The following is a 72,089-nucleotide window of genomic DNA, read 5'->3' as shown; positions in this document are numbered from 1 at the left end:
TTCTTGGAAAAGAAAGCAGGAAAAGGGCTGAGGCAGTGCCTATGCAAGTGTGGGGGCAGTTATCACTGGGCAGGTGACAGCTAAATGAAGACATTACAGGCATGATGGCTTGAGCCAATGGGCTATCTGGACAAGGAGCGCGGCTGACAGATAGAGTGAAGCAGCACGTTGGTGAGGCAGGGTGTGCCTGGCTTATTCCAGGGAACATAAGGGACCAGCAAGGCCCAGGCCGCTCCCAAGAGTGCAGGAGACCAACCACTCAGTGAATGAGCCAACACACCAATTCTTTGTCAAGACCCATCTAAAATCAGGCAAAGTTTGGATTATGTTTGAAAATCTTCAGGAACACGTCTTTTGCTTACATACAACTTCCGTCTGCTTGAGTGATTAGAAATGAACATATGTTAATAAAGAAGGTAAAAAATTGCTCATAGTCTGTGATGGAACGCTTACTCAAACATGAAAATGTCAAGCCCACAGAGTGCACTAGGTTTGCAAAAGCAGGCACAAGACCCTTTTTCTCAAGATTCTCCTGTCGCTGCGGAGATAGAATAACAACACTCTGGTGGGACACATGCTAGAAAAGAGACATAAAAGATGCGGAGAGGAATCCAGTTCACAGGACCCTTGAATTCCCAGCGAAAACTGGGCAGCCGGCACCTAGCTCCCCTCTGCCGGCCATTCTCGTTCCTCCCGCTGGGGAGAGCTCTAGGACCATGGCCATCGCCAGAGGAGGGCGTGGACTCTGAAATACGCTCTGGGGTAAGAAAGGATCTTTAGTCATGCTCACATTCGAAAGGAGACCTTCCAGATTTGGAAAAAAAAGAACAGAAAAAAAAAAAAGCAACAACAACACCCTCATCTCCCCAGCTCTCAACAAAGTCAGAGATGAAAGAAGACGGTTTTAGCATGGCAAATAAAAAAATAAACAAGTGCTTGAAATGGATAAGTTTTTCCTTTTAAATTTGTTTTTGCAAAGGGTTTTTTCTTCCCTGAAAAACAAAATACTAAAATAGCAAGTTATGTTTTCATTTATGAATCCTCCTCAAGAGGAAATCTAATAATAACAAGGGGTTCCCATTGGATTCCAGCTTATTTCATAATGTAAGTATATTTATATCCTCTGGGGAAAGAAACCTACCCTGAGCCAGGTAGTTCTCATTTAAATTGGTGATTTTGTTCATTTGTATTTTTTCCTCTTCTTTTACCTTGAACAACCTCTCAAACTGGAGAGAAGCTTTAGATTCTACAGCTGTGTATTGGACGGGGTGCCTTTTGCTAGTGATAGAGGGTGAAAGACGGTAGCAAAAGGACTTGTTTTGCTTTATTCTATATCTGGTCAGAAAGGTGGTTTGCCCCTCACTAAGTATTATCTTATTACATCAAATGTTCAAATGTTGAGAGAGCAGGGTCATGTACCAGAAAGAGAAAAGGCTTAGAGGCAGTCCCACGTTCCAGTCTCAGCTGGGTTCCTCACAGGATGTAAATTATTTCACTTCTTTGCGCTTCCGTTTCCTCGTCTATAAAATAGGGATAATAATACTGTGGTGGATTCAAAATGGCAGTCAGATCTCTGACACTCCTCCCATGGAGAGGTGGAGTCAATGTCCTCTACCTTGAACCAAGGGTGGGGAGATGTTCTGTGGATGCTCTGACCAAGAGAACATGGAAGGAAAGATGTTGTTCCAGAAAGCTCCACTTCCTGCCTTTCCTGGAGCCCTGAACAGTACGACTACCCTGAGGCCACCATGATGAGAAGAAGCTTGAGTGAGCCAGGAGAGAGTCTGTGTGTGTGTGGAGGGAGAGGTGCCCAGCCAGCTACCAGCTCTCCTGACTCCCAGCCATGTGAGCCATTTCAGCTGAGTACCCAGATGTCATGAGGCAGAGATGAGGCCCTCTGACTGCTCCTATCCAAATTCCTTTCTGCACTATCATGAGATATGCTAAGAACAAATTGTTGTTTTAAGCCACTGAGCTCTGGGATAGTTTACTAAGCTGCAGTAGATAAGCCCACTAAGTGCCTATCTTGAGGAGCTGTTGTCAATTTTACCAATAATAAATACCTCTGAGGCACCTAGCCCAGAACTGACATGTAGTGAGCACTCAGTAAACAGCATCATCATCATTCTTGCTGCTTGCATTTTCTTTCTATAGGACAGGTTATTATTTTTTTTTTTCAAATGTGGGCAGAGAATCCTATCTGAGCTCACAGAGGACAATGAAATCCCTCACAGCTGAGTCGCCTGGGAATCCACAGGCTTTGGGGCTGCAAATCCTCCCCAGCCTACGCAAGTCAGGCACAAGAGAGCCACTGAGTCCAGGCTTTGCTGGCATTCCCTTTAAACACATGCTCTGCCGGTGAGCGGGACGTGCTGGCCCTGCATTCCAGGGACACCACAGGGCACACAGTGAAGCTCTGTGCTTGCCTTTTGCTTTTTCTCTCCTGTAAATCTCCTTAACTACCTAAACTCAGTGGGCAACCAAACACAACTGGGTTTAAAGAAGGCATAGTGGCAAGAGATTGTCTTTAAATGCAGCTGCTGGTGCTGGTCTCCAGGGAGGAGTTGAGAGCTTGCCAGCCCGGCTGAGAGCCTCTCAAGCATTCACCCTCCCCATGGCCTCCAAGTGACCTTATCTTTGGTGACAGCATTTAGAGGATACTCCCAGTGATGACACTAGATGTCCTGGGACCATCGAGGCAGTAGGATATGAAGTATTAGTTAGGATATAAAGTATTCTTAATATAGTGATCTTATAGAACTCAGAATCCCAAGAACTATCATGATCTTATAGAACTCTGATTCCTAATCTGTCCTGCATGAACCTGCCACTCCCCATCACTACTGCCATTGGCCCCTTCTCTGGCCCGGACTGCTGGTCAACCTGTTCTTACTGGTCAGTCGTCCTGCCACCACTCAGACTTCTGTAGAAGCCTCAGCCTCTCTGCAGCCTTCTGGAAGCACCAGTGTCACGGTATGACCACACCCCTCCCTCTTTCAACGACTTCAGTATTTCCTCTGAGGACAGAAGAAAACATAGCAAGTCCAGGGTTGGGAGCCCAGCTTTCCTAGCCCGGGCCCTGTGTTTGCCCCACCTGCTCTGACTGATGGCTCAGGCCAATGCTATGCCCATCCCCAGATAGGAGGGGAAGTCGGGAGGAGTGGGGGATGAAGGTGGGGATGACACTGCCCAAAGGTGACAGAAGCAGACGACTCAGCTGGAGGTGAGGTGGGGATCTTTTGTTTAAGGACTTTGAGTGTCTCACAATCCACCTCTGGATCCTAAGCTGGGAACCTCAGGATCGGTTCAAATGACTAGGACTAGAACAACTAACTTTGGATGATACGCTTGCCCCAATGGTGCTTTAGAACTGCTTGAAAAAAGGCAGGATTCGCTAAAATCAAAAAGCAAAAAAGGAAAAACTGAAAAGAGGGAGACCTCCAGCCAAGGCTCCCGCGTTCCCCAGGGGACTGGGACCAGGCACTTCAGTTCTTGTGCTGATGCTTCCACACCCCTCTGTTCCCCACAGAATGCAGCTCTGCACCAGGGCACACAGCCACTGTGACCTCCTCTATCCCCACTTAGAAACCGAGCTTCGGGGCACCTGGTGGCTCCGTCGGTTAAGCATCTGACGCTTGATCTCAGCTCAGGTCTTGACCTCAGAGTTGTGAGTTCAAGCCCCATACTGGGCTCCATTCTGGGTGTGGAGCCTACTTAAGAAAGAAGGAAAGGAAGGAAGGAAGGAAGAAAGAAAGAAAGAGAGAGAGAAAGAAAAAAGTCTTCTATTTCTCATGTTTCTGGTCTCTCTTGTCACATGAGCTCATGTTTTCAGTTCCTTCTTCGGGGTCATAGCACACATCTCCACAGTATTCCCACAGGCTTGACCCTGGTGTCTTCTGTTGACCTGGCATACAGCCCCAGCTCACTTCTGTTCTCCCCACTGGCCTCATTACCTTTGAAGGACACTCCCTGTGTGGCTCCTTGTTGCCTTTGCTTGCTTCCTTACCCACCAAGTAGCATACTGGAGACAGAAAGACAAAGGGGCTGGCAATTTCCACCTGGTGGGCTCCGTGTTTAACGCTGGGACCCCATACCCACAGACAGATGGTTATGAGGATGCAGGGTGTTTGTGGGTGGTTCTAGAAAGTGTTTCTGCATTAGCTATGATTTGCTCGAACTCTCTCCATTTCCAGGGGTCAGTGCTGGTCCTGAAGACAAACGAGGAAAAATCTTGCTTCGGCTCAGTGGGAAGGGACAGCAGCAATCCACCTGAACAAATAATCTCATGGTTCTACTCAAGCTACATTTTCAGAGTCACCCTTTAGAAGCTGTCTCATTTATCACTTTAGAACTTGAATTTGATGGTTTTGACTTTTTAGTCCAAGACTGAACCTGTGATTTAGGTGAGCATCCACCAGCAGGCAACTTACAGTTTAAACTATAGTGTGGGTTTTAGATATTCAAAATCAGCTCTCAAATCAACCCTCTTACTGAATTACAACCTTCTATATCTTACTTCTTTTTTTATTTTAAAGATTTTTATTTGTTTATTTGACAGAGAGAGACACAGCGAGAGAGGGAACACAAGCAGGGGGAATGGGAGAGGGAGAAACAGGCTTCCTGCCAAGCAGGGAGCCTTACAGTAGAGGCGGCCCCCTACCTTGGACTGGGTCCCTGTCAAGGTCGGCCGAGTTGGTGCTCTTGGCGCCCAGAGACCAGCTTCAGCTGCCTTGCTCGCCGGGCATTGAACAGAAAAGACATAGATCTTCACACTTGTAGCTGGGACTATCTGTGTGTAATTTTCCCAGACTAGATTATTTTTTCTGCCTCTGGAAGAAAGGCTTCCCTTTCTGTGTCTTAATAGGCAAGCACTGGATGTCTTTACATAGAGGAGTACTTTCAGTTAAGTTTGCTCCTGACGACAGTTTAAGGTTGACAATTAGAATAACATTCCTCTTCAGAAAAAAATCTGCATGTTCTATACAGAACTGAACATTCTGGATTGAATCAAAAGATCATTTTTTGAAGCTAGAGTTCTGTTAATTTTATTGCCAGAGCTATGATGAAATCTGTTTATGTTCAAATTTTGTAATAGTGTATGATTTTGAATTCTTCCTGGGACAGTTTTTAATGAAGCCAGGCTTTATGGTTAGTGGGGAAACCAGACGATGTACTCAATGTTCACTTCCTCATCTAGAACATGTTTGCAAAGTACTGAGGTCCATGATGTGAACACAGCAAGGGCAAGCCAGGCACCTTCCGTTCCCTGGAGGAGCTCACTCTGTAGCAAAAGCAACAGATACTAAAGAACATTTTTAAAAATTGCAAGTATGGAAGTAGAGCCTGTAGGGGGTTGGGGTGGGGGAGTGTAGGGAAGGATGGGCATGGTGTAATCTCAAACAGCTCAGGAAAAAGTTAAGGAGATGAGATTCTAAGGAAGAGGGCACACTGATAACTGAGGGAGCTACTTGCCCATGAGCCCCAGCTATACTTTGGTGCAGATGTGGACCTCTGAGCAGCCAGGCCCTCAGTCCCTATCAACTGAATGCTTCATAGGCATGTTACGGGTTACATCTCAAATACTGAATAGTTGGCAGAAAAGGTTGAAAAATAATAATATAAGAATTAGAGAGAAAGAAACATTCTGGTAACTCTAGTATTTTTCACATTTGAAGGTTATTCCTTAAAATGATTGGCTTTTAAGTGATTGGTTATTTATATGTAGGTAGTATAATTGTATGAAGATGAACAGAGGAAACACTTTTATGGGGGGAAGGGAATGGAAGAAAGAAAGAGTCTAATTTGGATTACGCTTGGATTGGAAGCAACTCCAGGGGAGGGTTGGATGCTACTCTTAGAAAAATTGCTCTATCCTGTGGTGCCTTGCTTGCTTCCGGTGATGGAATCCATCCCAGCTCATGCCATTGCAAAAGATGAGGAGGATTTGGAGGGGTCTCTTTTTAACTTGTTTTGAACCCATTTAGGGACCACTGCCTTGTCCTGCTGTTTGGGCGCAGCTGTGACCCAGCCAAGAAGGCAACCCCTTTAATAAAGCCCAGGACACTGGTTAGTAAGACAAAGGAAAAGCTTTGTGATGCAAAACACAGACACACACATGCACACACACACACACACAGATGCACATACAGACACACAATACACACATACACAAATACAGATGCACACACAGACACACATATGCACACATACACAAATATAGATGCACACACAGACACACAATACACACATACACAAATACAGATGCACACACAGACACACACATGCACACATACACAAATACAGATGCACACACAGACACACAATACACACAGACACAAATACAGATGCACACACAGACACACACAAATACAGATGCACACAGACACACAATACACACACACAAATACAGATGCACACACAGACACACAGAGATACACACATCCACAGATGCACACACAGACACACAATACACACATACACAAATACAGATGTACACACAGACACACAATACACACAGACACAAATACAGATGCACACACAGACACACACAAATACAGATGCACATACAGACACACAATACACACACACACAAATACAGATGCACACACAGACACACAGAGATACACATACCCACAGATGCACACACAGACACACAATACACACATACACAAATACAAATGCACACACACACACACACACACACACACACCTCTCTTAGGGAGAGCAGAGAGTTCTCTGAAAAGAGGTTGGCCTGGATTGAGGACTTAAAAAATAACCCTCTGCAAGAAGATAAAGGAGAACTGAAGAAAGCAAGGTAAGAGGCTAGACAGCGGGCATCTGAAGGGCTCAGCTCTAGAAGGCCCATCACCTATGGGTAGGACAAGAGAATGATTTGTGACCAAGAGAAAGAAAAATTCTATCCTTAATGTTTCAGACGCTATGCCATGGCCCTGAAAGCTAGCTGATTCATCATAAAGAAATACCACCAAAGTCTGATGTCATTGGTCTGGGGTAAATTGTCTAGGTGGGAGGGATCCTGGAAAAAAAGACTCTCCTACTGCCAGCCATTTGGTGAGAGAGCTGGGGTGAAGGAGGGCAAGGCTGATGCCATTAACATTGGTGCAGAGAGCAGTAGACCCACTTGCGGCCTCATCAAGAGCCTTCAGTAGTGGGGACAGTAAGCAGAACTCCCTGTTGCACTTACTCCTACTCCTCCCTCTAAAACACTTTTCCCAAGAACATCTTGGATACATATAAAAAAGCAAGGACCCTTCCACATGGAGGTTACACAAGAAACGGTTTTGCTCTAAAGAAGTAGAGCAATTTAGGGTTTTAAAGTTGGATAAGCTTAACAAAGACCGTCATGTCAAATATCCCACAGAATGTACTCTGCATACAGACTGCATGTTTGGGCATTCATTGACACCTGAGAATAGCATACCGTAATTATGGGAGCACTCTGGGGACAGATAATTAAGACCCTTTGATGGGAATGCAGCCTCCTGTTTATGACTGGGGTAATAAGGAGACAATCTGCCTTTCATTAGCACATAATAACATCTCACTTTTATGGGAAGTTCCTTCAGTTGATTTTCTTAATTAGATTTAACTGAAGGATGAAAGTCAACTTTTGCTACACAAAGCCCTGGAAAGGAAGACCACTGTGTTTAACACAGTAATTGAACATGAAAGCCACATACATCAAAGGTACGCACAAATAAGAGAAGTATGTTTTCTAAAGATCCCTGGACCAGTGAAGGCTAATTTCAGATGGACTCAGGGTTTTCAATTTAAGTGAAAGCTTCCATAATGGGACTAAATTTGGTGCAGACCTGGAGTATGCAACACAGGCATCCTTACTGCGTCTTCCAAAAATTACACAAAAAGGCATCCAGCTCAGTAGGTGCAAAGATTGTGTGGCTTTCAAATTCCTCAATGGAAATGACTAGCCTGAGGAATAAACAAGTGGGTTCTTCTTTACTGAATAAGTTTTCCAAAGAAGAATCTCTCTCTGCTTTCAGAAATAATCCTTCTTTTTTTCTGAGCAATTAATTTGTTTAAGTCATATGAAATTTGAAGTCATGTTGCCATTTTGGCTTCTAGAGAGCCTGACATTAAATATGGCTCCCCTTGAAGTGAGGGGCTGAGGTTCGCCAGCACATCTTGACAATACCCTGTCACATCCGGATTGTTCTTGTTTTTGTAGCTCTACATTCTGTTTGCTCAGATGCACTCAGCTATTTTGATATTTTATTTGGTCTTGCAGGTATTTCTGTAAGCTGCCTTGAATCATTTTGGGAATAAAGTGGGATATAAATAAGTAAATAAAGAAACATTGATTGCAAATTAAAGAACTCAAACAATTTAAATCTACTTAAAGTAATGCAGTAAGATCAAAGCCAGGAGTAGAGCTCAACCCCTCAAAAGCACAAACAATAATGCAGTAAGATAAGCAAAATATAAGTTTATAACCACTCCTCTGCTCTAAATACAACCATTCGCTATCAGGCCAAGGTGATGTTCCCTATTTTACCTTCCCCTGAAAATATACCAAATTGTTAAAACTTCTTGGTCCTTAATGGAAATGAAACTCAGGAGTCCTGCCCCCAGGGATTCCCAAACAGGCCCTCATGTCTCATCCTGCAGACTGACCTTGTTCCTCCATTACAATTAAGTATCGTCTGTGAGCTTTGATAAGCACTGAGTCTGTCAAAGGTAAAATATTTTAACCAATATCATCATGCAATATCTGTTATTTTGTGGATTGTATATAATGCATGTCTTAGATGCCAGACATGAAGGAAGTGAAGTTGATGGTGCATTGGAAGAGCTTCTAGACAGACACAACAAATACATAAATTATTCGTGTATGAAAAACTTTGAATCGTCTCAAGTTCTTAGAGCAACTGAGTTCTTACATTTCTGCACCATGCAACATTAAAAGAGACAACTTTAGCTTCTAAATTTTTAAGGACACAATGCCAAGAATAAATGCAAGTCTTAGATTTAAAACTGTAAGTTACTGATATGACCAGAATTGGTTTAGAATAAGGGAAGCAGTGGTACTAATATTATTTTCATTTGTCCAGTTCATTGGTCTGTTCATTTAAATATCTATGATATTTTATTCAGTATTTTAAGAGAAATGTTAATTTGTCAGACTGAAGCTAACTAAAAGAGAAAGAATAGAGAAGTGATTTTTAGCACTGTAGCCAAGTCATATTAGGGAAGTTTGAAGAAACTACCAAAGAACAGAACTGGAAAGAATAGTTATTGGGAAGCCTATCAGGTGAATGAACAGTCTAACTTATTCTAACAAAACTAGGGCCATGGGTGGAAGCAAATTCGTTTTAACTCAGTATTAGAAAGTTTTTTGAGAATTCATTTAAGCAATGCTTCTGGAAGTGTTTGAGCTAACACTGGGTGTCCCCATCAGTTATAGCATTGAGAGGATCACTGCATTGGGTATGTGGTAGGACTAGATAGATTCAAAGTTTCATTGGATGTAAAATTCTCTATTTTTTGCAACATATTTGCTATTGCTAAATCATAGAAGGGCATAGCCCAATGATTGGTTTACATAATGTTGATGATGTAAAAATAAGTGAAAAACTATCAAACTATGTGAACTTTCGAATAATTAAAGTCATGCCATCTAAGATTAGCTAATCTGCATGCACCACTATCTTGTAGCATAACTTCTAGTAAAAAGCAGTAGTAAAAAGCAGTACAAAAGACATGTAATTTGCATGAAGGAAGATGCTGGGATTTCACAGACCCTACTTCCATTTTACCAGAGTCCCTGGTAACAAGACTAAAGAATCACAGATTGTGGGGCAAGGCTTTGAAGTCACAAGTCACCCAAAATGTACCAAAAATAACCTGATAACTATGAAGAGCCAAGTTCCCATTCCCAACTGTTACTCTTGGGTCTGTTCTGAGACATAGGACATAATAAAACAGTATTAGTCTCCAGCTTGTTGTTCACAGACGGTATTATTTAAGAACCAGGTCCTAAAATTTATTAGAAAAAAAGAAGGCCTAAGGTTTTAAGACATGGTCAATAAATAGATAGATTTTATTTTGAGGCAATCAAGGATTACCATACAATTTTTTCCATAATTTTTTGTTCCATAAAAATACATGGAATAGACCCTACTTCAATGCCCATCAAGAAAATATGTAAAGATATCAGATAAAGGGCTAGTATCCAAAATCTATAGAGAACTTATCAAACTCAACATCCAAAAAAACAAAAAGTCCAGTCAAGAAATGGGTAGAAGCCATGAATAGATATTTCTCCGAAGAGGACATAGAAATGGCTAACAGACACATGAAAAAGTGTTCAACATCACTCGGCATCAGGGAAATACAAATCAAAACCACAATGAGATACCACTTCACACCAGTTAGAATGGCTAAAATTAACAACTCAGGAAACAACAGATGTTGGCGAGGAGAAAGGGGAACCCTCTTACACTGTTGGTGGGAATGCAAGCTGGTGCAGCCACTCTGGAAAGCAGTATGGATGTTCCTCAAAAAGTTAAATATAGAGCTACCCTATGACCCAGAAATTGTACTACTAGGTATTTATCCAAAGGATACAAACATAGTTATTCGAAGGGGCACATGCACCCCAATATTTATAGCAGCAATGTCCACAATAGCCAAAATATAGAAGGAGCCCAGATATGGAAGGAGCCCAGATGTCCGTCGACAGATGAATAGATAAAGAAGATGTGGTATATATATACAATGGAATGTTACTCAGCCATCAAAAAAAATGAACTTTTACTATTTACAACAATGTGGATGGAACTAGAGGGAATTATGCTAAGCGAAATAAGTCAATGAGAGAAAGACAAATACCATAGGATTTCACTCATATGACGAATTTAAGAAACAAAACAGGTGAACATAGGGAAGGGTAAGAAAAAATAAAACAAGACGAAATCAGTGAGGGAGACAAATCATAAGAGACTCAACTATAGACGACAAACTGAGGGTTGCTGGAGGGGAGGAGGGTGGGGGGATGGGGTAACTGTGTGATGGGCATTAAGGAGGGCACTTGTGATGAGCAGTGAGTGTTATATGCAACTGATGAATCACTAAATTCTACCTCTGAAACTAATAACACACTATATGTTAACTAAATTGAATTTAAATAAAAAATTTTAAAAAAAGAAAATATGTAAAGAAAATTTGATTCACAAGTGTGGCAAGATCTTGGACTTTCAGCACAAAGAGCCTTTCTGGGATCAGCATAAATTGTGCTATTAAATATGAAACATGAGTAACAGTTGTAGAAAAGTTTAGGTTAAAACATTACATAACTGGGGTGCCTGGGTCGCTCGCCTTCGGCTCAGGTCATAGCCCCAGGGTCCTGGGATTGAGTCCCCGCATCAGGCTCCCTGCTCCACAGACAGCCTACTTCTCCCTCTCCCGCTCCCCCTGCTTGTGTTCCCTCTCTCGCCATGTCTCTCTCTGTCAAACAAAAAAATAAAATCTTTAAAAAAAATTATTACATAACTGAAAATGATAGTATAGAGAACTCCAAAACTACCTCCCCCTATCCCCACCCCCCACTAAACCAATGATTAAGTTAGCAAAATTAACTCTTTGGAGTTAATTCTGTATGTAATGTAGTATGTTCTCTGGAACATAATTTAAAAACTTACAACAACTAGGGAATGATTAAAGAAGGAAGAAGCTAGGGGCACCTGGGTGGCTCAGTCGTTAAGCATCTGCCTTTGGCTCGGGTCATGATCTCAGGGTCCTGGAATCGAGCCCCGCGTCGGGCTCCCTGCTCTGCGGGAAGTCTGCCTCTCCCTCTCCCACTCCCCCTGCTTGTGTTCCCTCTCTCGCTGTGTCTCTCTCTGTCAAATAAATAAATAAAATCTTAAAAAAAAAAAAAGAAAGAAGAAGCTACTAAAATTCAATAAGAGATAATGGTGGCATTTTTCCTTACCTGCCCATGATCGACCATGCCTCAGCATGGCAGCAATCAGGAATCCATGATGCAGCTTGCTAGAATCAGTGGGAGCAGTGTGGGCCTTGTTATCAGAGGATTGTGTTTGTGGGCTTTGATCTGTCTAGTGGCTCCCTGAGGCTTGGTTCTGGGGAGCCTGGGGTGGGGCTCCATGGAGATAACCTTTGTTTTCCTGCCTTGGAGCTTTCTCAGGGCTGGATGGCCTCCTAGGGAGTATTTGTCAAGTGCATTCAAACACAAATACACTAGCAGAAGCCATCCACCAAAGAGCAAGGAGCAGACCAAAAAACCAGGGAAGGAAAAGGCGAGGAAGGAGACACCTTGGGGGTGTCTTGGGGGCACCATGGGAAACAAGGGCTTTAAAAAGCTCCTGTGTATACCAGGGAATCTAGAAGGCTCATGCCCAAGGCTAGATAGATGTTCAGAAAAGACCTGAGAAAACACTGACATTTCTCCTCTGGCTGACCATTAGGCTCTGGATAAGTGGGAAATGAAAGTTAAGACAGATTTGTCAACAGCCTGGCTAAATGTGGAAAGAGTGTCCCAACAAAAGCTAACCTGCAAACTCAGGATTTTTTTTTTTCTTTAGCTCCAGGCATTTAAGGAAATCTGTCTAATGACAAAGTTAATTAAACAGAGACCTCAGTAACCTTGAGTAACAATGAATACAGTCTCTACAAAACTCATTTAGAAAAGTCACTAGATAGGGGTGCCTGGGTGGCGCAGTTGGTTGAGCAACAGACTGTTGGATTCAGCTCAGGTTGTGATCTCAGGGTCATGCAATCCAGCCTCACATCAGGCTCCATGCTCTATAGAACATACTACTAAACAATAGTAGAACACACATCCTTCTCAAGTACTCATGGAACATTCTCCAGGATGGCTATATGTTAGGCCACAAACAACTATATAGAATTTAAAAGATTAAAATTATATGAAGTATCTTCTCTGATGGAATGAAACTAGAAATCAGTAATGGAAATAAACTGGAAAATAACAAATTTGTGAAAATTAAACAACGCACTCTTAAACCACCAATGGGTCAAAGAAGAAATTGCAAGAGAAAATAAGAAAATACTTTGAGACAAATGAAAACAAAAATACGACATACTAAAACTTATGGGTTGTAGTGAAAGCAGTGCTCAGAGAGAAATTTTTAACTATGGATATTGACATTAAAAAGGAAGGTGGATCTCAAATCAATAAGTTAACTGTCCACCTTTAGGAAGTAGAAAAGCAAGGGCAAACTAAAACCAAAGCTAGCAGTAGGGAGGAAATAATCAAGATTAGCACAGAGCTAAATGAAATAGAGAGTAGAAAAACAAAAAAAATTAAAAATTAGTTCTTTGAAAAGATCAACAAAATTGAAAAACTAAGAAAAAAGAAGATTCAAATTACTGAAATCAGAAATGAGAGTACCAACTTGTGGAAATAAAGAGTTATAAAACAATACAATGAAAACCTGTACATCACAAATGAGATAACCTAGACAAAATGAACAAATTTCTAGAAACAACACTACCAAAACTGACTGAAGAAGAAATAGAAAATCTCAATGACCTATAATAAGTAAAGCGATTAAATGATTAACCAAAAAACCTGCCAACAAAGAGAAGCCCAGGATGGTGACTTCTATCAAGTATTAAAAAAATTAAACCTAAGCTTTTCTCAAATGCTTTAAAAAAATAGTAGAGGAAGGAACTTCTTAACTCATTCTATGAGGCCAGCATTACCCTGATACCAAAGCCAGACAAAGACATTACAAGAAAATGAAAATGATAGACCAACATCCCCAATGAATATAGACTCAAAACTCCTGAACAAAATGCTAGCAAACTGAATCCAGTAGCATAGTGAACATATTATACATAATGACCAAGTGGGATTTATCCCAGACATGCAAGGGTGGTTCAACATAAGAAAATTAATCAATTCAACATACTACATTAATAGAACAAAGAAAGAAAAAAAACCCACGATCACCTCAATTGATGGAGAAAAAGCATTTGACAAAATCCAGTACCCTTTCATCATAAAAACACTCAACAGACTAGAAATAGAATGAACATCCTCAAAATGGCAATGGGCATTCATGTAAAACCCCATAGTTAACATCACACTCAATGGTGAAAAACTGATAACTCCTAACATCAGGAACAAGACAAGGCTGCCTACTTTTGCCACTGATATTCAAAATTTTACTGATTGTTCTATCCAGAACAAATAAGAAGAAAAGGAATAAAAGGAATAAAAGACATCCAAATTATAAAGAAAGAAATAAAACTATCCATATTCACATATGACATAATCTTATATAAAATCCTACAATATCCTTATAAAAACTATTAGAGCTAATAGATGAATTCAGCAAGTTGCAGGACACTAGATCACACAAAAATCAGTTGTATTTCTATATACTAACAATGAACAATCTAAAGGGAAGTTAAAAAAGCAATTGCATTTTTACAATAAGGTTAAAAAGAATAACAACTGAAAAGATACAAGACTTGTATACTGAAAACCACAAAATATTGTTGAAAGAAATTCGAGAAGACCTAAGTAAATGGAAAGTCATCTGTGTCCATGGGTTAGAAGACAATACTGATGTGGCACATGGGTTGCCCAGTCGGTTGAGGATCTGACTCTTGATTTCTGCTCAGGTCATGATCTCAGGGTCATGCGATCAAGTCGCGAGTCAGGCTCTGCATTCATCTGGAAGTCTGCTTAAGATTCTCTCCCTCTGCCTCTCTCTCCCTCTCTCTCTCTCAAATATATAAATGTATCTTAAAAAAAGATTAAATACTATTAAAACAGCAGTATTCCCCAAAGCAATTTATAGATCCAATGCAATCAAAATTCCAAGAGCCTTTTTTTTGCAGCAATGGGAAAGCCAATCCTGGAGTTCATACAGATTTGCAGAGCACCTTACACAGCCAAAACAATATTGAAAAAGAAGGGCAAAGTGGCAGTATTTATATTTCTCAATTTCAAAGCTACAGTAATCAAAATAATGTGGTATTGTCCTATGGATATTCTATAAATAAAGGTATATATGAGATCATATTCATATAGATCATGGAATAGAATTGAGACTTTATAAGTTACCTATACATCTAATTTTCAATAAGTCTGTCAAGACCATTTAATGGGAAAAGAATAGTCTCCTCAACAAATTGTGCTGAGACAACTGGGTATTCAAGTATAAAAGAAGGACATTGGACCTTTATGTCACCCCATGTACAAGAATTAATGCAAAATGGTCTGAAGATCTAAATGTGAGAGTGTTTAAAACTAAAAAATTCCTAGAAGAAAAGATAGGAGTAAATATTTATAATCTCAGATTTGGCAATGATTTCTTACATATAATATCAAAAGTATATTTGAGAAAAGAAAAAAAAGTGAACTTCATCAAAGTTAAAAACTTCTGTGCATCAAAGAACACAGTCAACAAAAAGGGAAAAGCCTCCAAATCAGAGAAAATATTTGTAAATCATATATTCGATCCTGATCTAGGATCCAAAATATGTAAAGAACTCTTAAAACTCAACAACTAAAAGACAAATAACCCAATTCAAAAGGTGCCAAAGACTGGAATAGACATTTCTCTGGAGTAGATGTACAAATGGCCACTGAGCATATGAAAAGATGCTCAATATCAATAGTCATTAGGGAAATGCAAATTAAAACTACAATGAGATACAAATTCACAACCACTAGGATGGCTATAACAACAATGAAAGGGAAATAAGTGTTGGCAAGGGTGTAGAGAAATTGAAACCCTCATACACGGCTGGTTGGAACATAAAGTGATGCAGTTGTCCCTCAATACTTTAAACATTAGTCTAACATATATTGCATTATTTGTTTCAGAAGTACAGATCCGTGATTCATCATATGTTAAAAAAAAAAAGAAGAAGAAGATAGCAGGAGGGGAAGAATGAAGGGGAGCAAGTCGGAGGGGGAGACGAACCATTAGAGATGATGGACTCTGAAAAACAAACTGAGGGTTCTAGAGGGGAGGGGGGTGGGGGGATGGGTTAGCCTGGTGATGGGTATTAAAGAGCACACATTCTGCGTGGAGCGCTGGGTGTTATGCACAAACAATGAATCATGGAACACTACATCAAAAACTAATGATGTAATGTATGGTGATTAACATAACAATAAAAATTATTTAAAAAAATAAACATTAGTCTATGACTTAGCAATTCTACTCCCCGGAAAAAAACCAAAAGATTTGAAAACAGGTGTTCAGACAAAAACTTGTACACAAATGCTCATAACAGCACTATTTGCAATAGATCAAAGTTGGAAACAACTCAAATGCTCAGGAGCTAATGAATGAATAAACAAAATGTGATATGCAATAGAATATTATTTAGCCATAAAAACGAATAAAGTACTGATAAATGTCACAACATAGATGAACACAGAAAACATGCTGAGTGAAGAAGCCAGACAGAAAAAGTAACATATTGTATGATTCCATTCAAATGAAATATCTAGAATAGGCAAATCCATAGAGACAGAAAGCGGATCAGCCATTGCCTGGGGTGGGGGTTAGTGGGTAATGGGAGTGGCTGCTTAAAGGGTGATGAGAATGCTCAGGAACTGAATGGTGGTGATGGGTGCCTAACACTGTGAATGTACTGAATGCCACTGAACAGTACACTTTAGAGTAGTTAAAATGGAGAATGTTAAGTTATGTGACTTTAAGCACAATAAAAACCATTATTATTCAAATGGTAATTTATAGACATTGTCTATACTTCATTGGGTGTCACATTTTTCTGAAAGTGAGTATCAAAATGCACAGATAACAGCTTGCCTTAAATGAATGTTATTACTATTGTTTTATCAATATTCAATTGCAAATGGTTGTAAGCCAGAGTCAGTGTACTAATCTCTTTGTATTTTTCACAGTGCTGCTTTCAACGTCCTTAGAGTAAAATGCTTCATGGGGAGGAAAGAATTCCCCAAATGCATCATAGCCCCAGAGCCCCAAGATGCACGATGACAAGCAGCATGACCACTGTAATAACTTAAATTCTTTTTTTTTTTAAAGATTTTATTTATTTATTCATGAGAGACAGAGGGAGAGAGAGAGAGAGAAGCAGAGGGAGAAGCAGGCTCCCAAGGAGCAGGGAGCCCGATGTGGGACTCGATCCCAGGACCCTGGGATCATGACCTGAGCCGAAGGCAGACGCTTAACCATCTGAGCCACCCAGGCGCCCATGTAATAACTTAAATTCTTGAGCACCTACCCTGAACCAAGCACATTCATCATTTCTAATCTTTACAACAATTCTGCAAAGTGGGTACCACAGTGTACCCATGCCACGGGGGTGTTGGTCAGCTGATACCAAGAGTGCATTAAAATAAAAATATTCTAGCTGATGATCCAAATATATCCTTGAACATTTTATTTTAACTGAAAACATACAAACATACATTTACTCATTAGTCTTTTCATAAGGAACTAGGAACTTCCTTTTCCCATTGGTTCATCGATTTCTTTTATACAGCTCACTTATAGCACATGACCCAGTTTCCCAATTTCCAGTTTGGGTTTCCTCCAAGAGAAGGGGGAGAATTTTGAAACTCTTGTGAAATCATTAGAGCTCAGATTCTTTCTATATTGTTATGTCTCACCATCCCAGCCGGTGATGTTCAGTTGTCTTATTTCCAGCTTACTCAGCAGGAACATTTTTCATTCCCTTTTTATACTGTCTTTCCAAGACATTCAATGTCAATTTCATGGGGACAACAATTCTCTTTTGAAATTTTTAAAATCATTATTTTGTTTATTAATTTTTCTGTTTTCTATGATTTTTTTAAAGGTTTTATTTATTTATTTGAGAGAGAGAGCCAGAGGTAGTGACAGAGATAGTAAGAGAGAGAGCACAAGCAGGGAGGAGCGGGAGAGGCAGACTCCCCACTGAGCAGGGAGCCCGACGTGGGACTTGATCATGACCTGAGCTGACGGCAGATGCTTAACCAATTGACCCACCCAGGCGTCCCTTTTTTCTATCATTTTAAAAATCAGCTTTGAGGTTATTTATATAATGACAACAAAAAGAAGAGCAAGCATAAATGAGCGTGGGAATTAAAACAACTTCTTAGTGGATATACAAGTCAGCTGGTAGCAACAGAAGTGCTGAGTACACTTGTGAGCAAGCTAAAGTCAGACTTCTCAAACTTGAATGTGCGCATGAACCACCTAGAGAGAGATCTTATTGAAATGCAGATTCTGATTTAGCAGGTCTGGAATGGGGCCTGGGATTGTGCATTTCTTTTTTTTTTTTTTAAAGATTTTATTTATTTATTGGAGAGAGAGGGAGAGCACAGAGCAAGAGGGAGAAGCAGGACTTGATCCTGGACCCTGAGATCATGACCTAAGCCAAAGGCAGACGCTTAACCAACTGAGCCACCCAGATGCCCCTAGGGTTGTGAATTTCTAACAAACTCCCAAGGGATGCAATGCCACTAGTTCATGGTCCCCACTCTGAGAAGCAAGGGGCTAACGCCAGCCGTGGCATCAGCCAGGATATTTTCTGGAGGGAATGGGAGAGTCCGTGAATTCAGGTCACTGAGAAGTTCAGGTCTGCTATAAAAGCTTCTGTTTCACCAGCTTATGATTCTCATTATATAAACGCGGAAGCTGAGGGACTTACCCAAAGAGGGCAAGTGGGCAGTGGGTGAGCAGGAACTCAACAGGGGCCTGTTTGGCTCCAAAGCCCATGATCTTACCACTGGATGTCCTGCACAAGATGCCTAGGGAAGGGCTGTAGGAAATGATGGCAACCCTGCCCAGCCTGCTCAGAGCAAACAGCAAAAAGGAGAGAACAGTTTCCAGGGCAAGATCGGTGACTTTCTGGATCTCATACATACAGATCATTAGAAGGGTCAGCTAAAGGTAAGAGACCTCACATTCTCTTCCTTAAATTTATGTATTGTCACAAACATTTGGGGCCTGCAGAGTTCCTATGAATTTTTGATTATTTTTATCACCACCATTTGCTCCAACATCCTGGTGCTCTTCAAGTGAATTGCAACTGGAAAGTTAACATATTGGCTCTCTGTTGTTTGGAAAAATGATCAGAAACTAGGCACAAATGAACAATTGGGCATAATACGGTGATGTTAGTGCCTATCTCATTCCTTAGAAGAAAGGTTGCTCCAGAAATAGAAAGTATTGTTGTTGTTGTTGTTGTTGTTTTTTCCAATCAGGCTGCTTATTTGAATTCATATTCACTGCTTTATTATGTTGAAAATTGGACATCACTTCTTTGGATCTTTGGCTCAATAATCACTTTGATGTTTTATTTATTGATGTAAAAAAGGGACTTGCCTTTCAAGTTTGTTATCTCTCATTTCAATGGAATTTTTCAAAGTATTAAGAAACTAGCTCCATAGTACTGTCTACCCAGTTTGGAATTGGCACAAGATTCTCAAGTGTTATTGGTGCCCCTGGGTGTTTCCTGCCATTTAGTTTCAAGCTTATAAGGAAATGCAGAGGTTGGCTAGAGTTTGCTATGAATACTGTAGATAGACATTTGTGCTGGAACACACTCAAAGAAGTTTCTTCAGAGAATGCATTTTATCGTACCAGGGACTTTGTTTTTTTGGCCATTGAAATGATTTGTATTTGGAAATCAGAACTATTTCTCATCTTTGACCAACTCTTTTGTGAAGTCTGAACTTCCATGTTTATGAATCTGTCTGTGACATCATTCAGTTGTTTCCAAGGCAGAAAAAGTAATTTAAAAAAGTTTAGAAAAAGTCAAGGAAGAAACAATATAAAATATAATATTGTTTGGAGAAAATCCTTGGCCCATATTTGAAAATTGAGTTATTTTCCTTGTGTTTGGCTATTGAGTTATAGTAGTTCTTTATACCTTATATTTCTTAGATATTAACCCCTTATCAGATATATGATTTGTAATATTTTTTCCCATTCCATAGGTTGCCTTTTCATTCTATTGATTTTGCTGTGCAGAAGGTTTTGGTTTGATATAGGCTCACTTGTCTATTTTTCCTTTTGTTGCCTTTGCTTTTGGAGTCAAGAAATCATTGCCAAGACCAAAGTCATGAAGCTATTCTTCTATGTTTTTTTCTTGGGAATTTTACAGTTTCAGGACTTTAAGTTTTTAATCCATTTTGATTTGATTCTTATATATGATGAAGGATCCACTTTTACTCTTTGGGTGTGGATATCCAGTTTTCCCAGCACCATTGTTGAAGAGACTGTTCCCATGTATTCTTAGTACCCATGTCAAAGATCAGTTGACTGTATAAATCTGAGTTTATTTCCTGACTCTCCATTCTGTTCTATTGGTCTGTGTCTTTATGCCAATGCCACACTGTTTTAATTACTGTAGCTTTGTAATGTATTTTGAAATCAGGGTGTATGATGCCTCTAGTTTTGTTCTTCTTTCTCAAGACAGCTTTGGCTCTTCAGAGTCCTTTGTGGTTCCATATAAATTTTAGGATTATATTTTCTATTTGTGTAAGAAATGCCATTGAGATTTTGAAGGAATTACATTGAATCTATAGATCTCTAAGGATAGTATGGACATTTTAACAACATTAATTTGTCCAATCCATGAACATGGAGGCCTTTCCATTTTTTATGTCTTCTTTAATTTCTTTCATCAATGTTTTGTAGTTTTCAGTGTACAAGTCTTTCACTTAGTTAAGTTCATTCTATTGTGAAAAGCAAGCTATGGAATTGCAGAAAATATTTGCAAACTATATATCTGATAAGGGGTTAATATATATATATATATATATATATATATATATATATATATGGAACTCTTAAAACACAAGAACAAAAAATAAATATCCTGATTATACAATGAATAATGAAAAGAATTATGCACAATGACTAAGTAAAATTTATTTCAGGTATGCAAGTCTGGTTCAATATTTGAAAATCAAAAATGTAATCCATCACATCAATAGGGTGAAAAAGAAAAACCACATGATGATATCAATAGATGCAGTAAAAGTACTTGACAAAATCCAGCATCCATTCATGATAAAAATTCTCACTAAAGTAAGAATAGAGGACTTGGGTAAGTCCCCAACTTGATAAAGACTATCTACAAAAACCTGCAGCTAACATCATACCTATGGTAAGAAACTGAAAGTTTTCCCACTAAAATCAAGTACAAGGCCAGCATATCCCCTCTCACCATCACTTTTCAATATCATACTAGATGTTCTAGCTAATGCAAAAAGTCAAGAAAAGGAAATAAAAGGTATACAGATGGGAAGGAAGAAATAAATGGTGTTTGCAGTTGACACGATCATCTATGTAGAAAATCTAAAAGAATCAACAAAAACTTTCCAGGACTAATAGGTGATTATAGCAACGTTGCAGGACATGAGGTTAATATGCAAAAGTCAATCATTTTCCTATATACTAGCAATGAATAAGTGGAATTTAAAATTAAGAACACAATACCATTTACATTAGCACCCTAAAAAAGTAAGACTCAGCTATAAGTCAAACAAAATGTGTACAAGATCTATATGAGGAAAACTACAAACCTCTGATGAAAGAAACAAGGTAACTAAATAAATGAAGAAACATTCCATATTCATGGATAGGAAGTCTCAATATTGTCAAGATGTCAGTTCTTCCCAACCTGATCTTGGATTCAACGCATTCCCAATCAAAATCTCAGCAAGTTCTTTTGTGGATATTGACAAATGGGTTCTACAATTTATATAGAGAGGCAAAAGACCCAGAATAACCAACACAATACTGAAGAGGAAAAAAGTTGGAGGGCTGAGACTATTGAACTTCAAGGTTTACTTTAAAGCTACAGTAATCAAAACAGTATAGTATTGGCAAAAGAATAGACAAATAGATCAATGGAACAGAACAGAGAGCACCCAGAAATAGACTCACATTATTGTACTTAACTGATCTTTGACAAAAGAACAAAGGCAATGCAATGGATCAACAAATGGTGCTGGAACAAGTGGACATCCACGTACAAAAAAATGAATTTAGACACAGACCTTTCACCCATTATGAAAATTAACTCAAAGTGAATTGTAGACCTAAATGTAAAACATAAAACTCCTAGAAGATAACATAGGAAAAGACCTAGATGACCTTGGATATGGCAATGACATTTTAGAGACAACATCAAAGGCATGATCCATGAAAAAAATAATTAATAAACTGGACTTCATCAAAATTAAAAACTTCTGCTTTGTGAAATATGTCAAAAGAATGAGAAGACAAGCTGCAGACTGGGAGAAAATATCTGCAAAATAAACATCTGATAAAGAACTGTTAGCCAAAATATACAAAGAACTTTTAAAATCCAACAATAAGAAAACAAACAACCCAATTTAAAAAATGGGCTCAAGACCTTAACAGACACCTCACCAAAGAAGATATGTGGATTGGGAAGGAAAATAAGCACATGAAAAGATGCTCCATATCATATATCATCAGGGAAATACAGATTAAAATGAGATACCACTACACACCTATTAGAACGGACAACACCAAATGCTGGTGAGGATGTAGAGCAGCAGGAACTCTCATTCATTGCTGGTGGGAATGCAAAACGGTACAGCCACTTGCAAGACAGTTTGGTAGTTTGTTACAACTAAATATACTCTTATCATATACTCCAGCAAGAATGCTCCTTGGTACATAGCCAAAGGGGTTGAAAACTCATGTCTACACAAAAACCAGCATGTGGATGTTCATAACAATTTTATTCATAATTGCCAAAACTTGGAAGCAACCAAGATGTCTTTCAGGGTGTGAACTGATAAACAAACTATGGTACATCCAGAAAGTGAAATATTATTCATTGCTAAAAAGAAATGATTGGTCAAGCCATGAGAAAAACATGGAGGAACCTTAAATGCCTATCACTAAGTGAAAGAAGCCAATCTGAAAACACTACATACTGTATCATTCCAACAACATGGCCTTTTGGAAAATGTAAAACTATGGAGACAGTAAGATGATCAGTAGTTGCCAGGGTTTCATGGGGTGGAATGGGGGAGGGATGAATAGGCAGAACACAGAGGATTTTTAGGGCAATGAAAATACTCTGTATGACACCGTAATGATGGATACATGTTACTATACATTTAGCCAAACCCATAGAATGTACAACACCAAGAGTGAACTGTAAGGTAAATTCTGGACTTTGGGTGATAATGACATGTCAATGTAGGTTCATCAGTCCTAACAAATGTACCACTCTGGTGCCCGGATGTGGATGGGGGGGCGCTGTGCATATGTGGGGGCAGGGGGTATATGGGAAATCTCTGTACCTACTCCTAAATTCTGCTGTGAACTTTAAACTGCTCTAAAGGACTTAAATAAGCATTTCTCCAAAGAGATATATAAATGGCTAATAGGTATACTAAAATTGTCAGGGAAATGCGAATAAAAACCACAATGAAATATCACGTTATACCTGCTTAGATGACCATTATACCCCCTCCCCCACCAGAAACCACTAACAAGTATTAGAGAAGATGTGGAGAAATTGGAACCCTTGTATACTGTTGATGAGAATGCAAAATGGTGTGGCCACTGTGGAAAATAATATGGTGATTCCTCAGGTAATTAAAAATAGAATTACCATCTGTTCCAGCAATTCCACTTCTGGGTATTTATTCAAAGGAAATGAGATCATTATCTTAAAAAGCTACCTGCACCATGTTCACTGCAGCATTATTTCTAATAACCAAGAAGTAGAGACAACCTAAATGTCCATCAACAGACAAATGGATAAACAAAAGGTAATATATGCATACCATGAAATATTACTCAGCATTAAAAAAGAAGGAAATCCTACAAAAGGTGACAACATGAAAGAGCCAGAAGTGCATTATGCTAAGTGCAATCAGCCACTCAGAAGGACAAATGCTGTAGGATTCCACTTATATGAGGTATATAATATCGCCAAATTCATAGAATCAGAGGGTAAAATAGTGGTTGTCCGTATTCCTCTTCAATAGGCATAAAGTTTCAGTTATGCGAGATACGTAAGTTCTAGAGATCTGTTGTACGACCTTGTGCCTCTAGTTCACAATACTGTCCTGTACATTTTCAATTTTGTTAAAGGGCTAGACATTTTAAGTGTTATTACTACAATAAAAAATTAATATATATTTTAATACACAGTATGTCTCGGCATTGAACTTTTCATATTGAAAATAGAAGTATCAATTAACTCAAAGTTATAGTGACTACGTAAGTCATCCATGGGAAGATTAACAAAGAATGCAGACAAATAGAAAAGAGCTTGGGATAAAACATGAAATCTGAACTGAATTAAATGATCAGTTATTCTCCTCCCCTAAATGGAGAGGGAAGTTTGTGTAATATGGAAAATATTTCTCACTCAGCATGCCCTCATGGAATCTGAGCCGTTCAGCTTCTCGTCCACGTCTCTCCTGTTATCGTTTGTCCATCTGTCCTGCCCAGCAGCTAACCTGCCTCCATGGAAATGCAGTCGGCAGTGTGTGAAGGGCCACTGTGTGTGTGGGCACACGCCGCTGGAAGATTGGGTCAGGTGAGGAAGGACTTTATTGCTTATGAAAGAAAGCAGCTTCTCAGAAAGGCTGCCACCAAATTTGCCCAGATGTCCTAGAAACGCTAAGGCATCCTCTGACAAAATAATTCAAACTCATATTTCTGTGTTCCCTTTCATAAGGTCAGATGAGCCACAAAGTTAGATAAAGAGAGCTGGTCACCAAAAAGGGGAAATGACTCTTATTTATGAAGGAATGTACCAAAAGTTAAGGACAAGCAACAAGGGCTAGTGCGGTACTCCAGGGGATAGGCCTGGTGGGGAGCCATGAAGGGTATGGGAGGAAGGGCTTCCAGAGAGAGCAGAGAGGGCAGCTGTTTGGAGTGGACCGTCTGATAGGAGCTGTGGGTCTGGCAGCAGACCCATGGTGACCCAGTAGGAAGAGCCAGGGGGGAAAACTCCCCCACCTACCCCTCTCCTCCTGCCTTGGCTGGAACTGCCTGCCTACACTCCTGTTGGCTGAATCCAGTCAGATCGTGGAGGCAAGGGAGCCCATGGCTGCAATCTGTGTAGGGACCCAGGCAGGAAAGGGGGAAGCCTGGATCTGGACCTCGAGAGCCCAGTGGACAATATCCTGCCCAGCTTACCATGGCGTGCTTCTCTTGGATTTTCTTCTGGGCCTCTTTTGCTGAGCATGGTTTTTGAGTATTTCATCCTCAAGATGTGGACAAGCCTGTCTATCTGAAATGACCAGCTTATGGCCTGGCGGATACCACCACCCCACGGATGGGAGCAGGGGCTGAATGTTTGACTTGGGTACAAAGACTGAAAGAAAGTATGGAGAGCTCAAGTGAGTGATTGTCTGGGCAGTACTCATTTAATAAGCATGGGCAGACATGGCTGTCTTGCCAGGGCCAAGATAAAAGCTAGCCTGCTCCAACAGTTCGCTAAACCATACTTTGGTCCCTGAGAGAGCAGACACTGGGATGTGTACATCCACCCAGAGGATCCCTCACACTGCACAACATGCTTCTTTCTCAGGAGTTTCACCGAGTGCATTAAATCTTTCTCTAGCTTGACCCGAGCTGCTCAAGTATGTCCCTTGAGCTTGAAATATCAAGTGTGTGCTCGTGTGTGCAGAAGCCCAACCCAAAGGCACCTTCACTCACTGGTCTGGAAACCTTGGACCAGGAAAGATCTGGACGGAATCATCTTGGGTTGGCTGAGGAACTGAGGGTGACTGAAGCCTGACTTGATGTTTGGAAGTCGAAAATGTCCACTTGTTGCAAAGAGGGCACAGGTTGTTCTGTCCAGATGGCTCCGGAAGACTTCTGGGAGGAAGGAGGCTCCCTCGGCTTCCCCAAGCCTGCTCAGGGAGTAATGATCACGTAGTGAGCTCTCAAAGTTAAAAGCAGAGACTGACGCCGCCCTAGTTTCTACTCTCTCTCCCCTGAAATCAGGGACTAACATATGCTTCACCAGCTTCACTGTGTCTCTGCATGTTCTGGAAGGGTGGGTGTTAAAGTCCCTAAAGAAAAACTGGCTTTGTGCAGCGTTAGGACAAGCACACTGCAAACCATAACCGGATTTCCCTGCGAGAATTCAAAACGGTAAAGTACTAGGTTGTAGTGAAGATGAAACAAGATAATGTACGTGAAGAACCAGTTATGATGCCATAGACAGTGTGCATTCAAGAAACAGCTCCTGTGCTTGAGAAAGTCGGGCTGAAATTCTGGGGCAGGGAAAGAACAGCTCCGTAACAACTCTTTGATTCCCTAATCCCTGACCCCAGGGAGCTTCACCTTTATCATCTAGAACCTAAAATTAGTGATGCCTTTTTGGTCTTCTTTAGAGCCAAAATTTCCAAGGAATCCATACTGTCTTCGCTAGCCTTACTTTAACAAACACTTTAACAATGGGTCAGATTTAATCTGGAACATGTAGTGGGAAAGAAGAATTGATTTGTACATTGGTGAAATATACATATAATTAAAAACCAGAAAGATCTTCACGTTGACAAAGGCCGGAAAAAGCATTGAAAATGGACACAAATGTCCGCTGGAATTGGATCCTGACTGCTCCTCTATGTAAGTGGCAGCAAACTCTATAACGAATGCTTTTTTAATGGTCCTTTTTTAATGGACCATAGTACTCATATTGCTGTGCTCTCCATCTGAATTTATTTCAAAAGCTTAATTTATGCAAAGGGCTTTTAAGGCAAAGAGGCCTTATGTGTTACTAAGGTACCTTTTAGTTCCAGGGATGGCAAGGCAGCAATAGTGGAAGAGCGCTCTCTTCTTGCCTACGCGAGCTTCCTCTGCCAAGCTGCTTGCTTCTAACACAATGCAATATACTCTCTTCTGCTTCAAGACGATACATTCTGTTCAGGGACTTTTTTCTTTTAATATTCTACTTAGGTGCTATGAGTTGAGAATACTATGAGGCCGATTAACTCGTCTCTTTCACGTAAGTGATGCTGGGACTCAGATATAATATAACCCCACTTCCCAAATAAGTTGGAGAATAAAACTGCAACATGCAACAGATATTTCGATTTTTCAATCTATGAGAGGTCTCAATTTCAATGAGGTAGCTCAGTGTTTCCAACTGATTCCAGGGCAGACGTGTTACCCTGGGCCCAACGTGTGAGAACATGGACTGTGTTATTTAGGGAACCGGAAGACATTCTGCAGATGAGCTTTCTTACCACACAGTGTCCCTCGCTTGTTTATTATAACCTTGATTTTCTGAAAGTCAAGTCCTCTCAATTGTCCTACATATGTTGCCTCATCTGCTGCAGAAAAAGCCTGAGCCTCAAATGCTGCAAGTTTTCGATCCCCAACCTGCTGAGGATCTTTCTCAGCCTTTCATATCACTCAAGAGGGAGAGACTTCATGAGGAATAAGGAGGCTAGAGCTGTTTCTGAGCAGTGGACAAAGCTACCAGGTGCCCCTCCAGCTCAGGAAAAAGACGAAGCTGGTGGTTGTCAAAGCTTGGAGGCCTGGGGCTACAAATTGTTGCTCTCTATGCTCACAAACCCACTGGCCTCCAGATTCTAACATAATAGCTCTGCAGGATTGATTTAGTGAAGGGGGCGTGGAATTGCTTGGGTGGTGTTCCAGAGGGTATAGGGGTCGCAGAGGTGGTTGTACAGTGGATGTGAGAAACCAAGAGATCCGAACGAATCCATGGAAACCACGGGAGGCCACCGGTCAGATCCTGCAACTTGCTGTCCTGTGTGCCGTGCACTTGAGTAGAGATGTGGGTTTGCCCCGTGTGGCATACTGTGGCATAGTTAGGTCTCCCCTGGAGCAATGTGATTGTGTCAAGTGTCCCCGTCATCAGGTCTCAGTCAATGGAGAAGTTGGAGGGCATAACCTCCCCAGTATTTTTTCTTCTCGTGGTAGTGTTACTTCTACCTACTGAAACCCCAGGGGAATGGGGTTGTGATAAAATAGGAGCCCCACAGACATGCAGAGATCATTTACCCTACAAGCCAAAAACTCTTGGGTCATTATAGGGATTTAAAGGATTCAATTAGTCCTTTAGGACATACGATTCTCTTAGCTGTAAGAAAAGAATGCTTACACATTTTCTCAAGAATCTAGAAATCAGTGAGAAACATTTATCCAAGCTACCTTTATTTGTTCATGATGCAGTTGTATCCTTATGAAAGATGTTTGGATTCACAAAAGCTTAGATGTCTCGAAAAGGCCAGAAAAATCTGTGTCAGGTAGAGAAATTCTCCGTGTCAGAGTGGGCCTACTCTCCGTGTATTTCCACCCACCGTCCCTGCTCCCCTAACGCCACCTGGGGCCGGTCTGTGATTTCCTTTGAGGACGGTGTCCAGAAAAGCCCAGTGAGATGCTATTGGTTGGTTGCTGCACTCCATTGCCACACGCCTGACAAGTCATAGGGACGGGGGAGGGGGTACCATTTTAAAATGAAACATTGCGATGTGTGTGTGGACTGCTTTGAACATCATCTTTGTTTTCAAAACCTATTTAAAGAGTTGGTGGGATGGAGAATCTCTTCTATTCTGGTGAAAGCTGTCCCTTCAACCAGGAACCACAGGTACTTACACTCCAGTCGCTTTTACAAGGTGTGTGTGAAGCCCTGCCGAGGATGCCCTGACCCCCAGCCTCTCGCGCAGGGATCCTGGGTGCTGGGTGCTGCTGAGAGTCACCCTCGTGTGTGGCCACAACACCGGGACGCCACGATGGCCTGTTCAGGATAGCAGGATGGACACCACCTGGAAGTCATAGGCGCTGGGCATCTATGCAGATGACCAGATTGGAATGTCTGCACGAGTTAACCTTTGTTCCGTACTGGGTGACTGGAGGCTCCAGGAGGCTCCTTTCTGAGTCCAGGTCCACCTAGAGTTGACAAGGTTTGCCCAAGGAGCAACTTTCTGACCCTGACCATCATCAGCCTACTACCCAGGAAGAGAGGAAGTCTAGCTCCAGGCCAGGGAGGTGGAGAAGAGCCATCCTTTATTTACTTACTTCTTTCATGAAACCCAGTATTTACAAGTGGAGCTACATGCCATGAACTTACTGACCCTTATTTGTGTTAATATGACATAACCAAGACAAGATGTGATATATGTGGGTGATAGCGCAAACAACAGGCATACATCTAATTGTGTTGATAATTTGTGAGTAAATTATATTGGCCATTCTCTGTAATGATTTATAGTGTATCAGAATGTGATACGAGCCCATGAATGAATGTCATGTTGTCCCTAAGACATATATACATACACATACATTATATACATGTTAATATCTATATATTTGGATATACATGTGTGCATGTGTCTGTGTGTGAGTAGCTAAGTCTAGGTGAGTGCCTGTGAATTAAATCACTATAAACCTATCACTTCTATGGCAAATCACTGAGGTATTCCTTAGCAGTGAACATAGTTTTTCACATAATTTTATTATATCCTTTAAAGATAGCATTAATGTTAATTAAATAGATCCACAGGTAAAATGTATTCTGTGGGAGTATTTTTGACATCTTTGCTTATTAAACTTGGCAGACATTAAGTTAGTATTTTCATTTGAATAAACCTCCGCAGTATGCACCACAACTTAAAATATATTCTAAAGATAAAGCACTTTGGTACTCCATGCTATCCTATAACTTCTCACCACACTGAATTGGAATTTCAGCATTTCATAGAGTTAATTTTTAAATACAAGTATGACTCTCAACCTTGATTGTGGTTTCCATGCTCACTTCCTGTTCCATCCAAGCTTTTGATGACTTGCTATTTCCCTCCGTCGGTGCCACTTGGTGTTCAGATAGCACCATCTGTAATAATCCAAAGTAATGGGTAGACATGTCTCATGCCCCCTCCCAGTGTCTGTGAGGAAGGAGCTCATGGACTCTCCAGAAGGTGACCCTGAGACCCTGTGCAGCCACAGAGCAAAGGCAACAGCAGGTCAGAAACAGAGTCATGCTGTTGCATCCGGTGATAAGGGGGCTTTTCCCGAAGCCTGGGCTTCACACACATTGAGGGTCAAGTGCAGCCCCAGTGAGGATGCCCCCGCTATACTCTCTTTGAACAGTAAAGCGTGGTCTCTGAATAGTCATCTTTGAAGGTAGCCCAGATGACCAAGCAAGGCTCCGTCTGTTCACCCCTCACCAGATACAGCACGAGCCAGGACGAGGGTCCCACGAAGAGGAAACTGTGGAATGAACAGGCACTTTTTTTTTTATCATTCAGGTGGCATTTAACACACTGTCACCTTCCCGTACATCGCTGCTCCCAAGTGTACTGCTTTTGATATTTGCTCGACCACCCTCGTCAGCCGAGCAGTCATCAAGCAGCGTGCATTCCGCAACCAACCAGAAACCAGCATTTCACCAAATCTCCTTCCCCCACAAGTTAAAACAACGATAGTTTAAATTCCATTGAAACTTTAATTACAGATACTTTTCCACTCAACATTTAAAAGCTGGGATTCCCTCCTTTTTTTTTGCATTAAGGCTATCAGGATGGTTAAGCTAAACCCGGTGTCTTTCCCTATATACATATCTACACTCAAGTCTCTTCTTTATTAATAATAGGTGTCTTGATTGCTGTCCCAAACCAACTCTGCACTGGATTCCAGGTCGTAACACGGTTTCAGGGGAGGACAGTAAGCAGTACAGTGGCAGGAAAAGCTGGAGCTTGATATCTGTCTAAGTGTAACTCAGAAACAGAATAATAATTATGAGGAAGAAAAGAAGAGGACTTAGCTGTCACCCTGCTCCTCTACCAAACACACTAGCCCGCCACTCTCTGCGGTCTTAAAGTGCAATTACTCTCGAGAAGGCGCCCTGGCCTGGGATCCCACTGGCCAGAGTTCAAAGCAGAAACTTCAAACAGCGTGCTGCTCAGGACTCAGGCCGGGTGGGAGGGGGCTAGGCAGCAGAAAAGGAGCCACAGTTCTGGGGCATTCAAGTGCATCACAAGAAGCAGCGCCCTTTTTTTGTAAAGAAAATCTGTCAATTGTAAGGAATCCTGGTTTGGAAAAATACAGCTTTTTAAAAACTTCTATCTGAGGACGTTCCAGTGCGGTAGAGTCAAAAGGCCGGCGAGCACAGCAAGGAGCAGAGGACAAGCGCTCTTCCCGGGCGCCCAGCTCCCATACTGGTGACCCTGGTGGTCCTCAGAGAAGTCCTCGGCTCTGGGCGCAGAGGACGCACACTGGACTAAGGGCATCTGGTAGGAGGTGGCTCTCTTCTCAGGCCTGTCCGGACTGGACCCATCGCTGGGCCTCTGGCCGTTGAACAGCAGATAGCGGCCGTGGGCGTCCTGCTCCATTTTGAAGATCTCATATTCGGTGTGAGGTAGTTTGATCCCCAGCGCCACGCAGCCATTGGTGTGTGTCACGTCCTGCTGGACGCCCACCTGCCAGGAGCCCTCGGCCCCACACTCGTTCCCGTTGAAGACGTTGAGGAGTGAGGCGGTGGCCGCGTCCATGGGGGTGACCTTCATGTGGTTCACTGCGAAGGAGAGAGGACAGGTCGGTGACTCTAAGGGCGGGGGATGCATGGTGCAGAAAGCACTCCAGCTGCACAGGCCATCTGCTCTAAACCCAACCCCACACAGGTACCCACCGGTCACAACCCCCCTAAAAGCACCCCCAGTGGTGAGAGTTCAGCGTGTGGACGTGAACGGTCATCACACCAAATATACTGCTGGTAGACTGCATTCTGCATATAAGTGCGGGGCCCGCACCGCCCCAAATGCCTGCTAATGTGAACTCTAACTGTCACACAGAGTGTCTCCAAGGGGTTGCCCTTGGTGACGCTGACTCTTTGGGATTGCTACAATATTTCAACACAAACTGGAATTTAGTTTTTATGAAAAGGTTTTGAGGTTTTTAAATAGTTTTGGTGTTGAACGCCTATACTAGTTAGCAGACTTGCAAATTTATACTGGCCCATGTATCAGGCATCTAAAATGAACTAGGCTGCAAGCAAGAAAAATATCAGTGAATGTATTAAATAGAAATCCCAGCACTTATAGAGGGCTGTTTCTGAAGGACCCCAGGGAACTGTATTTTATTTTATTCCACAACAGCTTCGGCGTGGAACCAGACCAAGATGGTTGTTCTCTTGGCCACATCTAGCAAAGGTCCATCCTTCCTGGAGAAAATCTTCCTTCCTAAGTGGAGGATTAAGATGCCCTAGGTCTTATCTGGGTTATCAAAAATACTTCATATTAAATAGGCTTAACCATGATATGCTATCCCAGAAGGGGTCATACCCAGTAACTGAGCCACCTCTCTTTTGTCTGTGACATGACTGACACCATCTTAAAAAGATGTGTAAGTGTAAAAAGAAATTCTAGAAAAAGAAGCCACAAGACCTCCCTTGCTGACAACAGCCTGGTGAATTTCACCCCTTACGTTCCTCACTTAGGTCATCATTACAAATCCCAACCTCCCACCTCCAAGCACAGGACAACTTCCAAGTGCATGACAAACTGGGCGTTGGAAAGGACAATGCTGAGCACCTGAGGTGTAACTAACACTTGCTCTTTATTGCCCACTCCAGAAAGCACACTGAATGCGGCAAGTAAGTGTGGTGTTATCACAGGGGCAGCTCAGAATCACCCTGAGCGGTGCACAAAAAAGGAAATGTGTAGGGGCGTCTGGGTGGCTCAGTTGGTTAAGCGTCTGCCTTCGGCTCAGGTCCTGATTCCAGGGTCCCAGGATCGAGGCCCATGTCGGGCTCCCTGCTCAGTAGGGAGCCTGCTTCTCCCTCTCCCTTCCCCCCACTTGTGCTCTCTCTCAAACAAACAAACAAATAAATAAATGGGAAAGGTGTAGGCGTGAGGTTTCATTCCTAGTCACATACTCCCCAGCCACATCTGACACCACGCATAACAGTGTGGGCCCTCCTGCACTGTGGCCCAAGGGCTGAGCCACCCCTGTTGGCCCCATTCTGAGCAGAGGGGGAACCTTGAAGGCTGATGTGAACGATGACCTTGAAGCAGAAAGGACTCCCTAATTTCTCCCCCAACATCACCCCTTTCCCTCAGGCTCTGCCTGGACAAAAAGGTCCCCAAACTGCTCAGTTTCTCAGCCACTGGGCTGTTACTTTGGGAGTCGAGGCAGGAGCCCTACCTTTGAACACAAACTCTGTTCCTCCCATGACCCTGGAGGAGTGCACCCCCCGGCTGTAGCGGCCCTTGGCATAGATGGTGAAGGTGGGGTGCTTGCAGACGGGGTCAGAGTAGTGGTAGTAATGCCCTTCCCAGGTGTTATTGTTGTCATGGAAGATGAAGTGGCGCGTGAGGAAGAGGACCTCGGGCCGCACCTCGCAGCGCTGGCTCACCCACTCGCCGTGCAGGCCGACGGTCAGGTCAGCCTTGGGGGGCAGGAGGGGCGGGCGGTGCTCATCTGACCTGTGGATGATGCGGCAGGCGATGCAGGCATGGTCGTGATTCTAGAGACAAGAGACACACACACGGATAGACCTTTGTCTTCATGACAGAGCAGTGCACACATGCTCCCTTCAAATGAGGCTCACCAGTGGGACCGGGCAGGGCCCCCTGGGGCTCCATCACTTGTCACCTGCGGACCTGAGAGGCACCTGGGGCTAGGCCCTCAGGCACGGATGAGAGGGTGGTGGGGTGTGTGTGTGTGCGCGCACAAGTGTGGGTTCACAAGCACACATGTGTGTTTGGCTGACATCAGGGACTTGTCTAAATAGGTCAGCTGGGATGTATACTCTCTTTAGAATCCTATCACACGTCCCAGACACTTGACTTCGGCAAGGCTAGTGTCACCTCATACCCACTGGGAAGGCTGCAATGAAAAACATCTGAAAAGAACAGTGTGGACAAGGGCGGGGGAAACTGGAACCCGGGTGCAGTGCTGGTGGGAAGATAAAATGGTGCAGTAGCTGAGGAAAAGAACTCCAATACAATGCAGCAATCCCTCCTCTGGTTTATGTCCAAAGGGCACCAGGGTCTTGAAGAGACAGCCATTCAGCCATGTTCCTAGCAGCGTATTCACACGGCCAAATGATGAGAACAACCCAGTATACATCAACGGGTGAATGGAGAAACAAGATGTGGTCTACACATATTCAATCTGGAAAAAGGAAAGGGATTCTGACCCAGGCTGCAACACAGATGAACCTTGACAACATGATGCTAAGTAAAATAAGCCAGACACCGAAGGACAAATACCGTACCATCTCAATCACACTTCTATGAGGGACCCAGAGTGATCAAATTCAGAGACAGAAAGTAGAATCCTGGTGGCCAGGGGCTGGGGGGGGGGGAAGATGAGGAGCTCGTGTTTAATGGGGACACAGCTTCGGGTCAGGAAGATGAAAAAATTCTTTGGATGGATGGGGGGAGATGGTCGCACAACCCTGTGAATGTACTTAAGGCCACCGAGCTGGACACCTCCAATGGCTAAGATGGAAATGCTATGTGTATTTTACAATCAGATTTTTCCCTTTAAAAAACAACTATGAGACACACAACACACAGTTGCCGGGATGACAAAGGGAGCTGTGTAGTAAAGCAGGGGTCCTTTCAAAGGCAGGCATGAAGGCGGCGGCCGGCGAGAAGGCAGGGGCAGAGGCCTCGGCGAAGCCAGCCTGCACACCTGTCATCCATTTGCGTCTCGGGCCTCAGGGTTTGACGGTTTACGGGCTCTTAATTTGCTTCCTGCTTTATAGCTTTAAGCCGTTTACTTAGCACAAGATAGCTGCAGCTCGGCCTTTCAGGGGCTGCCTCCCTGGGCCTCTGCTTTAGAACACTCCCACAGCCTCCGGGACAATGCTGTCTGTCCACAGCTGTGGCCGAGAAACCCTCCAAGGAGCAGAGGTGGCCAGAGACTGCCAGTCACGTAAACGCTGTTTGCCCAGAGGGCTCAGGGCTCCCCTCAAAATGCCACAGTCTGGAAGGCAGGACAGCTGGGTTCTGGGCCATACCTGCCATTGCCTGGCTGTTTGATCGAAGCCATGGGACACCTGTGTGCCGTGGGCTGCCTGCCCCTGGCCGTGGGAGTTACGTTTCTGGTACTCTCCCTCCTGCACTGGCTGTGCTAAAGCTTCCCGGGCTAACAGAAGCACAAGGCAAATGTGATCAGCGCGGTGGCGGGAGGGTAACAGTCGTAGCCCACAGTCGGGGGGACAGCTCGTTGACACTGGCCTTGGCCCCCCCCCCCCCAGCCATGGGATCCATGGTGTGCAGCAGATCCCTGGTGTGGCCTCAGGCCTGACCACAGGCACTGAAAAGAATGCCCAGGAGGGCAGGCCCGTGCTTCCTAGCGCCGGAAATCCGGATTGCCAAGGCCTTTCTTTGTGCAGCAGCGACTCGGTGTGACGCTGCAGTTGTCTGGCTAGGTGCTCGGAGATCTGAGAGAGCGGGCGGGCGGGAAAGGGCTCTCGGCCGCCATGCCTCTACAGTCTCCTCCAAGAACTCAACGCTTGCCAACTTGTTGCTGTGCTCATCAGAGGAGCCTAGAGCTGTAAGTTAGGGGAGAGAGGGCTTCCTTTGCTAACACCGTTTGTGGCTTATAGATGATAAGATCAAGTGGGCAGCCACAGAGTTAGATGACGTTTCTCTTTCGTTTCATTCCCCATAAATGGGTTTGTTATCTGTAATTCGGGGATTTAGCATCATTTGTGGCCACTTCATTTCTGGCCATTCTAAGATAGGAGTCTCATTCCCTGGTAAGATTTGTCTCCTCAAACACCAATATTAATTCGGGAACCTCCCAGAAAGCTTCTTGGATGGGGCAGAGCAGGTGGGAGAACAGGGGTCTTTCTTCTCACAAGAGCTACTGCCCCCAGCATTAACATCAGGGATCAGGTGCTCTTCCATCAGAACAGGAACAGGCTCGGTGAGAGGAGGTGGGCACAGCCCTTGGGCCCAGGCTGTCTCGGAAAGGTGCCGTGGTAGCATGTGGAGTTCAAGTGGAGCTTTTAAGAACAAGGGCACAGAGGCCTGACCTTGGAGATGGGGACCCGGCTGAAGCATTTCTGTTCGTCAGCAGAGAAAAGCAAGCTACAAGCAAGGGAAGCTTGCCGTCGTCCATCAGCTGGATCTGTGAGAATTTAGGGACAGAGTGGGAGGAACCTGGCCCTTAGCTATTAGTGTTGCCAAATTCCTATTTTTTTTATTGTGGTAAAATATATGTGACGTAAAACTTACCATCTTAATCCTTTTAATAGTTCAGTGGCGCTAAGCACATTCACACTGTTGTGCAACCGTCACCACCGTCCATTTCTAGAGCTTTTTCATCTTCCCAAATTGAAACTCTGTACCCAAAAGACACCAACTCCCCATTGTTTCAATCTTAGCCCTTGGCAATCACCATTCTACTTTCTGTCTCTATGGATCTGTCTACCCTAGGTACCTCATAGAAGTGAAAGCACACAGAATCTGTCCTTTTTGTGACTGGTTTATTTCACTTAGCATAATGTCCTCAAGGTTTGTCCATGTTGTAGCCTGTGTCAGAATTTCCTTTCATTTTAAGACTGAATTCTATTTCAATGTATGTATGCACCACTTTTGTTTATCCATTCATCAGCTGATGAACCCTCCATTTTTTGGCTACTGTGAATAATGATGCTATGAGCATAGGTGTACAATCTATTTAAGACCCCACTTTCAATTCTTTTGGGCATACACTCAGAAGTGAAATTTCTGGATCATACCATAATTCTATGTTTAACTTTTGGAGGTACCACCACCATACTGTTTTTCCACAGCAGCTGCACCATTTTACATACCCACCCACGGTGCACAAAGGTTCCAATTTCTCCACATCCTTGCCAACAATTATTTTTTTCTCTTTTTGGTAATAGCCCAATCCAATGGGTATAGTGTGGTATCACACTATAGTTTTGACTTGCATTTCCCTAATGATTAGTGATCTTGAGCATCTTTTCATGTGCTTATGGGCTATTTGCATATCTTCTCTGGAGACATGTCTATTCAAGTCCTTTGCCCATTTTTTAATAGGGTTGTTTTTCTTGTTATTGTTGAACTGACTAGTAACCTGTTGTAACAACTCTTGAGCAGGCATTAAGAAACCAAGATGTCATAAACATGGCTGGGATTTTTGACCTCTCTGGATACTGTCACCAAGTGGACAGTTTTAGCCATGGTTAGGTAAGGGGGAACCTCTCTGTTGTACGGACAGATTTTTAAAAAATCTAATTTGTGCTCTTGATTCTCACCATCCTTGGCTTGAATAAAACTTGAAAGACCTATAGGAACAATATGCAGCAGCAGAAATTAAGGCCTATATACTGGCTGTACAGTTTCTCTTTCGGGATGCTTTTCTTAAACAGCAGCTTTTCGGGGCACCTGGGTGGCTCAGTCAGTTAAATGTCTGCCTTCAGCCCAGGTCATGATCCCAGGGTCCTGGGATCGAGCCCCGCATCGGGCTCCCTGCTCAGCAGGAGTCTGCTTCTCCCTCTGCTTGCTGTTCCCCCTGCTTGTGCTCTCTCTCTCTCTTGCTCTCTCTCAAATAAATACTTAAAAAAATAAACAGCAGTTTTTCAAAAAGAATAAATGGGAAGAGTTTTTCGTCATTAAGAGTGATGTGTACTCTGCAATATTATTTGCTTTATGAAATTCCTCTCCTTTTTGGTCCCTGCTCTGATACCTGATTCTCCTTTGAGAAGCTATCCTTTTGTAGGCTGTCCCATTGGGCTTCTACCTCACTCCCTTCCCTGAATCTTAGAAAGGGCTACTTTATTTTTTCAAAGATTTTATTTATTTACTTGACAGAGAGAGAGCGAGCGAGAGCACAAGCAGGGGGAGCGGCAGGCAGAGGGAGAGGGAGAAGCAGGCTCTTTGTGGAGCAGGGAGCCTGATGCGGGACTTGATCCGAGGACCCTGGGATCATGACCTGAGCTGAAGGCAGACGCTTAACTGACTGAGCCACCCAGGTGCCCCAGAAAGGGCTACTTTAAAGTTAGGGTTTCTGTACACAGAAGATCTGAAGGTTAAAGCAGAGGGACCAGAATGTGTTTCCTTGTTGCTACTCTTTACACCAACTATAAAAAGCTTTAATTCTGAAGGAGGAGGGGAGAAAAAAAGATCCCCATGTAATTAATTTCCTAAAAGAAAACAGTCAAACTTATTCTAAAAATGAAAAATCAACCTTCAACTTCATAAGTGCGCAACGTCCTATGCAAAGAGTGAGGTTTTGCTCACTCTGCATTCCAATTCCTGCAGGGCGCCCTGGCAACATGTCAGCTACCCACAGCTTGCACGTACAGGACATATGAGTCTGAGGAAGTTCAAGTACACCATCCCCCTAGCTTTACAATCTCTTGAAGAGACCATGGGTACACTTTACAGATGAGGCCACCAAGGCACAGAGAGATTGAATAACATGGCCCAGATGACTTTACAAGCCAAAAGTAGAGTCTGGAACATAATTTGGTCTTGGGACTTGCTGAGTGCTAACCCCAGGCCCCAGGCTGCCCCTCACGCTGAGAACAGATGTCTCCCTATCAAGGATTCTGGTCCCTAGAAAAGGTCTTCCCTGGCCGATGACTGATAGGGATTCTCCAGGCTTTCTCCTGTTCCCTGGCAACAATTATTTCTGGAGAGGTGGTTCGTCAACAACATTTGCCAACAGGATCCACTCATTTCCAGCATCTTCCCAGAATGGAAGAAATCACTTGATATCACCCTGCCATGAACAGATCAACTAGAGAAGCAGGATGAATAAAACATTTCCTGGGCTAAAGGTTTTGCCCAAGGAGGAGGAGAAATGGCAAGAGATGATGGAAACTTCCTTTCACAGAGTTTTCTTCCATGGGATAAAAAACACATTTGTGTTTCTCAGGAAGAAACCTGCCCCCAATGACTGAAGCTGAAAGCTTTTTTTTTTTTTTTTTTTTTTTTTACACAACTGCAATTCTCCATGCATTTGATTCCATTTCTACTGTAGGTATTCCTACACATGCAGTCTTCCTGGGGCCTCTCCATTTCACTGGAACTTCATCAAGCTCTTGGAGGCCAAGACCAGAGTACTCTCCCTTTCTCCTACTTCCCATGGCATCTGGGGGAGCGCGGCAGATATGGTGAAGGCTCACGAGTGGCAGGCTGATTGCTAGAAGGCCGTCACTGGCTATTTAACAATATGAATCGAGTAGGTCAGTGGCCATTGCAAATGAGGAGAGCTGACCACCTTGCGGAAGGGGCCTCTCGGGGTGCCTTTCAGATCTGGGGTCACGGGACTTTATGGACTTGGGCTCATTTTGACCACCTGAGTGGGTCCTGATGATGCCACTTTCAGGAGGAAGTAGCATACCATGGTCACACTTGTCATGTGTCTCAAAGAGCAGCTTTCAGAGCTGCTGGAGGGGGCTGGCGGTAGCCATGAAGGGACTAGGGGATGAAGGGATGATGGAAGGACACAAGAAGGGTGAGCTGCTGACGTCTCAGGCCTCACATTTGTCTCCTGACCGCTTAGTGAGACACAAGGCAACTCAACACTGGCCTGGAGTTAAGAAGGGGAACTTGGCGGGGGAGGGGGGGTCCCTGGGAGCAGCAACCCCTCATTTTCTAGAAAGAGGTTTTCTAAGAAGTTTAGAATCCAAGAAGTTAGCTCACAAAGGCCTGTCCAGTTTACCAAACATTAGTAAATCACACCAAAGATAAGTCTGCTTCCACCTTGCCTATTCACACACACCACACACAGACTCAACAGCCAGATAGCAAGGGCCATGAGAAGCCAGTTCTTTTAAAACAAAGGACTTCAAGAATGATTTCGGAAAAAAATTTCTGACTGATGTTTTTACTTGTTTGTTTCTTCCACTCCTATCAATTTAAATTCATTTCGATAGTTAAAGCAGACTCATTTTAATAATGACATTAAATCTACTGTAAATCCAGAGGGCCCCCCCCATCCGGCCTTCACCCCTCCTCCACGCTCCCGGCCAGTGCTGAGCCAGCACCCCTGCATACTATGGGCCTACTCCAGACTTTCTGAATGGTTCACTTCCGGCACGCCTGGGCTCTCACTCAGTCCTCTGGGCTCTCTTGCCTTTTAAGGGAGGAACTGTTTACCACTTACACTGTCCCTGACAACAAGTATTTCCTGGTCGGCTAACTCCTTAAACAAAGCAACCTTGCAATTCTGTTTATCTGCTGAAATGCCCTGTAGTCAAGAAATACTGAACTGTTTCTGCAAGAAAAGTGGACGCCAGCCGCTGTGGGGTGCAGTGATTGACTGCACGACACTTCATACTTAGGCCCAAATCAAAGGTCCACACAGGCAATCCTTTCCGAGTCAAGACCCCATCATCCAACACCCACCATCAGCTCTGTCTTCTTGAACAATGTGCACCATTTGCTGCTCTATAGTAAACTTCCGGCCCTGGTAAGCAGGGCCACGCTTTTCTTTAGGATTCATCCTTGAGGGCGCCTGGGCAGCTCAGTAGGTTAAAGCGTCTACCTTAGGTTCAGGTCATGATCTCAGGGTCCTGGGATCGAGTCCCTCCTTGGGCTCCCTGCTCAGCGGAGAGCCTGCCTCTCCTGCTCCCTCTGCTGCTCCCTCCCCCTGCTTGTGCACTCTCTATCTAGGCTCTCTCAAAAAAAAAAAAAAATTAAAAAAAGGATTCATTTTTGGTGTAAGACGGGCTTTTTAGGTCATGACTCCTTGAACTCCCTAGCCCTCTACCACCTCTTCTGTTCCCTGTCACCTCCACAAACCCCTCTCCTTTCCCTCCAGTGGCAGAAAGAGAAGGTGAATTCTTCCACAACCACCTTCCCTGGCTCCTTTTGCCCTTATTCCTGTGACACCCGCTCACCAGCCCCCCGGGAGCCCCACCAAGCACACGCCTGAGGAGGAGGCCCCCATCTTGTGGCAGAGCCACCTCCTGGGGCTGGGCTGAAAAGTGCGCTGCCTGTGGCCACCCGGCCCACAGTGCCTCGGATGTCACAGATACAGAAAGTCTCACAGTTCATCTGTATTTCTTGCAGACTCTGAAAAGGCTCAGAAAGACCAGCTCCCTCAAAATCAAATGCTCATTCGCAGTCTTGAGGTTTCTGCAGAATGCCAGAGAGAAAGCACATGAGCATCACCTTCTTCATTTTCAGTGCTCAGCTCCCCTTGAAAACACTTTGGTGCCTGTCTTCCTCAGATGTGCCGTGAATGCGCTGGGGCAGAATATCTGAGATGCATGGCTTGGGGAAAGTTGTCTGGTTTTAGACAACCCCTTTGATTTATGACCCTGTGGCTAAATCAGTGCAGGATTTTGGAGAGAGACCAATTCCGTTTGCTTACAAGTCTGATCCTGAGGCTCTGGCGTTTCCAACAACCCGGGTGATCATTTGCTTTTAATTACTATTTGATTCTACCACTGAAAGAATTCGGCTCGCTAACCCTTCAACTGCACAAAAATCTAGGCAGAGGGTGACGGCTGCCCTGATGTTAAACTCAATTGAGGGAAAGCATCTTCTTTTAGGGTTATTTTATGTGGTCTTGATTTTTCGTAGTGAAGAGCGGCCAATTTCATCCTGAAAGAATCCTCCCAGCACACCTGATTCTCTTCAAATGCGATGCATTTGCCAAAGGACTCGGAACCTCACAGCAAAGCTGTACTAAGCTTAGAAAAACAAGTTGATTTAAAGTTTCTATTTTTACATGGTGTCCCGTTTCCAGAGGGGCTGAGATTAGTGGTTTCAAACTCAATTTAGCATTTAAACTAATTTTCAGCCAGGTCTCTATGGACCTGCAATTAGGGGAGGCAAAGAGTTCAAAGAGGCGGGTGGTGGGAGGAGTACGGTCTCTCCGGATGCGCTCCCAGCCCTCCTCCTTCCCGTTCCCAGTTCCCAGAGGGCGAGGCAACCTGCCACTGGCCTGCGGGCAGGGAGCACCTGGGGCTCTGCCTGCGGGGACTCTGGAAAGGCACCAATGGCTAAGTCCGCTTCTTCCCTTTCAGAACTGTCCCGGGGAAGGATCTAAAAACTTCCTGAGGACTCGGCTGCATGCTGTGTGCCAAGACGTTTGACGCCAGGTCCAACATTAGAAGAACGGGCCCTTTCAGCTCCCAGAGCCTTGCAGACCTCACTGGCCTTCGAAGGACACCCATGGCCACGCGGGCTGGCTGTGGAAGAGGAGGGCAGCGCACACCGGCCCTGGATGCATCAGGTTTTGGCCTCCCAGCCCTGCCACCAGTTCTGGCAGTGGCCGCGGTGCTCCTCTGAGCCTCAGAGCCCTAGCTTCTGAAATTTATTTTAATTTTGCATGATGACTGTTTGGATAATATAAGAGCATGGCACAAAGTGCAAAAGGTACAAAAAAGGTATACAGTGATGAGTCGTGGTCCAACTGTCCCCCAGCGGTTCCCTTCCTCGGATTGTTATGTTTCTCATGTACTCTTCCAGAAATACTGCCTCCTTTATAAGTTCATTGTATTCTTCTTTCATTAGTTTCACACAATGGTATCTTACTATTCATGCTATTATAGATTTTTTTTTTTTTTTTTTTTTTAACAGTTTGCCAAAGGTTCTTTCCACCCTTAAAATTTCTTAAATCAGGGCCTCAGGCCTAGGTTTTAGAGGGTCTACCTTTTAAGTATCTGGGTCAATGTCCTCACAATTGCCTTAGCAGGGGGGTGGAGGAGAAAATGGGAGGAGATGCTTCATGGTGAGGCATCATCAAACACTTTGAGGCTCCCCCCCCCCCCCGTCAATGTCACTGTCATCCCTCCAGGAGACACCTGCCCAGAAGGGCTACCTACTCTAGGAGTGGGGAGAAGGGAACTTTGGTGAACGGTCCTTTCCAAGGGCAGGCAGCATTCTGCACACTAATCCAGCTGATTCTTCTATTCTTGCCACTTTATAGAAGAAAAATCACGGCTCCCTAAGGTGAGATGACAGCACTAGCACCCTGCAGCTGATGGCCACAGCAGTGGATTCCAGGACTGGCTACTGCCTCCAAAGTCCATGCTCTCACCAGTTTATCCAGACAGTATTTAAAAAACAAAACAAAACAAAAAAAAGCATGTCTCCCACTTTTTTGTTTATAAAAATTCTAAGGTTGGCCTTTTACAACTATCATCCTTAGTCCTTATGCCAATGGTAATAACTCACAGTCAAGACCATTTTTCCTTCAGGAACCACAAGTGTGTGCCTTTGCTCTCCCAACAGACAAGCTCTGTTCAGTGAGTCGACTGACAGCAGAAGTGCCTCCTACAGGCCAGGGGAGGGAGTGGGAGAGAATCTTCCAGAGTTGCAAGTCTTAGGAATACTGATTTCACCTATCGGGCCTCCTGATGGAGCATGCCACCAGAAGATCAGAGTGAGCGAATGGATGTAAGAAAAGAAAGGTGTTATGGTTAATCCTTTTTTCTTTTCAGTCCTAAAAAGAGTCTCCGTGGGTGTCTGCAGTTGAGGAAAAGGAATCTGAACCTGAGTTCAGATCCTTGCGCAAAGGACCAAGGTCAGGTGTGGATAAGAGAGTGGCTAGACTCCAGCCCAGGCATCTCCGGGACGGCACCTGCCTCCTCCTGCAGCAATTCAGCCTCCTCCCTACTCAGTTCCCTGCCTCTTGGCTGTTCGCTGCCATTAGCGTCTCCGCTGGAGGGTGAGCAGGCATGAAAAGGACTGTGTGCTAAGGGGGCGAGCAGGCATGAAAAGGACTGTGTGCTTAGCAGATCTTCATAAAGGTTCAGGGTGGGACCGGGTTGGCGCTCTTGGCTGACATCAGGTTTCTGGATTATCTATGGGCCGTTTTTATTCATGACATTCTTACTCCCATTACTAGAGATAATTTAAAAGTTGGCTAGACTGTACTCAGAGGAAGCCAAATGTTCAGACGAGAAGCTCCTTTACCCCACTGCTCTCTCACACCAGAGATTTCAAGAGAAGAGCTGTTCAGCTGCAGTGTTTAGCACCGACTCTGGATGACGCTTCCATCTGGATTCCTATCTGCCCCCCCAAACCATGCCCTTGCCTAGATGCTACCTATGGAGCACTGTCCTCTTGATGCCTTGGCATGATGTGTGGAATGGGCGCAGCTTCAGCTCCTCCACTCCCCACCCCTCCTGAGGAGGCCTGGGGAGTCCCAGGCAGACACTGGGATGGAGGCAGGCAAGAAAGGCCACCCTCTCCCTCACTGCCCTAACTCCTCTCTTCCTCCTCAGCAAATCTGCAACCTCACAGCAGGACACAGGGGGCCTGACTCCAGGGTTTGCGCTCTAAGTCATGCTGTGAGCCCAGGGAGGGCTGGGTCTGGGGCCCGGGGCCCTCAGTCTGGCTTCTCCTCACACATGGGGACCGTCCCTGGTGAGGCGCATCTAGAGGAAGCAGCCTCAGCCAAGTGGGCTTCCTCAGATTTCCCACAATTAAAATAAAGGCGACTTTCATTACAGGAGCTCACAATAACACAGATAAACAGAAGATAACACCGAGTGGTCTTTGGCAGGGGAAGCACTCTGGGATATCTCTACCAGTCATAAATAAGCTCAAAGGACTAAGAAAAAAAAATTAAAAAAATGAATAAACTATCAAACAAAAGTGATATGGGGCCCCTCATTTAGAGAGTCATTGTTGGAGAGAGGGTTCCACGGAAGCCAATCTGACGGTGGAGGAGGGGGGTGGGTGGCCACTGGAGAAATATCCCTTGACCCCCTCCCTGCTCAAGCTTCTCCAACTTCTGAGGTGGAAGATAGTGTTACAGGCTGACACGGATTCTGAGCCCATGGGAAGGAAATGCTTTGTGAATTCCAAATATAATTACTGGACTATCATTCAAGAAAAGAACATTATAAGGTTTTAATTGTTTCCTGCCCCCTCCGTCCTCCCTTGTGATCACAGTGACTTTACATTTCACTTAGTTGAATGGAAAGAATGTGGGGTCTGGAGAAGGAGGTCTGGGTTCAAGTTCCAGCACAGACCTCACTACCTGGGTGACCTAGGGCAAAAGACAACAACCCCTTGAATCTCCGCTACCTCTCCCTTCTGCCCAAGAGGGCGGCAATATCTGCTTCAGGGGGTCATTTTGAAGACGAAAAGCGGCAGGGTGGGTGGGAGACTATAAGCTCTCCAGCCTACAACAGCACTGTCACTTTCCCCTCAGGCACCTCTCCCTCTCCTCCAGGGCTGGGATCACTCCTGTCGTGGCATCTCTCCACAGTGTGGTTATAACATCTCCGAATTTCCTTTATGTTTTCCTTTCAGGATCAAAGAAGATGTTCGTGGAGTGTTAGAGCTGAGAAGAGCCTTAGGAATCTTCTAGAATCACCACCCCTGGGTCCCTGGCACACCAACAAGCCTGCCGCCATCAACCATGTCATGAGGAAAACCACAGCCGCTCGCTGCGGAGCAAGTTGGTGGCGTGGCCAGGTGTCCTGACCCTGCTGCGTGTCCCTCCCTGGGCAGCCCTCCACAATCTCCCCCATGACGCAGGGTGCTTCCTCTCAGAGGTCCCTTTGGACCCCACTGCCATGTCTCCCTGTGGGTCGCTCATCTCACTTATTAAAGAACAGCCCACAGGCCCTGAGTGCAGTCAGCGGCAGGGTACCTTGGCATTCTGCAGAGGGGGCTGATAACTGGATGGCCGGTAGAACATCCTCTGCAAGGCGTCAGTATGGATGTCCCCGAGGAAGAGCTCCTCCACCAGGCGGTCCAGGTTGTGCTGGAGGTACTGCTTCTCCACACGGATGAGCTGCAGCTCGTGCATGGCGAAGTTCACGGCCTTGGTGCACTCGCAGCCATTCTCTTCCCGCCACAGGTCGTAGGCCACGTCCTGCACCCAGGGGCCCCCAGTGGGCACGAAGCCCGGGCATGTGCGGTTCACCAGCTGGCTGAGCCTCTCGGCAACAGCCTCTGTGTGGCAGACAACCTGCACGTTGTGCAGCTGGTAGTCGGCCTCGGTGCCCCCGCGGATGATCCAGGAGGCCTGGCGCAGGCGGACCTTACCCCGGATGACAAGGGTGTAGGTGGGGCTGGTGCACCGGTTGCCGCCATAATAGAACTGGTAGGCCTTGAAGGTGTTATTGTGGTAGAATCTGTAGGACCTTGTGATGAACTCTGGGCCCGACCTCACTTCACAGCTGAAGGAGAAAAGGGGAAGGAAGATATCTTCAAGCCCAAAGGCATTGAGGAACAGATGCGTTACAGTGTCAAGAAATTACGGTAATAATAACAAATGTTTACTCTGGGCCAGACACTGTTTTGTGCTTTCATGGACACCAATGTATTGAATCCTCACAACAACCAAGGAGTAAAGTAGGTATTGTCTCCATTTTACAGCTGGAGAAACCAAGGCATGAGAGATCAGGGAAAGTGCCCCCAGGCCACATAACCAGCCAGGAGAAAAGCCAGACCATGAATGCAGGCAGTCTGACTCCAGGCTGTGTTCCTAATCTCTCTACACCACAGTCTTTATTCATTGTAGGAACAAGCCAAGAGAGCCCAAACCTGCCCTTCTCACTTCCACCTGGGGGCCTAACTTCAGAGAAGTGTCTTTCCGGTGGGAAGAGGGAAGAGAGTAGTGCTGGCCTATGAAGGAAGTCTCCTTATGCTAGCTCAAAAACAGTTGATTCCCTGAACACTTCTGTTTATGGACCTTGTCTAGAGCAGGCAGGTGTTGGATGTCTGTCATTCTGAAATGGAATCTAGTCTGGGGAGGAGTCACTTAGGGGCAAGTGGAAACTCACCCTCCCATCTAGTGAAAATTAATTTTCCCTCTACTGGGGAAAAGGGTCCATTAGTGAAAGCAAAGCTAGCGGAACAGAGGTAAGGGTTCCTTTTGTTTGTGCTGACAAGATGACAACAAAGTAGTTTTTTGCTGTGGCCTTAGATCAATGCTAGATTCGTTGGCCAGAAATACTTAGACTAGGTCTACAGGGCATACATGGCTGGCAGGAACTGATCACTGCCCTACCTGGGGCCAGTTCCTTTCTCTGCAGCCCAGCCCACACCAGGGAAATGCTGGAGGGCTTCTTCAACATATCTGCCACAGAATCTGACCTCTGTAACTCTCCACTAGATCAGAATCTGTTACAACATGATTTGCATCCATCAGGTTTGGCCTTATAACTCTGCTCGAGTCTGTGAGATAGATATATAGATAGAGAGAGAGAGAGAGAGAGAGAGGTAACAATATATAACAATATAATGTCAGAACTCAATATATAATATATACAATATATGTGTATATGTATATTCTATTTACTGTATTATTTACAATAATTATGGTTTGAGCAGACTCAGCATGGCTAAATCAAACAGTGGAGCTGAAATCCCAAAGACCTGTTATTCTCAAAATCGGTAACATTTCCATTTTTCAGTTAACACACTGGTGAAAGGTAAACATCACCCCAAGCGGGCACCTCCCTCTGGGAAAGGCTGTCAGTGGAAGTCCAGTGTGGGCGCGTGCACAGAGGGCACTCAGCGGAACCCTGAGCCCTGCGCTCTGCAGAGAAGGTGAGAGAGGAGCCGCAAGGGTCCTCCCCTTACGAAGGAGGCCCTGTCCAGCGTGAGCAGTAACTGTGGTCTGTTTTTAAGGTGTGCTTAAAGGTGTGCTGCCTGGCCTCAGGGCTCAATGTGTCTCAAGTCCTTGCGTACTCCACCGGGGCCACCACCCCCTCACCTAGGCCTTGTCCCCTCTAGATGCACCTGTTGCAACCATCTTTTAACTGGTCACCGTTCTCTCACACTTTCTACCAGCCATTTGCTGCAGTGCAGCCAGAGTGCCTCGTGTGAAAGCTGGATCATGTCTTAAGCACAGTCCTTGCTGCAAACTCTTCAGTGACTGTCCAGTTCTAACCTCAATCCAGCCAGACCTGCCCTGGAGCTGGCCCCGCCCTCCTTGGCAGCCTCATCTGGAGCTGTCCCCCGCCCAGGTCCCTATGCCCAGGTCCCTATGCCCAGGTTTATGAATCTCCCCCCGCCACAAGGACTCCAGGTCAGTTGTTTCTCCAACCCCGTCTTTGCTAGCTCTTCCAGATGGAAAGCTCTTCCCTAGGTCTTTGCACAGCTAAGGACATCCCAGCTCAAGTGTCCTTTCCTCTGGTAGCCTTTCCTGACCCCACCCCTGTCCTAAAATAAGGCCCCTGGTATTCTCCTTTAGCACCTGTTGTTTTTTTCCCTCTTCATAGTACTTCTTTGTATGTTTATTTGTAAAATTCCTGAAGACAGGGACCATGATTTGTTTTGTTCACTGCTATATACACAAAGTCTAGAATAGTGCTGGGCACATGGTAAATACTGGTACACTCAATAAACATGTGTTTGAATAAAATGATAAATTATTTAAAAGTACATCACATTAAGATCGTGCAAATATTTATCATGCGGTTATTTTAAGAAATCCATCTTTAGGGAAAAAAAAAAAACCACGTCTGGGTCTTCATCATCTTATAAAAATTCCTTTTTTTTCCTCTTCTCTGTTGCACTTGATCCCTCCCCAAGATACCTGGAGGCTGCAAGGGAGAAGTGATCAGATCCCAGAGTGAGTCTTGTTAATTCTCAGCAATTTAATGGGTAGGGGAAAACCTGCAGGTCTGCCTCTAGGCTATTTTTTAAAAGCTCTAATGGAAGATAAGCCAGAGCTCAAACTGGGATAAATCTCAGCTCTGTAGCCTGGAAGAGTCCAAGAACTACACCCTGGCTAGTAGAGGTAGCTTGAGTACCTTTTCACTTACTCTTAGAACCCTGAAGCCATATATTAAATTACCAGAATATGGCTAGAATATTCAGACCCTCAGAAGCTTGCAAGTCATGTTTCAGGGTTGGTGAAACACAGACTCCTAATTTCACTTGCTAATGGTTTCTTTTTATACAGGAGTGGTCCCACACAGTTCCGTAAACAAGGACCCATTCACTCACAGCCTGTGGTTAACAGTGGTATGCCTCTCTGCTTTAGCTAACATTTCTACAGTCCTTAGCTCTGTTTCTTTACTGAACGGAGTTTCAAAGTGTTGCTTGGTTTTTAGTTAGAACTTAGATAACACCTGCGCCCTTGCAGATAGGATACAGTCTCTGTGCATCTGAGAAGCCCTCAGGAAGGCCTTCCACAGACGTGTGGCTCTCTGATCCTCCCCCCCACCTCCCCTCCCCTACCCGGGTCCAGTCCCCGACCCTCTTACCCGGTGGACACCCAGTGGCCCTCGATTGCTGGTGGCATCTGCACAGTGATCCTCGCACCATTGTGAAGATGTTTGAGCATGTGATGGCACTGGGATTCCTTGAAAGCCCTCCAGGCACTTTTCTCTAAGGACCTGGGATGGGATCTGCTATCTGGATGAAGGAGGGCAGAACCCTCTCCCAGCCCTGAAAGAAAAGTGGAAGTTTGTTGAAAGGAGAGCTCACAGCAGACAGGAGTCAGGCTGAGGAACTGCCTCCTTGGCAAGAAATCACTGCAAATGGGGGACGCCTGGGTGGCTCAGTTGGTTAAGCGTCTGCCTTTGGCTCAAGTCATGATCTCAGGCTCCTCGTTCAGTGGGGAGTCTGCTTCTCCCTTTGCCTCTCCCCTCTGCTCCTGCTGTCTCTCAAATAAATAAATAAAATCTTTTAAAAAATTATTAAAAAAAGAAAAGAAAAGAAATCACTGCAAGTAGGAAATGCACTCTTACCCCACCAGGCTTATCACTGTCTCTGCTCTCCTGGAGTTAATATCTCAAAGGGGGATACGTCCTGGGAGACCATTTCCCAGGTGGGAAAGCCGGGAAAGCCGAGACCCACAGAGACAACACGGACTCTTGGGAGGTCTCTCGGCTGGTTCCTGGCAAAGGCTGAGCTCAAATCCGTGCGTCTGTGCAACGGCAAATAAAATGGTGCCTCTAAGTGAGCAGCTTACAGTGCAGATAAATGAATGTAACGGGCTGAAGAGAGAAATGAACGTGTTCCAAAGCCACCCAAGGGAGGGGTAAGAAAGGGGTCAGCAGGAAGGGAGACTCATGCAGTCACACATTCAGGTGAGGAGGGGGAAGAGCATGGAGACCAGCCTCAGTGGAAGGGGAATTCTGATGGGGTGGAGAAAGGCCCAGGAATAACTCAGAGGGCTCCTAACTGACATCTGCTCCCTGGCTGGGCTCCCCGCTGCTCCCACCAAGCCACGCATCTTCTGGTTCTCTCCATCTCTGATGGACACCCTCTACAGGGCTCGCCATCAGTGGGGCGCAAGTCATATACCCCCCTTCGGTGGGGGACGTGTGGGACATTTTTCCCCAATTACCTTCCCACTCCATTCCCCTCACACCCACGAAGGCAATGCTAATATAGGGTTCTAAATAAAGAATAACTACAAGAAGACTACATATTTTTATTTTCCACAGGTAAAGGAATATTAGGACTAAGTTCATCTTCAGTATAAGCAGTTTAGGTTGGCGGACCCTTAAACGTGCAAAATAACCAGCAGCCCCTGTTCAGAAGAAAGCACTGCCAGCTGACTGAGTTATAATCCGAAAGCCCACTCTTCCCTTTGAGATTCACTCCTGAAGTAATTAACACATCAATACGTCTTTATTGTGGACCTACTAAGTATTCAGCACTGTGCTAATAAAAAAAAAACCCAAAAAACCCTAGACAAAAATAAAAATATACACAAATAAAATGCACCCATCAGAACTGTACTATGAAGAGGCAATTATATATTTTGTAATCAACACCTAAATAACTTCATAGAGAAACCAGGGTTTACGGGGCATCGTTTAAAAATGCAAAGTTAGGCCCAGAACATGGTGACTTCGAGCAACGTGGTGAAAACCTACTAGAGAGACTCAGACCCACATGTTGATAACATTGAGATATTTATAAAATATTCAGATATTTGCCATGACTCAGAAGGCTGAACTAATCTGTTGAAAGTCTTTGGTACTGAGAAGACATGTGGGAACTCGGTTTTTCCTCTGAGCAAAATGCTGGCCTTGGGCTAAAGCAGCAACTTTGGATTGTTCCCTATGGATCTTGAATGAAGCAAAGGGCAACGAGGCAGAGACACCCATAAGTATGATTCAACTAAATAAAAAGTGTGAAAGGAGATTTGAAAATGAGATGATGATGCTATGTTCAAATGAATGCAAGCTCACGACCAACCCCGTTTAGCCCAACCAGGTGATTCGGACCCCAGCAAGAATGAGAGGAGCACTAAAACTCTGAAACCCACGCCTGGTGGTGTCCGTGCTCATGGGCTCCTGGTGGTTCAGCGAGGCCCTTCCCACCAGTGGCCCCTGCTTCCACGGAGGAAAGAAGATTGCATTTCTGGGTATTCTCTCCCTATGCCTTATTCAACCCTCCCCAGTGAAGTTGTGTGTTGGATGGAAACAGGTGTGTGTGACTATGACATTCGTCTTTCTGTCTGCCAAACTGGCCTCTTTTCAAAATGCACTGTCTTCCTACAATAAAGCTAGGGAAAAGAAAATGTTATCAAGAAAATTGTAATGAAGAGAAAATACACTTATTGTACTATCTTTATCGGAAAAAAAAATCCACATGGAAGTGGACCCACACAGTTCAGAGCTGTGTTGTTCAAGGGCCAACTGCACATGCATTTTGATCAGTGCCTACCCCTGCCACATAGTAAGGACCCTGACCCTTCAGTTGTTTGGCTGTGGCACTAGGCCAGGTGGAAAGGCTGAAAAATTCAGGGGTGAACTGTTAGCAATCCCACCATGGGACACTATACTGTGTCTTCGGAGTATTTATCATTCCAGTTCTTATGTTTTCATCCCCATTTGTCTGAGACCTCTGCTGATCTCTCAGTTGGCTTTGAACTGGAGGAGGGAAAGATGGTAGTATGGAACTCTACCAATCCCCAGGAGCTGTAATTATCTTGATGATGGGAAGCAGTTCCTGAACTCCCTGTTATTCAATCAAGAAATGAAAGATACTACAGCTTGCTGTCTGGTGGGTCAACTGCCTGTGTGATCAGTTACAATGTGGCTAACTTGAAACAGATTCTAATTCAAGTTATGAGGCATTGGGAGTTGGGGACGATTCTGCTTTAAATGTGACACTGAGCATGTGGTAAAGAATCATCTCCCTATCAACCAAGTTATGTTCTAAAAATTGATTTGTAAACCCCTTTACACCCTGCAAGTGCTTTCCCGTAAAGACAATAAAAGCTGGAAGGATAGTGGATATGGGTGAAGTCTCTAGAGCTAGGCTGTGCGAGTCTGAAACCGGATCTGCCACTTAAAGGATTTCATCGAATCCAAGACTTCAAGGATTGTGAAGATGCATCATTATTTTACTACCAGTGACAAAAACACTTGCAGCTCAATGATGACTGCACAACAGTCCCGCGATCCCCCTGCATCCTGCACAGCAGCGCCCAACTGCTCTGACATGGCTTTTATCTGTTCAAAGAGATTTGACAAGGGTTCTTGCCTTCAGTTGCAACCCTTCATGTGTGACGGGTAATAGGTTTGCTTTGCATGTATCTCAACAGCAAAACACGAACACAGCCACATCTTTTTGTGGGTCTTCCTTTCTATGCAATTGATTGTTGCTATGTGAGAAAATAGGGAATCACAGTTTATTCTCCTGGTGATAAATATCTGCCTCACTGATGTCAAACTCACACTCCACGGCTCTGTTACAAGGCCGCGCTGATTCTGAAGAGTGAAATTTATAAGTGAGTTATGGAGAAAATAACCAAGCACGCATGGCTCAAACATTTATTCTATTTTCAAAACTGACCTATCTGCAACAAATCCACAGACATGGAGTAACAAGGGGCCATATAAAGGAAGTGATGTGATGACAGTGTGAGCTGCTGTGTCCAGATTCACACAGGGGAAGACTGTAGCACCCCCGCATGACTGATGCCTGCAAGCTGACAGGGACTGGGACCCCCCCCCCAGACCAGAGGACGCACATCCACTGCAGAGATCTTAAAATATGGGGGGAAAAAGTGTATTTTCCAATCGATGAAACACACCATTAGTGTGGTGACCTGAAACAAATGACTTAACCTCGCCAAGCTTCCATCTACTCATCTGTAAAGAGGGGTAACATTACCCATCTCTCAGGGTTGTCTTCCTTACACATAGTTCTCATTAAATGGGTTATTATTTTAAATAATGATTAGGCTTTTAGATCGCCTTCAAAAAGTCCTTCCCAGCCAACAGCAGAGTTAAAATAATGGTAAAAGTCAGCCAGAGCCAGACTCCCTCTGAGCTCTGAGAAGGACAGCATGCTCAGAGTAAAGAAAGACACAGGGCTCCCTGAGTTAACTGGTGACCCTGAAGCAGAAGGGGGTGGGACCCAAAGCACTGGGCTCTGTGGTTGTTGACAAGTTCTACTCAGTTTAACAAATACCTATTCACTCTTATTTTGTATATTTTAGGAGCTGGAAGCATGAAGAAGAATGAAAATAAGTTTTTCTGACCTTGAGGCTCTCAAGGACTCACTGGCCTGAATGTCAAAGAACAAGGGTGGAGACGATGAAGGAGGATTCTGGGAAGGAAGCCGGGAGTTCAAAGGCAGAGGAAGAGGGAGTGGTGGTCAGAATTTGCCTGGGTCGTTCCTAAGGCCAGTCACACAGGAAGGGAGCCTACAGTGATGCTTTTTAACTAGGGGTGGAAGAAATAAAATCCCAGAGCCACCAATACGCCAATCATTTGAAAGCAGGCAAAAGATCATTACATCACTCGGGTTTCTAGAGACAAATCTCCACTCGGCCATCGCTCTTACCAGACAACGAGCACAGGTCACAGAAAATGGCAAGACTGTCAGGGCAGAAGAGAAGCAGCACGGGCAGGCAGGCAGAGGAAAACTCTACAGTTAGCATGGCTCTTCGGCATACAGTGAGTTAGGGTTTGCACTCGAGGCCGATACTAGGGTCAATTTTTAGGGTAGAAAAAACGGGATTGGTTCCCTTTCTATCTCTGACCTTTGAGTACCCATCACCTTGGTGGGGACAAAATTAAATGGGTCATGTGAAAGCCGGAGCTGCTGTACAGTCGGAGAAACTTGTCTCGTAGGTTTGCAGTCAATTGCCAACAGCGGTCTCCAATATTTACTTGGCTTGTCTGGTGGGGAAACTCTGGTTGGCCTTCTCATGAGTGCTACTTCTATGAAATGGCTTTTAGAATTAAAAGGTCATTTGAAGCACCAAGTCTACCTGCAGGAGAGGTCAAGATGAACATCTTTCCTTATCCCCCAAGACTTCTGTGTCAGGATCGCCCATGGCGTGCCCTCCACGGAAACCAGCCTTAGACTTCTGGTCAACCCAGGGACCCCTGTGTTCACTGTGTCGCTCAGAGGATGTCAACTCCAGTTGGGGACTGAAACTAGCAACTCATTCATTCAAACCATCAGAAAGGTTCTGAAGGGCCAGGCTCTGTTCTGGACATGGAAGCTACAAACATTATACCCTGAGGGAGTCTCAGTTGGGCCAGAAACCAGACCCCCAAGTGGGCTTGTAGAGTGACTCATAGGACAGAGAGAGCAGGCTCTGAATTCATCCTTGGACGGTTCATGGAGGGGCAACCACGCCTTGAATGCTGAATGGAAGTGATCTGGGCAGAGTTTACAGCATATTCAAACATAAAGAGGTAGACAGGAGGGGTTCACATAGGAGGAACCGGGCTGGGCTCAGGGAGGAGGGACCACAGGGTGGCCCACAACAGAGGAGCAGAAGAAGAGAGGCAGGGCCATGATCAAGAGTACCACATAGCACGCTGAGTGTGCATTTCACTGGAAAGGTTAAGAGAAACCACCAAAAGATGTTAAGCAATGTTAACAGCACAACAGGAATTCCATTTTGGGAAGACTGCTTTTCCCATTTTCAGAGGTATGGGAAACAGGTAGATCCATTCTGACACTTCTGTGATGATGGCTCAGCGTATCATTTTTGCCTGAATAAATGAGAAAGATAAGAGACGGGAACGACTCTGGACAAACAGCAGTAAATCTCTTTTGTAGTCTCTGAGTTTTTTGTCCTAACCATCTTATGCATGTTGTGGAGTAGGTATATAAGAAGTTATAGTCAAAGAAAGGAAAGAGGAGGGAAGGAAGGGAAAGAGGAAAGTGGGAACGAATACTAATTTAGCACTACATCTAAAAAGACACTTGTGCAAAATATTTATACGTCCTACTTTAACCTTACATTGTGTAAATCCGTCATCCTGGTACTTGGCAATGCAGTACTCAGGGGTGGTAACTATTAGAATAGCTGCTGAGTATCCCTATTATTTATAATAAATCTGCTTGCTATATATAACAACTTTTTAAAACCCCCATTTAATTGGACTACCCATGTAACTGGAAGTGTTGACTAATCACAACTACTGGTTGTTGAAAATTCTGCCATTGTATGTCGAATGCAGTTGACATTTATGGTCGTTCTTTGATGATTCGGGTTCTCAAAGTGGCTCAAGGTCATTATTAGGAACATCGGTCCCTGTAGGGTGGTACTCTGGACACAGAGATACTGGAGTGAACAGGTAACAACTCTGTTTAAGCCATGAAAAGTTTTTTCCTCATTTTTTATAAGCTGACGAAGTCTGTGTGTGGGAGTGCAGGTACAAAGAACATCAACATTTTGGTTAACTGAGGATTCTAGATATTTTGGTTAACTGAGAAGATTAGTTAGTCGGGTTCTTCTACTAAGATTTTGCTATAAATGAATCCAAGGAAAAGAGTATCTCAAAGGATTAAAAAACAACCACCATCCAGTAAGAAAGTGACTATGAATTTGGTCTTCAGGGTGGCTTGGAGGAGGTCATCCAATATGTGCCTTTTACTTGTATCAAAGTAAAAATTACAATAATGATAACAACTAAAGTTTGTGTAACACTTAACAATTTACTTTATGCATATGCTATCTCATTTATCAAATGCCAGTTACTACCCAGGTATAGAAAGTTATAAGCAGAGAACCACAGAGAACACAGTGAAGTGTTCTATAAACGGCCAGTCCATGACACCAAATAAGCTGGAAGCTCTCCATAGCACTGTTCCCTGTCCAGCAGAGCTCTGAATCAGGAAAACGACTTCACCATAAAATGGTATCCAAGACTGGGGGTCCCAGGGCCTGGGCTCAGATAAAATTATGATGCCAAGTGGGTATTTCTTTGAAGTAAGTGTGGGAGAAAATAGTAGACTTTGGAAGGAAATTATTCACTTGTTGAAAAAAAATTAATTTGTAAAGGCTTTACGGTATTATTTTACAGGTTACTACTTCTAGAGAACTAAACGAGATCCTGGAGCTCTGGAAGGTTTATTCACATGCATGCGTGCTCATGAGTGATTTACTCCCAGGGAGTAACAGTAATCCAAAATGACTGCAGAATGACCTTAACCACTATCATAATTGTAAAGTCTACAGTTCAGAGCCTGAAAACTCTCAATGATATCAATAAAAAAAAAACCAGATTTCCCGAAATGAAAGGAAGCATAGAGTTGGCCATTTATGTAGAGACTGACGGACACCCTAAATACAAAGCCTGTGTGCGTGACCAGATGACTGTTTACACCACTGAATTCACCGGATTATGCATTCAGAAAGCAGTCCTTAGCATAGTTGTCAAAGGGAATGAATATACTATTTTTGCTATGGTCATCCCCAGCAAAGCTTGTTCTTAAACCCATGGTGTTTTCAGGAAGCAGCCAGTCTAGGGACAGGGAGGGACTAAAGAGAAGAGTGAAGGGTGGGAGACCAGGGGAGCAAGTAGCAAGTAACTACTTGCCTTCTGAAAGTCAACATTCATTCACTGACCAAATAGCTAAGTGCCTACTGCATGTGAGGTTCTCGCTCGCACACGGGCCATTGTTTTTAATGAAAGGAAACAAGAAATAGAAAGTATACTCCATGTCCAAATCCCCAATTTTTCAATAACATTTTTAAAAATTTGAATTATCTAGGTATATTCCAGAGTTTCTCACCTGCCAATCGAGATCGAGAACCAAAAGTTCCAAACCACTTTACATGTAATAAAATGTAAAATTAGTGGGGAAGGAAACAATTTTCAAGCACATTTGGGACTGACCTAATCTTTGATCAGGTCGGTCTCTATAATATGTAGTTCAATGCTTTAAAAAAATTTTTTTTAAAGGCTAAATAAGCATATGTAAGAATATTAACAATGGTTGTCTCTGGGGAGGGGCTTCTGAGTGATTCTTTTCTTGCTCATTTCGCATGCTTCTGTTTTAAATAATGTGACATGTATTACTTAATCAGAGTGAGAAAGTATTCTCAAGTTAGAACTGGTGTGATATGTAAAAACCCAAAGCAGATAAAATGTGGCTGATTAGATTAAATGCAGGTAATTACTTAGCCATGAAATTGCCCTGCCCAATTAAATAAGCAGTCATTACTGTAACTGTATGCTTTACCGTGGATTCTGCTAGATAAGCTCCAGCACAGCTTTCCATGTGTTGGAATAAAAGCCTGTATGCATTGCAGACAAACTGGATTTTACTACCATGTGGGTAGCTATGCCTACCAAGCTCTTATTTTTATTTCCACATTGTTTTGTGAGATAAAAGCTGAAAGAGCTGCTCTTGCCAATCTTTAAACCTTTTTATCTAAAAGTATTTTTCCTTTTATGAGAAATATAATAAAGTCAAGATTTCAAATTCCTGGCTCCATTCAACCGTAGCTGAAAATGAGGTAATTTTCTATGTCATTTTCTTCTAATGCCATGGTCCCCAGGCTAGACAATGGGGTCGAACCACAAACTGCACAATTTACATGTTACATCTGTAGTTCACTGCTGCTGCCGCACCCATGCTCTTCAGCACAGTCGCGCCCGTGTGTGTGTGTGTGTGTGTGTGTATGGTGTACGTGGAGTATGTGTATGTTTGGGGCGGTCTGGTGGGATTCTCAGCAGGGAAAGTACTATAGTCATCCAGAGCATACCATCCTCCCCGCTCTGGGGGCCTGCAACAAGCTTTCCTTCCTCACCCCTCGATATTCTTTGGGGCTCTGCAGGAAAGGGAGTATGCACCTCCTCACAGCTCCTGTCCCTGGCATGTGGGGGTACTTGGCACACAGGAGGGCCTCATAAATGTACTTGCTGAATAAAACTGGAAAACCCTTACAGAATACCCTTAATAATTTTAGGGTGTCACACTATCATTTCTCTAACCTTGATACCTATCACATGACTTTCCAGAATAATTCTATTCCCATAAGGACCCGAACACATAAAATCTTGACACAGTAAGAAGGCGTGCGTGAACAACAATGGCAGGGTCTTCACTTCAATGCTACACACCAGGGTCTACTGAAGACACGTCCTGCTGTGTGAGTTTCAGCAGATGTATACAATCAGTAACATAGCTTTTCATGTTTCTAGTCTTAAATGTCTTATGCTTCACTTTAATTGATTATATCAAGTTGTCATCAGTCTGTCCCTAAACAGTATGTAATTACACAGTCATATCATCCACTTAAGGTTTAGTTCTCTTCTCATTTGGGGAGAAAAAGAATGAACATGGCTACTATAGATGTGCCTAGCCACATGTTTGAAGCAAGTCAACTGATTTTGCAAGAGAATATTTAACATCTAAGACCCTTGCTCCTTGTTATGTTCCAACGAGTCATATTTCTTTTCAAGATTTCATTTTATGACCAAGGAGGAAAGGGTGCAGGAGACACAATGGTTTCTTGGTTACAAAAACTGTCTTCTTCAGTAAAACGGTATTTCAAAGATTCCTATTTTACCCTATATAAGTGTTTTGTCCGATTTTGTTAGGTAAGCTCTCACTTGGAAATTTACAGTTTTGTAGTTTTTTTTTTTTTTCATTTTGCTAGAATATGCTTGAATGAAAGGGAATAGCTCAAAAGTGCCTTCACCTTTCAGAAAAGTCAACTAATTCTACACAAGTAAACAGCACGGGGGGATAGAACATCTCTCCCAACATCAGTTCCAAAACTTAAAATCAAATATTTCCATTAGCAAGGAGAGTCCGCACTTTGCTGTGCATTAAAGCACCACTTATTCTGGAATACCTCATGCTAATCTGTGTTTCTGGAGCCGAATGATTTTTGTGGCTTTTCATCTAAGCAAAGAAAACAGTGATAATGGACATCTTCCAGCTGCATACCTCCGTGACATTCAATAGGTTTTATTTGGATTAAGAAATTCAATTGTTTTCAGAAGTTGGAGAGGAAAGTAAAATTGACATGTATACTTCCATGCCATTAAATTTTGAACTTGAGTCCTGCCCTACATTTACAGTTTAAAAAACAGCAAAAACAAACAACAGGCTCAAGTCTAGCCAGAGCCTACTTACCAGTAGGACATAGGGGTGATTTATGATTTGCAATTAGTGGAAATAAAAGTAACCAACAAACTGAGCAAAGACTGGAGGCCAAACATTGTAGTTTCTATGTCATCCTTACACGGAATTTTCATAAAGGCCTTGTGTACTTTTTAATCTTATTAATGTGACTTGCTAGTATAAGAATCTATAAATGATGTCTGAAACTACACTTATTAAAGTTTGTCACAAACACACTCCTAACCCCCAAAAATCTGTTGTTACCAAAATTGCTACCATAAATAAATAGTGTCCTATGTTTAATAAAATAAGATGCCTAGGTATCAGGAAAAAAATCATTAAGCCATTCTAAGAAGATTTTGACTCATAACTATTAAAATATATGATCAAGCTCATCTGTCGCTACAGAATTTTTAAATGTTTGTAAAACCTCCGACTATAGAGTAGGACACATTCATCAAGCCATTCTCTTGGGTTAAGATGGTTAATGCCTATTTTCAGTGAAAACTACTTCAATTGGGGAAAATCAGGAGGAAAAAGGGGGAAAAGAATACTCAATTGTTTCCCGGTGCTTTACATTATCCTAATGAATTACCACAAGCCTTTCTTAAATCCCAAGGATTTATACATTGAACAACCATTCCATCTGTTTATTTTTTTATGCTAGAGTCCAACACTCCCTGCAGGATCCAAGTTGATCTTTGAGCAACGTCAGCGTTAATAATTTTGCCATTGCAGACCCACTTTGAAATTGGATAATTTTTTGCAGGGTATCCATGCCATCCAATTAAAATTCGCAAACGCCTTTTTTCTCTTATATCCTCTTCGTCACACATGTATAGGCATGCACACACATGCACGGGGTCTGACTTCTCCCCCCCAACCCCCCCGGCTGGGTTATAGTGCAGACTGCCCCCTTCCTTCCACCACAAAGTTCTCCCAGCACAACCGGGTCTGGATAAATCTCTTATCCCAAGAAATTCAGGCCAACACAGACTCAAACTGGGAGATTTCGGGCTATACTTACAAGGATTTACTGGGGCTTTTATTACCAACTATTAGTTATTATCCCAGCTTGGACTAGCGGGCAGGCTAGGAAGTATAATTACAACACCCACCTCTGAAAGGAGGGAGAAAGCGTTCAGAATAAGCCGGTCCAAGCCGCACTTCTGAGGCTCACTTTTACAGTCCAAAATGCAAAAAAATCCTGTTTATTCCAAATTTTCAAGTAATTTCTCATTTGAAAGTCATTTTACCATCCTGCCATTTTTGTTCGCAGATATTACAACAGATTTTTTTAAGGGGACAATTTTCTGTTTCATCTCTCTCACCCTCTTTCTTCTGGTGTGTGTGGCAGCTGCTGTTTGATCTGCTCATTGGCTCTGATTTGTTTCATGTTTCAGCCAAAGATTAAAACTGCTCTGTAATTCTAAGCAGATGGGCCTAGGAGTGCAACCCTGTAATTATACCTTCTCTCTTTGGCCCTCAAACTGCAAGCCTTCCATCCTGACTTTTCAAAGTCTGGGATCACTGGGGCTCAGTGGACACACCTTGGCAATCAGGCAGGTGTGGCCCCACCAAGCACCTTAGCAGAGCCTGCAGTGCCAGAGCTGTCTGCCCTGAAGCGGGATGACAAAGAAAAGAGCCACTTACACAGCTCCGGGGCTCGTGCCTTCCTGGATCACGCAGGGTGGCGGGCGCAGGGGTGTGGGGAGGGGGTCACAGCCTGGTCTTCAGTGCTAGCTATAAAGCATCAATGCATTCAAGCTCCACCGAGAGCTGCGGGTCCTGCTTAGAAACTGACGGTCCTTGAGGGTGCTCATCTGACCTGCAGGGGTTTTGGAGGCTTGGAGGTGTGGAGACGCTCTGCTGAAATGTCAGGTGTCCACCATTAGGGAAAGTTCACTCAGGATTTCTGAATCAGCACAACATGTTCTGCCACCACCTGCAGCGAGGATCAACACCAATCTACCACAAAATCTGCCTTATTTTTCTCAGTGCAATTCCTGGAACTCTTTGAAGGAGCTGAGGTTCTCTAGCTAAGGGTTTACTGGAGCCCCCGAGGAAATGTGGTCCATGAGGCGCAGAAACAAAAGCATCAAGCAAGAGTCTGAAGGAAACCGGGTGTCCAGTTCCGGAGAACCTTCAGAGACCGGTTTTCATGATTACACCTTGGGTGTTAAGAGTCCCCTGCTCCTTGCGACTGCACCCAGTCCACTTGGGGCGAGAGCCGCATCACCACACCTTCAGCAAACACTAGTCCTCTCCGAGGGCACAGAGAAACGCGCGCGGGCTGTTTCTCCCCTTAAATGACCACAGTTTCGCTTTACAGCCCCACAAAACCTTGCACCACATCAAGAGCCCCTCCCGCGGACACTCTTGACACTTTGGAGACCGGATCGCGGAGCCCGCGACTTCATGACAGTCTGTACTTTGAAACCCCAACAGGACAGAAAAGTTTTCCCTGTAACTTGACGCAATCCGTTCAGGAGTTAAAAGGTGTCTGTGTGTGAGCTCTGCACCCTTCCAGAAAGCAAGCTCCAGCCTCAAACCAGCTCCGGGCGCCGCCGGGGGACCCGCGAGCCCCCTCTCCCGGGGCCGGGCAGGGGGAGCAGCGGCTGCGCCCGGGCTCCCCGGCGCCCGCGCAGGAACTCACCGTGAAGCAGGAGGGCCGGGAACAGGTACGCGAGTAGGAGGCGGCACAGACCGGACATCTCCAGTCCTCCTCCCGGACCGCCCGAGCCGCCCGCCGTCCAGGGACGCCGCTCCCCGGGAACGGCCGCGGCGCCGCGCGCGCTCTGTCCCCCCGCCTCCAGCCCGGAGGACGCGACGAGGCGGCGGCGTGGCGACACCGGCGGCCGGCCCAGGCCCCGCGCGTCAGGCGGCCGCGGCGCGCCCCATGCCCGGGGGGCGCGGTGCGGGGGCTGCGGGGCGCGCGCTCGCTGGGCGCCGTCGGGCCCCGCGCGCCCGGCCCGGCCCTGTCCGCGCTCCCGGCCTCCCGGCACCCGGGCCCTCTGCGTCCCTCCCCGGCCACCGCCGCCGCCGCGCGCGCCGCTCCGAGCTGCAGTGGCCGCCACCGCCGCCGCAGCTGCAGCGTCTCTTCATATTTCCCGAGCGCCGCCGTTGGGGCGGCCGGGCCGCGGGCCGGGGGAGGAGCCGGGGGAGGAGTCGGGGCGGTGACGCCGCGTCACCGCCTCCCGGGCCGCAGCCGGGGGCCGGGGACGCGGAGACTTGAAAGGGCGCGTGGGGCACCGCCTCTCCCGCCTTCCTCTCCAGCCTCCTCCCCTGTCCTCCTTTCCAGCCCCTTCTCCTCCTCCTGCCTCCTCCCTCTCCCTCCGCGCCTCCCCCCCCCCCCGCCCAGTTCTTAACCTTCTCCCTCCCGCCAGCATCCCCCTCTCCCAGCCCGGGGATCAACGCCTCTTTCCCTCCTTCCCCTCGGCCGCCGCGCCCCCGCCGGCCAGGAAAGAGGTGCCCTTCGCCCTCCCGGCCTCCACCCCGGGGAACTCTGGACCCTTTCTCTTGCCTCCGCAGGGGTGGGGGCACCACTTGTGAAAGGTGTTCCAAAAAGAGGTGGGGGGCGCTGCAGGGCTGGGGGATTCGTGGAGGGGGTCTGAGAAAAGTCCGCTTGCAAGGATTGGAGTGTGTGGGTGTGTAGGCACGCGCGCGTGTCCGGGCGCAGGAGAGAAAAAGAGACTAGGAGAGACAGGAGATTAGTGCAAAGAGGAGTTGAGTTCTGGAAAATTGCTCAGGGTGGGGACGCTGCAGTGCCGGCTCCCTCAGGGGTGCAGTGCGCGCCGACAATCTTACCCCCGTGAGCAAGGAGCCCTGTCACAGGCCCCAACCTGTGAAGGGAATGGTGTAGGCAACAGGAGCTCTTGCTCTTCTTCCCCTTCCAGGAGGCAAATGACTTGCTGAAACACGGGAGAAATCTCCGAGAAACACTCGCTGTCAGTCCCCAAGAAAGTGCACCGAGGCCCCTTCTCTGGTTCTCCGCTCTCCCAGCCCAAATCTTGATTTTTATCTGTGTTCTGTGGGCCTTTGGGTATGGTCAATTTGACAGTGGCTTTTAAGACACAAGGCGGGAATGGCTTCAACTCTCTCAATTCCCCAGGGAGCGGGTACAAGCTGTTTCGGTCCATGGCAGCTCCCCTGGTAGGCTGATGTGCCAGGGCCCTCGCATTTCTCTGGAGGCCTCTCCTCTGCAGAGCTCCTCCATGGGCCTTTCACCAGCTCCCAGAAGGTTTCTCCAGGCTCTTAGGCTAAATGTCACCCCCTCCTCACACTGGGATAAGGAGCAGCCACGGGACCAGATGGAATCAAGAGAACATTTCTTGACTCTGCTAGTGTTTTTCATAAATAAAACACTTAAAAAGAATGCCTAATTTCCCAAGAGAGCTCTCTGCCCCTTTGAACAATGTAACAATTCAACTCTTTATGCTCTAGACTTTCAAAATTAGTGGGACCTTAGCAGGGGCATAAAATTTAGAAAGTAGGTAAGAATACATTTGACAGTTTCTACTTTTCCAGTTTTTTTTCTTTCTTTTTTTTTTTTCCTGAGAAAGCCACGGGTCTTTTGATGGGATGGTGCTGATACTGTTTGACGTGCTTCAATTTTTATCACCATCATTATCATCTTTCCATCTTTAATGAGAGGGATCATAACATGTACCACCTGCCTGGCTCACAAGGATGTTGTGAGGATTCTGAGCCATTGTTTGCAAATCTCAGAGATGAAAGACTCCCGCTGTGGGAGAGAAGGGAAGGTTGAGCAGGAGCATTCTTTCGTGCTGGGCTTGCTTTGCAGCATCTCTCTGGGCCCACTTTGTTCCCAGTCTCTGGCTTGTCCCAGTTAGGAGGTTTGAGTAGCAGATTATGACTTGTTGGATTTGAATGCTGCCCAAAGGTCAATCGTGTTTAAAGCAGGAACTTGGTTTCCTCACGAATGTTGGGCAGTTGGAAATGATGTAAACAGCCTACTTGGCTGCTTCAAGCAGAACATTAGCCTTGTCACCAAGAACACATACTAGGCAGTGTTTAGCTTTTCTATGCCTTCTAGTCATTTGATGTTTTAGGCTATCAGCGAATATTTGAAACAAACAAACAACAGGAGGGAACATTAGGGATGGTGTGCTTATGAGTAAGCAACTGGGTTGATAGTAATTGAAAAATGTCAAGGTCATTCATCACATGTTAGCAGAAAAATTAGGTAATATATCTAGTTAAATAATTATTTGATTCTGTGTTTTAAGAAAAAGAAGAAACCAGCAGGCCAGCCAATAATTTGCTGTCATCTTGACAGTCAAGTTGATTCAATTTTTATTTTTCCAACTGGTTTTACTGGTGTGGTATAAACATAGCCAGAATGATGTCATCAGCTTAAAATGTGTTTTGCCAGTGTATTTTCTACATGTAGCGTCTTGGATTTAAAGACTTGACCCTCGACCCTCCGCATAATATCCAGCCAGAGTCGCTGCTCGCAGAAATTCCCTCATCGCATTCTGCCTTGTCCTAGCTGTAGGGTTCACTCTCTGTATTCATTTTTACTTTTGCCCTGAGTGTGCTCGCTTCTGGAAGGGAATAATGAAAACAACAGTAGGAATTTGTCTTAGAGTGATTACATAGTACGTGGCTATCTGCTTAGAGTAATAGAATTGGGGTGAGGGCTTTTTCTGGGAGGTAATAAGGTGGCTGTGAGCTCCGGCTCAGAAGTGGGCCCCTTGCAACCGGCACAGGGAATTTCCCCAGGCCACTTGCAAGGACCAAGCCTTGAGCAGGAGCGTGAGTAGCCAGGTCCTGGTGATAATGGGAGAGTCCTGGCCGGGGCAGCTGGAAAAGATACCCTCAGCAGTATCAAACAGTATGTTACAAGAGAGCTACTCATAACTAATTTTGGGCATGTTGATGAGGAAGAGGAAAGTCAAAGGGGCTGAGTTCTCAGGCATGCGGCAAATCAGAGGCGCACTTGGAACTCCTGTGATTGTTCCGTCACCAGCTCACGGGGCCTCTCACATGCTTAGGGAGTGGTCTTTTCCCATAAACACTGCTGATCCTAACTCAGAGCCTCTTCAATCAGCTCCGGCTCTGAGTCAGAACCACCCTTTGCTCTTCCCCCAGTCACTCTGAATCATGAGCACATTTTCTGGAATGGACTGTGCTGGCCACATAGCTCGAGGGATCACCTTGGCTTGGTTTTCTTAGGAGGGTGTCTCAAGTATTAGTGAGCAGAGTAGGGGACAGCTCAACTGCATCATTATCCCAGGAGGCACAAGGACCAATGTCCTTTAAAACCTGTGCCAAGATTTGGTTTCCAACTGACTAAAGATGTATAATCGTGCAAGTCATTTGCAACTTTGGAGATTCCATGTTTTTCAGTTCTCGAAGAAAATGATAGTTTTAAGAAGGGTCAGAGGAATGAAAACATGAATTCTGAAATGTATTCAACTATGAATAAGGTTGAAAGCATTTTACTACTGCTGCGTCCTCAGAAGATGGGAAGTGTCACTGAGAATAGACTTTTTGTGAAACTTGCTGGATGTCAGTGCCCAGCCTGTGACACTGTGGAAATGCCTCTGAGTGTGAGAGGCTGGAGGACAGGAATGGTGTCTAGTCATGACTCAACCCCTTTGAGCATCTGTGTCAGTGTTTTCATTTTTTTTTTTTTTGTCCGCAGCAGGACTTCAATAGTTGATAAAGACATTACATTTAAAAAATCTTATACAGCTTCCTTAGGAGGCAGAGCTAATAACATTATCCTGAGGAGTCCTTAGAAAGGGACATACATCTGAGTTACATTTTTAAGATACGTTAGGCAGAACAAACTCTATTTTGAAAATAAAGTAAGTTTAGATGTATTTCTGAGTGACATGGTCTTCTGAGCTTCAGAAATTAAAGGTTACATTCCATTGTATCCTCATGGCGGTTATCAGAAGAAACCACTAAAATGTTTGTGAGCTTAGCATTCATTCATTCATCCAGTCATCCATCCAACATGTGACCACTGTTGAATATAGATATATATGTACAATCATCCCAAAATAGGGAAAGAGATGCATGAGGATGGCCCAGCTTACCCATCCCTTCACCCCATGTCACAAGTCTTTGTGGGGCCAATGATGAGACTTGGGACCCTTAACACCGAAGGAAAATATGAGATCAACAGGGACAGGAGACAATAAAGGACCTCAGTAACATTTTTTGTCTATACGTTCATGTGTTCCTTATAATATTCTTTCTTGGTTGCCCTGTATGTCTAACTGCTTGATCTGCTTAACGAGATTACTTGGCTCTTTGAGGGCAGGAAGAAAATTGGGTATTATGTTTGCCTCTCCTCCCCCCAAGTCCCTTCACAAATCTTTCCATAATGGGCATTTGTTGGGCTGGTAGATGAGGCAGGATAAGATCAGACCATCAAGAAAGAGTCTTTATGAGGCCAACACCACCCTAAGCCACCACAGCACACAACTACAGAAACAGGAAGACACAAAAACACTGGTATTCAATCCGAGCACGCCCTGTGTTGTTATGGCACACATAGCAACGCTCAAACATGTTTGTCAAATGAGAGGCAGTGTGGCACGCTTGGTAAGGAGCCAGATTCACCAGGCTCAGGTCTCGCAGCTAGAGGACCTTGGGCAAGTTACTTAACATGGCTGTGAAATGGGGATGAAAGTAGCATATACCTGCACAGAGTCAAGCGCTATGTAAGCGCACCCTAAAAAATAACTCACTGACAATGATGGCATCAGACTAGACCATACATTCTCAATGATGGTGAAATCGCCCCCAAGAGGGTGAAAACTGAGCTTTGGTGGGGAAAGGGTGTGAAAAACAAAACCAGAAACAAAACTCTTCCGATGGTTTGTGGCTCTCCAAAGGGACACGGTGCTTAAACAGGTGTACTGTATAGCTTCATTACTTACAATTTAATGGGGACAGGAAGCAATTAGGAATAAATGTCTAAAAACCTCCTTGGGGAGCCTTAATGAGAAAAGTTTGAGTAACAGTACTAGAGGAATGAAGTTAAGATTAGTCCTATTATAATTAATCATATAGCAAACGTTTATAATAACTTCATTTCTTTAATTCACTTGATATGTTTTGATTATGTGAAATGAAATATGTTTTACTTCAACTGACCATCTGGTGTGGCATTCTACCATTGATTACATCATCCTAATATCACATTCAAATACTGTTTATCTTTGATTTAGATACTGGAATGATTACTAGCTCCCTTCACAGATGGGAAAGCTAAGGCCAAAGAGATTAAGCGCTTTGCCTAAAAGTCATACAACTTTCGAGGGGCAGAGTCGGTAGGGTTCCTAACTTCCAAAGGAGGTGCTACCTCCAGCTCTAAGGCCATGTCACCAAAAATAAATGCTTTTTACCTCTCAGAAGTAAACAAACAAACCCCCCAAAAAACAAAAACCAAACAACGTTGAGTTAGATGTGTTTTGAGACATGCAAGCTAAAAAGGCAATACCATCGAGGCTATTTGGACATTTCTTGCAACTGTCATCTGGATGGTTGGTGCTGCAGTTCCCTGTTTTACATGTAAAATATCTAAACAGTCTAATTTCTAGAACAGATTATTGCAGTCTGTAAGATAGGGGTGTTGAGCAGGAGGTCACTAAAGTGCTGCCCGCTGCTGCGAGTCTCTGAACTTCTTGGCGTGAGGGCGTGCCCCGCCGGGCGGTGTATATACGGAATGATGAGCTGTGCACGCATAACTGTGTGCACTCTCATCCCGTCTCCCTGAAGGGCAGGTCTCTAATGCAGTGTGGAGCTTAAACAAAACAGTCCTCTGGGTCACCAACTGCAACATTATGGAGTCCATAGTGACGCCTAACCTCCGCGTTCGTGTAACACTTGGTAATTCTCAAAAGACGTCCAAATACATGGTCTTCTTTTGACCTTCATGCAATTCGGTGAAGGCCAGACGACTGCCAGGGCTGTCCTGATGTAGGGATGCAAACTTGAGTTTCAGAGATTACGATGTCTGTGCTAAGATCTCATGACAAAGAACGCTTCATAATTTTGCATCTCCACGCACTGACAATATTACTTTAGCTCTATCAGGGCAGAGCAGGTCCTAGCTTAGGCCCTAACTGTTTTATTTTTTATACAGAACTTGGTGTCCTTGCTGCCTCTATCCTTAGGCAGGCATCAGGGGGAATCTTTTATAAATAGACGCAATATTCAAAAAGCACCAGAGTTTGTTTAAAAATAAATTAGTCAGGGGCACCTGAGTGGCTCAGTCGGTTAAGCATGTGCCTTTAGCTCAGGTCATGATCCCGGGGTCCTGGGATCGAGTCCTGCATGGGGCTCCCTGCTCAGCGGAGAGTCTGCTTCTCTCTCTACCTCTCCCCATGCTTGTGCTCTCTCTCTCTGTCAAATAAATATATAAGATCTCTAGAGAACTAAATTAATCGTATTAATCTAGGAACACTATAAGGGTATATAGTTTATTTTCTCACATTTCAGCTCTAGATTTTTCATATGCTTTAGCCTGGTGTCTAAATTAGTAGTTATTTACAGACTCTCAATTGATTAGATGGGACCTAATGTTGTATTGTAATGGATCCATCGAGTCAAATGAAAGCAGCAAATATGCTGGCGAATCATGCTAGGAAGTAGAAGGAGGTAAGAAACTGAGTCATGCACACCAACGAAGCTCATTGAACAAGAGGTCAGCAGACAGTCAGTTCATCCAGAACAAGACAGCATGCTTAGGAAGGAGTCTCTGGTCATAAAAGTCTAATGTGGACCCGTTGGCTGACCCACACCAGTGTGCTGACCCCACACTGAGGATGGTGGCATGGCTACCCACACACATAGTGTCTGCAGGTGGACTCGGGCAGGTGGTCAAGCTGTACAGTTAGGCTGTCGGCCTTGAGGCCAGAACTCACTTCTTTCATGTTGGAATGGGAGAAGGGTTGAGTAACTCCAAAACAGTGGAAGTGAAACAACTGACCATAAAGCCGATGGGAGAAATGCCAAACAGGTACTCTCACACTTGGAGAGGTGGAATCTACCTGTGGTGGGTGGCAAGGAGCCTTGAAGTTAGCCAGTGAGTTCACAGCCACAAGGAGTCTGAGGACTGTTAAGGTCAGACTTCCCCCAAGGTCATACAAGCTGGGGTCCGGGTCCAGAGCCGGGACCAGACACCGGGTGCCCCATCTCATTTCAGGGCATCTCTCCCTTCCACCTGGTGCTTCAGGTCTGTATTTTCTCTCTCGTAATGATCAAAAATTTGGAAAGCAGGACCTTATGAGGCATTATGTTGTTGAATTAATTATATTTTGGATTTCCCCTTCAATATATATTCTGCATCATTAATTCTTTCCTTCACTGCATCGATTCTGCCTTTGCTGCCTCTTGGAGGTACATGAGGTTCTTCTGTCCTGGATCAAAATATTTTCTACTTTACAAGAAGCTCCTGGTTTATAATCTTGTAAGTTTTTAACATGACAAACTAAGCGATTCGATTTTATCTGTGGTACTTATATTTTTTTTTTTTGTCTCCATCATGGTAGCTGTTGACTTTGTGCCCTTTGGTGCAGAATGGCCACTGTGATTCCGTGAGGTGAGCTACTGGGGAAAGCCACTCCTGAAGGATTCATACGTGTTGCAGAGAGAGCCTGGGGAGAGACAGACAAAGGAAAGGAATTAGAGGCTACGTGTTGATTCTGCCATACCTTCCTAGATCCTCCGACTCATCTTTCTAATATTTTAATGCAGAATGAAATGCAGAGACGTTTTCCTTGCCATCACGTAACTGGCAAATATGCCAAGACTTGGTAGCTCTCTAGGAACATGGCAGGTAGAGAGAGGGGCACTGGTTGATTCTGGGCTTCACGGAGGAGAGGCTAAGGCATTCCTGGCCCACGCTGAATTTAACATTGTGCTCTGTGGCCATCAATTCCATGGAAGCCATGGTGGCAGAGAGACCTCCTGAGACGTGACAGTTTTTAGAGGTGGGATGGCTTTCTAGAAGGCCATTTGAAGAGGGCTGACCCCACATATTATACTTGAATTCAGTAACTCAGGTTTAACATCTTAATCCAATCCCCTGGACACAATTTTACACAGAAGACCCTCCATTCTCCCCTCCCCCACACACGTCCACCGCTCTGCCCTAGAGAGGTGACCTTCCCGTGGAGCCCAAGCATTTGTGCAGAGCTGAGCCTGGCTGTAGGAGGTGGGTGCTGGAGCAGAAGAGCTACAAAGCACTGGACAGACAGCAGTAGTTATTACAATGGCTGCCAGGGGACAAGTCCACATGTGCAGGTGTCTTGCCCCAACTCCTTTAAAATCCTCACCTTCAAGTGTCCATCAATAGATAAACAGATAAAGAAGATATATATATAAAATACATACCATTATATATAATATATATTCCATTATATATAATGTATATTCCATTATATAATATATTCCATTATATAATATGTTCCATAATATATATATTATATATCCAATATTTATGGAATATATTATGGAATTCCATATATTTTTATTTTTTTATTTTTTTATTTTATTTTATTTTATTTTTTTAAGATTTTATTTATTTATTCATGAGAGACACAGAGAGAGAGAGAGAGAGAGAGAGAGAGAGAGAGAGACGCAGAGGAGAAGCAGGCTCCCAAGGAGCAGGGAGCCCGATGTGGGACTCGATCCCAGGACTCTGGGATCATGACCTGAGCCGAAGGCAGACGCCCAACCATCTGAGCCACCCAGGCGCCCGAATTCCATATATTTTTATATGTGTGTGTGTGTGTGTGTGTGTGTATAGATATATATAATGGAATATTACTCAGTCATCAAAAAGAATGAAATTGCGCCATTTGCAACCACATGGGGAGCCAGAGAGTAAAATGCTAAGTGAAATTAGAGAATGACAAGTACCGTATGATTGCACTCATATATGGAATTTAAGTAACAAAACAAATGAACAAAGGGTGAAAAACAAAGAGACCAAAAAACAGACCCTTAAGTGTCAAAAACAAACTGATGGTTACCAGAGAGGAGGTGGGTAGGGGAGTGGGTTAAGTAGGTGCTGGGGACTAAGGAGTGCACTTGTTATGATGAGTACTGGGTGATGCATGGAAGTGTTGAATCATTATATTGTACACCTGAGACTAATATCACAATGTATTTTGACTATACTGGAATTAAAATAAAAAACTTAATTAAAACAAAAACAAAACAAAAAAGACCCCAGCTTGGATAGTAAGGTCCATGGCTGGCCAGGTCGGCTCAAAGAGATAAGTCAGTGGTTAATCATGTGTCTGACCAGAGACTTCTGCCCAAGCAATCCCGGAAATCCTATGATAACAAAATAATTTGAAAACAAATAGCAGCTCTCTCCAATGAGTCAAAGAACAGGAACAATCTAAGAATAAAGAAGAATAAGGAAAAGAAACATAACTGAACAATCTTAGAATAAAGCTGACATATACAGAGAGCCAAACGCAAAGAAAGGAAAACATTCAAAACCTTTTTTTCTTTGTTCAACAAATATTTATTGAGTCTTATTTCTCCTCTTACACGTCCCTCAGATCTGAATTCAGATGTCACTTCTTCCTGGAAGCCTTCCTGGGCCTCAGGCCACCCCGCACAGCAGCCCAGACCTCATCGAGTGATGCTAGTCCACTTGACTTGGTGACCATGGGAAGGCAGGGTCTCAGGCCAGCCTCCAGGACAGGCATGGCACAACTATGCATTAAATACGTGTTTGCTGAATGATTAAGAGGATGAATACTATGTTCTAGACATCTAGCTAGGTGCTAGAAATATAAATGTGAATCCAATAGAATCCTGGCCCTGGGAGCTTACAGCCAGCGTGAAGAGTGTGTTGAGAATCATAGCTTCTCGGGGACAGATTCCGTTGATA

At 44.4% G+C, this 72,089-nt stretch overlaps 1 protein-coding gene across 1 annotated transcript; it reads right to left on the bottom strand.

The window, feature by feature from the left end:
* Positions 1–30,427: 30,427 nt before the first annotated feature.
* Positions 30,428–62,053, bottom strand: APCDD1 (APC down-regulated 1). The gene is made up of 5 exons (XM_025886520.2): positions 61,851–62,053; positions 49,108–49,291; positions 45,537–46,068; positions 33,144–33,465; positions 30,428–31,515 (listed from the first exon to the last, which is right to left on the bottom strand). Exons 1-5 carry the CDS (start codon positions 61,906–61,908, stop codon positions 31,064–31,066), a joined length of 1,548 nt encoding a protein of 515 aa, XP_025742305.1. The 5' UTR covers positions 61,909–62,053; the 3' UTR covers positions 30,428–31,063.
* Positions 62,054–72,089: the final 10,036 nt, after the last annotated feature.

Source organism: Callorhinus ursinus, unplaced genomic scaffold, assembly GCF_003265705.2.
Source record: "Callorhinus ursinus isolate GAN/ISIS: 27379988/994484 unplaced genomic scaffold, GSC_fseal_2.0 scaffold11, whole genome shotgun sequence".
NCBI lineage: Eukaryota > Metazoa > Chordata > Mammalia > Carnivora > Otariidae > Callorhinus > Callorhinus ursinus.
The sequence above is the reverse complement of the archived record's forward strand: the minus strand, read 5'-3'. Positions and strand labels throughout refer to the sequence as shown.

What these genes read in the sequence shown, in the direction of transcription:
- APCDD1 (XM_025886520.2), bottom strand. Translation starts at nt 61,908, where the DNA reads ATGTCCGGTCTGTGCCGCCTCCTACTCGCGTACCTGTTCCCGGCCCTC. An exon ending in CCCGGCCCTCCTGCTTCACG is followed by an intron (nt 49,292 to 61,850) that starts GTGAGTTCCTGC and finishes CTTTTCTTTCAG; the next exon opens with GGCTGGGAGAGGGTTCTGCC. An exon ending in GGCCACTGGGTGTCCACCGG is followed by an intron (nt 46,069 to 49,107) that starts GTAAGAGGGTCG and finishes TTTCTCCTTCAG; the next exon opens with CTGTGAAGTGAGGTCGGGCC.